This window comes from Bos grunniens, chromosome 4 (genome assembly GCF_055505025.1).
Source record: "Bos grunniens cultivar Pamir isolate PY7600 chromosome 4, Bosgru_T2T1.0, whole genome shotgun sequence".
In the NCBI taxonomy this organism is placed as follows: Eukaryota; Metazoa; Chordata; class Mammalia; order Artiodactyla; family Bovidae; genus Bos; species Bos grunniens.
The window spans coordinates 13,306,997-13,377,117 of NC_141168.1; the positions used below are offsets into that span (position 1 = coordinate 13,306,997).

General features: G+C 49.6%; 2 protein-coding genes and 1 long non-coding RNA gene across 12 annotated transcripts; 1 reads left to right on the plus strand and 2 right to left on the minus strand.

Annotated features, from left to right (window-relative positions):
* Positions 1-31,112: 31,112 nt before the first annotated feature.
* Positions 31,113-33,669, minus strand: LOC147373582 (uncharacterized). 2 transcript variants are annotated; one of them, XR_015163105.1, is made up of 3 exons: positions 33,464-33,669; positions 32,175-32,312; positions 31,113-31,194 (listed from the first exon to the last, which is right to left on the minus strand). It is a non-coding gene; the product is annotated as an uncharacterized LOC147373582 (long non-coding RNA). The 2 variants fall into 2 exon arrangements; XR_015163106.1 differs by lacking the exon at positions 33,464-33,669 and adding an exon at positions 32,952-33,081.
* On the plus strand, positions 32,601-48,090 carry EPHA1 (EPH receptor A1). 7 transcript variants are annotated; one of them, XM_086398302.1, is made up of 19 exons: positions 32,601-32,766; positions 33,774-33,841; positions 38,502-38,783; positions 39,738-40,143; positions 40,381-40,536; positions 40,859-41,203; positions 41,328-41,458; positions 41,705-41,855; positions 42,313-42,409; positions 42,628-42,695; positions 42,882-42,977; positions 43,487-43,612; positions 44,479-44,664; positions 44,832-44,893; positions 45,018-45,224; positions 45,395-45,544; positions 45,800-45,993; positions 47,517-47,672; positions 47,756-48,090. In XM_086398302.1, the coding sequence occupies exons 1-19, from the start codon at positions 32,679-32,681 to the stop codon at positions 47,832-47,834; spliced, it is 3,048 nt and encodes a 1,015-aa protein (XP_086254428.1). In that variant the 5' UTR covers positions 32,601-32,678; the 3' UTR covers positions 47,835-48,090. The 7 variants fall into 7 exon arrangements, with proteins under 7 accessions (XP_086254428.1, XP_086254429.1, XP_086254431.1 ...); XM_086398303.1 differs by having other exon boundaries at positions 41,331-41,458; XM_086398305.1 differs by lacking the exon at positions 42,882-42,977.
* Positions 48,091-48,573: 483 nt separating this feature from the next.
* On the minus strand, positions 48,574-58,773 carry ZYX (zyxin). 3 transcript variants are annotated; one of them, XM_086398311.1, is made up of 11 exons: positions 58,714-58,773; positions 58,267-58,618; positions 57,138-57,351; positions 56,455-56,654; positions 56,206-56,298; positions 55,594-56,088; positions 51,313-51,433; positions 50,982-51,151; positions 50,661-50,839; positions 49,693-49,813; positions 48,574-49,153 (listed from the first exon to the last, which is right to left on the minus strand). In XM_086398311.1, the coding sequence occupies exons 3-11, from the start codon at positions 57,337-57,339 to the stop codon at positions 49,055-49,057; spliced, it is 1,680 nt and encodes a 559-aa protein (XP_086254437.1). In that variant the 5' UTR covers positions 57,340-57,351; positions 58,267-58,618; positions 58,714-58,773; the 3' UTR covers positions 48,574-49,054. The 3 variants fall into 3 exon arrangements, with proteins under 3 accessions (XP_086254437.1, XP_086254436.1, XP_086254438.1); XM_086398310.1 differs by having other exon boundaries at positions 58,267-58,773; XM_086398312.1 differs by lacking the exons at positions 58,267-58,618; positions 58,714-58,773 and adding an exon at positions 57,500-57,806.
* Between the last annotated feature and the right edge of the window lie 11,348 nt (positions 58,774-70,121).

The following is a 70,121-nucleotide window of genomic DNA, read 5'->3' on the forward strand; positions in this document are numbered from 1 at the left end:
CAAGTTTTGGTCATGTTTCTCCCTTCTAAAAGTGTCTCATGCTTGCAAATGAAACTTAAAAATCCTTTCTTGTAGCACAGTTGTCAATATTTTTTTTAAGATGATGCCTGAGTCTTCTGTGAAATGATGCTAGTGTCAAACCAGTAACATTGGAAGTTCAGATTCCAAATGGGTGATTCTGAAAAGATCTATTTGCACTTCTTTCATTTTGGTGGTCTACACTTATAAAGGAATTTTTGTGGTTTCTGTTAATTAGCTTATTTATTTTTTCTTATTACATTCAAATAGTCATTGAGTCATCTTAGAGACATGGGAAAATACACATTTTATTTGGCAAGTTTTTATATCTTGGTGTCCTGTCCCCACTGGGCCTTTGAATGACTCAGTGCACAAAAACTCCCATATTCTTCCATAGTTTCATCAGGTAATTGATGGTCTATGCCACAGAAGGGTGGAAAAGGAAGGAAATAGCAATGCTAATGAGACTGCACATAAATATGAGGCTAAATCATGCACAGTTTTAATGCTGTTCATACACAATAAGCTCTAATTTTCTGACCCTATAGCCTTCCTTTTACTCTTCTATTTAGGGAAATAATTTGGGATAAAACATTGGATCTGATAGCAATCCAGTATGAAACAGCATTTTAGCTCTCTGAATGTAATTTGGGAATTTCCAACATCCTCAATTAACAAAAGGTATAAGCAAATTGGGCTTCCTTGATAGTTCAGTTGGTAAAGAATCCACCTGCAATGCAGGAGACCCCGGTTCAATTCCTGGGTCAGGAAAGTCCACTGGAGAAGGGATAGGCTACTCACTCCAGTATTCTTGCCCTTCCCTTGGGCTCAGCTGGTAAAGAATTGCCTCCCATGCAGGAGACCTGGGTTCAATCCCTAGATTGGAAAGATCCCCTGGAAAAAGGAAAGGCTACCCACTTCAGTATTCTGGACTGGAGAATTCCATGGACTATGTAGTCCATGGGGTTGCAAAGAGTCAGACACAGCTAAGTGACTTTCTCTTTCACATTCATAAGCAAGTTAAACATTGTTTAATATTTAGATAAATTATACAGTGCTGCACTCAATATGCCAGCAAATTTGGAAAACTCAGCAGTGGCCACAGGACTGGAAAAGGTTAGTTTTCATTCCAATCCCAAAGAAAGGCAATGCCAAAGAATGCTAAAACTACTGCACAATTGCACTCATCTCACATGCTAGCAAAGTAATGCTCAAAATTCTCCAAGCCAGGCTTCAGCAATATGTGAACCGTGAACTTCCAGATGTTCAAGCTGGTTTTAGAAAAGGCAGAGGAACCAGAGATCAAATTGTCAACATCTGCTGGATCATGGAAAAAGCAAGAGAGTTCCAGAAAAACATCTATTTCTGCTTTATTGACTATGCCAAAGCCTTTGACTGTGTGGATCACAATAAACTGTGGAAAATTCTGAAAGAGATGGGAATACCAGACCACCTGATCTGCCTCTTGAGAAATTTGCATGCAGGTCAGGAAGCAACAGTTAGAACTGGACATGGAACAACAGACTGGTTCCAAATAGGAAAAGGAGTATGTCAAGGCTGTATATTGTCACCCTGCTTATTTAACTTATATGCAGAGTATATCATGAGAAACTCTGGACTGGAAGAAGCACAAGCTGGAATCAAGATTGCCGGGAGAAATATCAACAACCTCAGATATGCAGATGACACCACCCTTATGGCAGAAAGTGAAGAGGAACTCAAAAGCCTCTTGATGAAAGTGAAAGAGGAGAGTGAAAAAGTTGGCTTAAAGCTCAACATTCAGAAAACGAAGATCATGGCATCCGGTCCCATCACTTCATGGGAAATAGATGGGGAAACAGTGTCAGGCTTTATTTTTGGGGGCTCCAAAATCACTGCAGATGGTGACTGCAGCCATGAAATTAAAAGATGCTTACTCCTTGGAAGGAAAGTTATGACCAACCTAGATAGCATATTAAAAAGCAGAGACATTACTTTGCCAACAAAGGTCCATCTAGTCAAGGCTATGGTTTTTCCTGTGGTCATGTATGGATGTGAGAGTTGGACTGCGAAGAAGGCTGAGTGCCGAAGAATTGATGCTTTTAAACTGTGGTGTTGGAGAAGACCCTTGAGAGTCCCTTGGACTGCAAGGAGATCCAACCAGTCCATTCTGAAGGAGATCAGCCCTGGGATTTCTTTGGAAGGAATGATGCTAAAGCTGAAACTCCAGTACTTTGGCCATCTCATGCGAAGAGTTGACTCATTGGAAAAGACTCTGATGCTGGGAAGGATTGGGGGCAGGAGGAGAAGGGGACGACAGAGGATGAGATGGCTGGATGGCATCACTGATTCGATGGGCTGAGTCTGAGTGAACTCTGGGAGTTGGTGATGGACAGGGAGGCCTGGTGTGCTATGATTTATGGGGTCGCAAAGAGTCGGGCACAACTGAGCAACTGAACTGAACTGACACAGTTTCCTGTCAAATAAAAATAACATTTTAAAGTTGTTTTTATGATGATGAGTTTAGCCCACAAGGAGGTGCAGAGTCCAATTTTATTCCAAGTCAAAATTTTTTGAATATTTCTTTCTGTCTTCTGCCATTTGAGCAAATTGGAATCAATACAACTAATCTCTTAAGGAATAAATCAATGCTCCTTTCATACTGCCATAAACTTCACTCAAATGTCTACTGGAGAGAGAAATCATGTTCAACAACTTCTAATCTGTGGTTTACAAGCCATGCTTCCCATGGGCTCCAAATAGCAGTGAAAGGGGAAAGGAGAAGTGAGAAAGTAGAGGCACAGTTTCTCATTTTGGAGACAGAACTCCACTGAAAAAAAAACAAATTTGAAACTACAGTTCTAGATCAAAAGTTACTGAAAGGAAAAAGACAGATGGAGTCAACACATCATCTTTCACTCCCTTCCAAAACTCTTCTAAATTGACTACAGGAGAACTGTTAAAAAATTATTTTCAAGGCACCAACTCATAATGACAGCACAAACATTTGAGAGGCCGGAAAGAGTGTCGATGGAAGAGTGGTAAAATAGAGCAGAGCTGAGGAAACTGAACTCTGTGTAGGCAGAAGGAAAAGTCAAGAAATAATCTTTTACTCAGGATTGTTAGCACCAGGAACCATCAAAGAAAAATGGCAAAAATTAGCAAAAAAAATCAATTTTTTTTTTATTCTGATCAAAAAAAATTTGGTTCAAATTCTGAGATCACTTCTTCCTTTTGGTGTAATTGGGCAACCACTCCTGCCTATCCCAGGAAAACACTGGAGGTGTATTTTCTGGAGAGAGTGAAACAGGATCTCTGAGCTGGGTGTATACCAAATACATATGAGGCAAAGATATATCAAAAGGTGGAAAATTTGGTAGACAAATACTACTCACTTTACAGTGAAAATCAGCAAGTCCCAATCATGAGCTTGGTTCCCAACCAACTTTTCCATCCCTTATTCAACAGAACAGACAATGAGGAGTTTGGGACATCTGGGAAAAGATGGAAGATAAAACTAAAACAAAGAAATAAAACAGCTACTTGGAGAAAAAAGCAAAGTAAGATAACCCTTCCTCCACTCACCAATATCAATATTCCCAGAGAATTAAGAGAAAATGACAAAATCATATAAAATAATGCAATGTTGTTTAAAAGAAACACTCAAATTTTTCAAAAATAGAGCTCTTTTTAATTAAAAGCACATCTGAAATTTAAAACTCAGAAGAGTTGGAAAATAAAATCTATGAAGTATCTCAGGAAGTACAGCCAAAAAAATATGTAGCTGAAAAACAAAAGAACACCAGTCCACAATATCCAATGCCCAAGTAATAGGAATTCTAAAAAAGAGAGAGAGAGAGAGAAATAATAAATGGAGGGCAGAAGACCATCAACAAAATAAGTGAAGAGAAATTCCCAGAACTAAAGCATATGGATCTTCATATTAAAGGATCCACCAAGTATCTAGCACATCATGATAAAATTTCAGAATATTAAGAAGATCCTACACACTTTAAGAGGGAGGAGAACACCAAATCCAGAATATTAGAAATTGAGTGATTTTAGTCTTCTTGAAAGTAATTTTTTAAGATAGAAAGCAATGTAAGAATTGTCTCTAACCTAGGCTCTCTATCTGGATATTCAAGTGCAAGAGCGAAATAAAGACTCTTCTGACAAGCCAAGTCTCAAAATCAACTTTCTCTGGGAACTACTCTTCCAAAGTGAGTGAGCACTCTATGGTAAAAGAAGACATGGGGTACAGACAATGCAAGATCTGAAATAAGAGAGACGTAAAGGGGTCACTAGGATGAATGAAGACGGATCTCAAAATGAATGGAGGCACACCAGGCATGCGGACATGTCCATTTAGAAGCAGGACGTGAGGCTCCAGGAGAGACTTTCTCAGACAAATAAAATATTGCAATATCTGATGAACCCAAAAATATTGAGAAAGATTTAAACCACTGACAAAGAGTTTGAGAGCAAAAGCAAACAAAACAAGGCAATTACTAGCTGAACAGAAAGCCAGAGGAAAAAATATTGCTAAAACTACATGGTTCCATCATGAATAACATTTACATAAACATGGAAAGAAAACATGTTTCTCCACTCACCACACTTCTGACATCAAATTGAGGCGGTGGGGTGGTGAGAGAGGGTCTCACACCAACCAGTTTTCCAGTCTCCAGTCATCATCTGATTTTACAGTTGAATTCTGACAGGGACTACTCCAAGCCAGTGCAGACCCACAGGTTAAGAGTTTAGTCCCACAAGACTGCTCCTCACTTGTCATCTGTACTTCTGACCAACCAGCTATAAATTAGGGGCTCCCACACCACCACTTTAGGTTTAATGTATGCTCAGTCACTCAATCGTGTCCATCTCTTTGTAACCCCATGGACTGTAGCCCACTAGGCTCCTCTGTTCGTGGAATTTTCCCAGCAAGAATACTGGAGTAGGTTGCCATTTCATCCTCCAGGGGATCTTCCCGACCTAGGGATTGAACCCAAGACTCCTGCACTGCAGGTGTATTCTATACAGCTGAGCCATCAAGAAATTTGCTTTAACAGCTCACAGAACTTAAGGGAACAGTTAACTTACATTTATGGGTTCATTATAAAGGATTCAGATGAACAGCTAGATGAAAAGCTACACAGGACTGTTAAAAAAAAATTGTCAGAGTAAAATTTAAGATCTAATTGAATACATGTTTTTTGAAAAAAACTCAAAAAATTGAATTTTTTATTGAAAAATGAATCGGGCAGCATGCCATCTATTCCAGCAGTAGAAAAAAGTTCCACCCAGCAATAGAAAAGTAAAGGTTTCTAAAAGTGGAGAGGAGGAGGAAAAAAGGAAAATTATTAACAGAAAGAATGCATTGTTTCAGGCAAAGTTGCCCTCCTAAGGGAAACACAAGGGGCCCATCCAGTGGAATATCTCATTATTGTTGACCAGATGATTCCAGGTTGACTGGTTAGAGGTTAAGTTTCTGGGAGAGGTTTTAACTGTGGTTAGGTTAGGTATTTAAGTCTTGGTTTGCTGATATAGGGCCTTAACACAATTCGGGACCTATTTCTTCTTAACAAGAAGGGATGCAGACAGCTTCTGAGTGTAGTTACCCGTTGTTCCAGCACACAGGAGGTTCTGTTATGTAGGTTCGTGTGTGCTCAGTCATATCTGACTCTTTGCAACCCCATGGACTATAGCCCACCAGGCTCCTCTGCCCATGGAATTTTCCAGGCAAGAACACTGGAATGGGTTGCTATTTCCTTCTCCACAGGATCTTCCCGACTCAGGGATCAAACCCTCGTCTCTTGCATCTCCTGCATTGGCAGATGGATTCTTTACCCTTGTGTCACCTGAGAATCCCTTTATATGGGTAAGATGGATTAAATCTTTGACCACTGGTGTTTAACTCAATCTTCAGCCCCTCTCCCCTCCCTGAGGTTGGAGATGGAGCTGAAAATTCCAGTCTTCTAATCAAGCCTGGGTCTTTCTGGTGACCATTCCCATCCTGAAGCTGGTGCACCGGTCATTTTCATTAGCATACAGAGTCACTCTTATCATCCCAGAGATGCCAAAGGATCTTAGAAACTCCTTTGTCAGGAATTGGAATCAAAGACCATATATGAGAACAAAAGATGCTCAGGAAATTACAAGGTTTAGGAACCTTGTACAGGGTTTAGGAATCCTGTGTCAGGAACTGCTGGCAGGGACCAAATGTGTATTTCTTATCATGTCACAGTCATAATATTTCAAACACTGAAAACCAATCTAGCCAACATCACAAATTATATTGAAAAGTGGGATGAAAGGGTCTGCCATGGAAATGAAGGAAAGAAGGCATTCCATAGTGGAATGAATGCCTAAGACTGAAAAATCAAAAGTAGCAATGCAAACATTTAGTTTAGAGACAAGGACAGAAACACACACATAAACACATATATGCACACGTGTGAAAGTAGTTGCCTTGGGAAAGGGGGAATGGAAGAAGATGGGAGCAAGAACCGCTACTTTTAAAACAAATTGGTAGAAATCTGGCTCTTTAAATGAGACACACTATTTTGATGAAATTTTAAGGAAAAGTGAGAAAAGGCAATAAGTAGAAGGCTATAAACTAAAAGAGCCAGTGACTCTTCCTTGGTTTTTGTAAATGGCAGTGCCTCTTAGAAGCACGGATTTATTTTCCTCTTGCAATTAAGTATTGGACTGCTGTCCCCCATAAACAGGAATTAAAATGATCTAATATTACTCATAATTTTATTAAAATCTTCCAAGTATATGTTTTTCATAATCTTTTGGAGGCAGAAAGGGTAGAAGTCAATATGAGTCATGTTTCTAAAATGGCTTAATCATTTTGCTTCAAAAAAACCATAATCTAAGATTTCCATTTTTCAAATGGTGATTTTTCTCCTGATTTTTTTCTTTCCAATCCCCTTCCATCTTGTGCCTCCTCGTCTCCTTGAACACCCCCACCTCCACCATTCAGCACCATTCAACTTCCTGGAGGTGTAGGGTGAAGGGAGTATTGGTGGCAGAGACTGTTCAACACTTCTTGAGATGAGGCCAAAATGTGCTGACCTATATACCACCATTAGTGGGAATCTGGGGATAAAATAAAGAGGCAAGAACACACTGTGTTCTTCCAATGTGTTCCCACATGATATGGAAGCTCACATATTTCCTCTTAGATTCAATGGAGAAGAGAAAGAGTTTTTTTTTAAAAACATAGCCAAGATATGGAAGCAACCAAAGTGCCCATCAAAGGATGAACAGATAAAGAAAATGTGATATATCTAGTGGAATATTATTCAGTCATTAAAAAAAATGTTGCAGACTTCCCTGGTAGTTCGGTGGTTAAGAATCCATCTGTCAATGCAGGGGACACGGGTTCAATCCCTGGTTTGGGAAGATTCCACATGCCATGGGGCAGCTAAGCCTGTGAGCTCTAGAGCCCATGGTCTACAAGACAAGCCACCGCAGTGAGAAGCCCAAATACCACATGAAGACTAGCCCCACCTTGCCACAACTAGAGAAAGTTCAAGCACCACAGCAAAGACCCCGTGCAGCCAAAAATAAAAAAGAATGCTGCCATTTGCAACAACGCGGATGGGCCTCGACAGTATTATGCTAAGTGAACTAACTCAGAGAAAGACAAATATTGTACAATTTCACTTGTGTATAGAATGTAAAAAACCAAAACAAACAAACATAACAAAGTGGAAACAAAAGTCACAAGTACAGAGGACAAGCATGGGATTGTTGGTGGGGATCAGGAAATAGATGAGGGAGGCTAATAGGTACAAACTCCCAATTACAAAATAAATGAATCACAACTATGAAATGTGCAGTGTGGGGAACATAGTCAATAATTATATAATATCTTTGTATAGCAACACATGGTAGCTAGACTTACCATGGTGATCATTTTGAAATGTATAGAAATATTGAATCATTATGTTATGTACCAGGAACTAACCTAGTGTTGTAAGTCAATTACACTTCAAAAACAAACTCATAGAAGAAGAGATCAGACGTAGTTACCGGAAATGGTTGAAAGGTACAGACTTCCAGTGATAAGCTAAACAAATGCTAGGGATACAAAGTACAACATAATAAACATAATTAACACTGCAGTATGTTATACATGAAAGTTAACAGAGTAAATCCTAAGAGTTCTCACCACAAGGAAAAAAAATTCTCTATTTCTTTAATTTTGTATCTATATGAGATGATGGATGGTCACTAAACTTAATGTGATAACCACTTCATGAGGTTTGTATGTCAAAACATTATGCTGTATACCTTAAACAAATATTAATACAGTGTTGTGCACAAATTATATCTCAATAAAACTGGAAGATAAAAGGCATTCCCAGTTTTCCAGCTCCTCCTGACAATCCCCACAGAAAATTCCCATCACTTTGTCTGCATCTACAGAAATGAAGGAAAACAAGGGATTTCAGCTGGCAGCCGTGATAGCTTCTACCTGGGTGGGAAGGTAGGGAAGGATTGCAGAACGGTGGTAGGAAGACTGGGTGAGTGTGGAGCCAGTAGGGAACGGGCACTGGCCTCCCAGGCAGGTAGCTTACTGGATTAGATAGTTTTTCCCCATCAGACCAGTAATAAAAGTAAGAGGAGAGGGAATTCCTTAGTGTTCCAGTAGTTAGGACTCTGCTTTCACTGCCAAGGGCGAGGTTTCAGAACTGAGATTCTGGAAGCTGTGAGGCCAAAAAAAAAAAAAAAGAGAGAGAGAGAAATATTTTTCTAAATCACAGATTATTAAGTAGGGAGTTCTAGGAAAGCAATATAACCTCAGAGTGAACCAACATTCATTGAAAACCTAATTTGTGGCTGGCATTAAGCTAAGCACGTCTGCATACAGCATTTTCTCATTTAATCTTATTTAAGGTTGCCATGTGTGCTCCAGATTTTGCTCTTTATTATTAGATACACTGTCTATGCCTTTGTTGGTTTTGTTTTTTTCCCCCGCTCAGGAAAATATTATGACGCTCCTATAACTCTGCCTTTACCCTGGATGGAAAATCAGAAAGCCATATTGCTTGACAGTATTTTCCATTGCCCAGTGGGGCCAGAATAAATCAGCTCTATCTACTTGCCACTTTTCAGTGACTGAATTTCAAATTTCTGAACCAAGATTGCTGTTTGGAGTAACTAACAAGTGCTTTGTCATCTCCCTGTTTCTCCTCTTCCCCATAATATTTATTTACCAACAGGTGGCAATGAATAAATATGCCCAAGCAGGCAAACATTAGAGAGAATCTAATAAACTATCATGACATTCCAAAGAAAGTTATGAAAATAAATGCTCATCTTAACATTCTACGAGTTAAATTAACATAGAGCCAGTTTCTTGTAAAGGGCACATAATTAAGTTTCAGAAGAGCTGGGCTTGATTTTACTTCTGTCATTCTCTCAACATGCAACATTGGATTAAATCTCCTCCTCGCTTTCAACCTCAGCGTGTACAATTTAATAATAAATACCCAGCAAGTTTGTGAATTTTGGACCAGGCAATATACATAAAAATATTTTGTCCATTGCTGAGGCCTGCATGTTAGTTATTTAGGAAAACAAGCACAACCCACAAATGAGGATGAAGACAAAACAGAAGAAACAAAATGCAAACTCAAGTTTTCTACTGTTGTCCTTTTCTGAAGGGAAACCTGTTTTCACAACTTTCCTGTTGCAATGCCTTTCTTCATTAAAAAAATAAATAAATAAATGAAAAGCCTTTTATGCTTCTTACTAAAGAACAAATCTCAAATCTTGCACGATCTTCTTTGTAAGGTTCTGAAACTGCTGCTTTCCCTCAGAACATTCAGCAGCCCCTGCTTCATCCGAGGCTTCCTAAGGGGTCTCTCTCGTGGAATGGGCATCAAAGACTCGGACAAACTCTCCTCAAAGTTCTCTGCCAGTCTGAGAGTCCCTGTTCCTGACTCTTCTCTCTCTTTCCCAGTCACCGTGGGAGAACTTTAGACCTCTTTCTTTTCCACCAGTCTCTCTGAGAAAATGTCCAACTTCACCCTCTCTCCAAGAAACGCCTTACAGTGACTCATCAGCACCAATATATGCACAAGGAAGATACCTCATTAATCCAAAAATCAACCTGATAATAACAAATTCTGCTCATATTCTGAATCTGATAAGTGGGGAGAGTGGGGCAAACTCCTGGAAATCATGAAGGTGCTGCCTTTGTTAGAAGGACAGGAAAGAGGACTTCCCTGGTGCTACAGTAGATGGGAATTGACCTGCCAATGCGGAGTACACGGGTTTGAGCCCTGGTCTGGGAAGATCCCGCGTGCCCAGGAGCAACTAAGCCTGAGAGCCACGACTACCGAGCCTGAGTGCTGCAACTGCTGAATTCCATGCGCCCAAGAGCCTATGCTCTGCAGCGAGAGAAGCCACGGCAATGAGAAGGCTGCACGCTGTGACGAAGAGCACCCCTCTTGCCACAATTAGAGAAAGCCTGCACACAGCAACGACCTACCACAGCCAAAAATCAATATATAAAGTCATTAAAAAAAAAAAAAAAGAAGGACAGGTAAGAGCAGCTGATCCAGAGGAGGGCTGTCTTTCCGGAGATGGAGGGGAAGCCATGGTTCTGCATTTTCCCAGTGAACAAGAATCAGCTCTGACCCAGGCTGGGGGTTCCCTGGGAAGAAGAAAAAGTGGAACGGAAAGAGCCATCCTGCAGAGAAGTCACACTTCACACCCCAGCCAACCTGTGAGGGTTGTTCAAGCTAAACGAAGTTCCAATGTGTCTCAGTTTATTTGGTGGTTCCATTCTTAGAAATCATCATACACTAAAATTGTGCAAAAATTGATTTGTGTTTATATGTAGTGGAGTTAAGTTTTTGGCTCAGATGTTTTTCACCAACAAGGCTATGACAGGACACCCAGAATCCTTGATGGATGGGGAAAATCATGTGTCAACTTGAACCTCAGTTGAAGTGACTTGGGGATTTATCTTTCTGGGAAAAACTGTTCTGACATGTGCACAAGACTGAAAATATAAGGATTCTCTTTACTACTTTGTTTATAATAGCAAAAACATAGAGGAAAAAATAAAAACATAAATGTCTCCATTAAATGACTGGAGATGTTTAGGAAATTTATGCAGGCGTTGACTGTCATGATCTTTGGGGTTACTATTGGTACGCATTGGTTGGGGGCCACAACATATCTCACGCAATGAAGAATTTTCCCCATCCATCATGGATTCTGGGTGTCCTGTCACAGCCTTGTTGGTGAAAAACATCTGAGCCAAAAACTTAACTCCACTACATATAAACACAAATCAATTTTTGCACAATTTTAATAGATGATGATTTCTAAGAATGGAACCACCAAATAAACTGAGACACACTGGAACTTTGTTTAGCTTGAATCTTTACCATGAGTTGTTCATCATCTCAGAAAAATCATGAAGTCATTGGCAATGTCATCCAGGGTATTTAATTTAGCATCAAATCACACCCAAATCTGTCTGCACTCGGGACTGTAGCACTCACTTGAGTCTATAAAGAGGTACAGCATCTGTCTACTTGATGATGTCATCTGCTTCAGTGTGCCAAAGTCATTTGTATATCAAAGTAGATGTTAATTTATTATACATTGTTTTTCTTTGTATCCTTTTATTACAGTTAGAACATTATATTGCTTTTTAATCATATATTATATAACATATTACTTATGAATTTCATTTCAGGACAATACGGAGGTATTCTCCAATATTTTTATAAAAAGGGAGCATTGGTTCAGAGTATCCTTAATATGATATATTATGGAATACTCTGCAACAGTTAAGAGAATTACCACTCTAATGGCAGAGAGTGAAGAGGAGCTAAAGAGTCTTGATGACGGTAAAAGAGAGTGAAAAGGCTGGCTTGAAACTCAACATTCAAAGAACTAAGATCACGGCATCTGGTCCCACCACTTCATGGCAAATAGAAGGGGAAAAAGTGGAAGCAATGACAGATTTGCTTTTCTTGGGTTCCAAAGTCACTGCAGACGGTGATTGCAGCCATGAAATCAAAAGACGACTGCTCCTTGGAAGGAAAGGTATGACAAAATTAGACAATGTGTTATAAAGAAGAGATATCACTTTGTCGACAAAATTCTGTATAGCTGAAGCTATGGTTTTTCCAGTTGTCATGTATGGATGTGTTGTTGTTATTGTTCAGTTGCTCAGTCGTGTCTAATTCCTTGCAACCCCATGGACTGCTGCACGCCAAGCTTCCCTGTCCTTCACCATCTCCTCCTGGACAATAAAGAAGGTTGAGCACCAAATAACTGATGCTTTCAAACTGTGGCGCTGGAGAACACTCTTCAGAGTCCCTTGGACATCAAGAAGATCAAACCAGTCAATCTTAAAGGAAATCAACCCTGAATATTCATTGGAAAGACTGATGCTGAAGCTGAAGATTCAATATTTTGGCCACTTGATGTGAAAAGCCAATTCAATCGAAAAGACCCTGATGCTGGGAAAGATTCAAGGCAAAAGGAGCAGATAGTGGCAGAGGATGAGATGGTTAGTGTCACTGACTCAGTGGACATGAATTTGAGCAAACTCTGGGAGATAGTGAAGGACAGGGAAGGCTGGCATGCTGCAGTCCATGGCTTTGCAAAGAGTTGGACATGACTCAGCGACTAAACATACATATACTGATTGGAAAAACTGCTAAGGTAGTTGAGTAAAGAAAGTGTTTCAAAGAAGTTTATACAGCATGTACAGCTGATACCAATTACATAACCACACTGTGTGGGATGATATATGTATATATAGAGAAAAAATGCAAGGAGGAAACATCTGAAAGTCTATAAAACCAACTGATAATGAGGAGATGGAATCAGGAATGGTAGTCAAGGTGGATTTCCACTTTGTGAAGCTTAAAAGTGTACAGAGAGTGTATGCAGGAGTCCATTACATAATTTAAAACAGCTAAAGTTAAAATTTTGTAAAGAATTGCTGGGGAAAAAGCCATGCTTGAGTTCTCAGTGTTGTCAGCCCCATGTGGTTGGCCTGAACTTCGGGAAGGCCAACAGCAGGAGTAGCCTTGGCACAGCTGGGCCATCACCCCACGAGCCAGCCTCTAGTGTGGAGGAACTTCACCCGTGCCAGGAAATATGAAGGCTCTGTGGGTCCCTTGGCAACAGGTGGCCACATCTAGATACCTACATCTTGCACCAAAGACTGGAAGAGAAGACATTTGTCCTGGGTCCCACTCCTAGCCCAGGAGAAGCCCTCCACTGAGCCCAGCACCAGTGGGAAATGGGTGTTTCAAACCAAAGGCTTCCCCTCCAGGGAGCATCACTGCATGATCACCATCAGCCACGAAGGAGGCCCTGGCACAGGCCTCTTGGCTTTGTGGCTTTCCACACCAGAGAGTAAGGCCAACTTCATGCAGTCATCAAGAAAGGACTGAGCCAAACTGGGTTCCCCCCTCTGTTGCAGACCAAAACTCAATGAAGCATCAGGAGATCCCAGTCGCACAACAGGAAGGGGACAAGAGCATCAGAGAAGGGTTGCAACGAACCCCTGGGCCTTCTGCCATCACCAGAGGGTCAAGGACTCAATGTCCTCTGAGAAAGAAAGTGTGTACCTGATCCCACAGTTAAGTCGCTCAGTCATGTCTGACTCTGTGACCCCATGGACTGCAGCACGCCAGGCCTCCCTGTCCATCACCAACTTCCGGAGTCTACTCAAACTCATGTCCATCGAGTCAGTGATGCCATCCAGCCATCTCATCCTCTGTCATCCCCTTCTCCTCAAACCTCCAATCTTTCCCAACATCAGGGTCTTTTCAAATGAGTCAGTTCTTCGCATCAGGTGGCCAAAGTATTGGAGTCTCAGCCTCAACATCAGTCCCTCCAATGCCACGTGACTGAGTCATAATGCTTGGTGGTTATGGTCAGCACAAAGGGCCCCCTCTCTAAAGTTCACTAGGCTCACTGCCCATCCTAAACACAACGGAAAACTTGGACCTCACATTGGAAAGGCAGCTACAGCAGTAGAAGAGTACACTTAGATAGCCCATTGGGAGGAAGATGTTCTAAACATAACAGATCCATCTGCATGCAGGGTAACAGTCATTTCCCCAAGTCCTAGCCACCTGGAGCATAGATGACACATCGCAATGGCACTAGGCTCTGTGTGCCCTGCCAGCCTGCTCTGCGGATCTCCACGCCCGGCCCCGCAGGCCTCCACGCCCCCAGACAGCTGTGCAGGGTTCTGCCCCCACAGCTGTCAGGCTCCCTGCTGCTGCCGTCCATCCGGCCGCTGCTCTGCCTGCCCATGTCCTCACCTCACCACCACACCCTGCAGTTCCCAGAGGAACGGTCCTGCCTCCAAGGAGCACGCTCTTAATTTCAACCTTCAACCTTAGACATGCTTTAAAAAGACAGCTCAGGACCAGAACACCTGAGAAAGCTTTCCTGATGGCAAGACCAGAGTGCTACGAGAGCTCACACACCTCCACCCTCTCCAAACCCCTCTGTCCTCCAAGCATCCAGTTAGGTGACATTCTTTACGGATTCTTAATTTTTTATGCATGAGTTCCCAGAACCTAGCCATCACTAACAGACTCTTCCCATAAATAAGATTCCTGGTGTCTACACAGAAAGACAAGCATTAAATGTGATTTAGAGTATGAGCGCTGGTGTCAGATCAACTGAGTTTGAAGGTCCTCTTTACCATTACTTAGCTTGAGTTAGTTAATTTCCTGGATTTCAGCTTCCTCATTTCTAAATGTGCACACCACGCAAGTTTCGTCGAAACATTAAATGGCAACATATATGGAGTGGTTAGCACAGTCCTGGTTCATATAAGACTTCTGTCCCAGGGTCACCTGGAAAAAGAGCTATGAAGCCCCCACTGCAACTATCCAACGCAGTGATGCACATTTTAGAGACCTGTATTCTGATGTATGGGCTTCTCTGATGGCTCAGTGGTAAAGAACCCACCCGGCAATGCAGGAGATGAAGGCTGGATCCCTGGGTTGGAAAGATCCCCTGGAAGAGGAAATGACAACCCTCTCCAGTATTCTTGCCTGGGAAATCCCATGGACAGAGATGCATGGTGGGCTACAGTTCGTGGGGTCGCAGAGTCAGACACGACTGAGTGACTAAACAATAATAACATTCGGATATATTATCTCATTTCTTTTAACACTGTTTTCTTATCTCATAAGGCTTCCTTGGAGAGTGGGAATTCTGAAATTCTGCTGGACTTTTACTTTGTTTTGGGGACATTTGAATAAAGAATATTCATAGAATTGTGGATTTTAGTACTCCGAAAGTGTTAGAGTGGTATTTATTCCCATAGCACCTCACAGTCTAAATGGCTCTGAGGGGCCTTCAGAGATCACGTGGTCCTGCTGCTGACATCAGGTGCATGCATGCTAAGTCGCTTCAGTTGTGTCTGACTTTTTATGACCCCATGGACTGTAGCCTGCCAGTCTCCTCTGTCCATGGGATTCTTCAGGCAAAGAGTACTGGAGTGGGTTTCCATGCCCTCTTCCAGGGGATCTTCCTGGCCCGGGGATCAAATATTGGTCTCTTATGTCTCCTGCATCGGCAGGTGGGTTCTTTACCACTAGCACCAAATGGGAAGCCCCTGACTTCAGATAAGATCTCATTATCCCTACTTGAAGCCAAGAGAGCTCAAGAGACAGACCTAGAGTCTCAGAGTAAAAGATGGGGGAATTAAAGACCAAAAGAAGTCAGGATCAACCCCCCAAAATTAGGACATTTGTTCACTTCCATTGTATATGAGTGTCCATGGTTCTTGGTATCAAACCCTTAAGGCTCTAAGAAAAAAGTGGAAGTTGCTCAGTCATGTCCGCAACCCCCTGGACTGCAGCTCACCAGTCTCCTCTGTCCATGGAATTCTCTCGGCAATAATCTTGGATTGGGTAGCCATTCCCTTCTCCATGGGATCTTCCCAACCCAGGGATCAAATCTGGATCTCCCTCATTGCAGGCAGATTCTTTACCATCTGAGCCACTGGGGAAGCCCAAGAACCAAAGGCATTTCTGTATGAAAACTGTGCCTGTTCACTGCTGTCACCACAGGCCAGTTAATACAATTAGATGCTTCCTCAAGGGAATGACAATTACAATAATAACAGGTTAATGCCATTTTCCTATTTTCCTATTGGCTTTCTTTCTAATTTTGAGAATCGCAAAATGACAGTGAGGTATGTATTTCAATCTGGAAAGGTGACAAAGGAAGAGGGAACAAAAACAAATCCTCACCAGGAAGCAAAAGACAAGTGAAGGACTGAGTAAACTGTGGTGCCTCTCAGGACAAATCCCTGCTTTAGGCAGAAGGCCAGACCTATAGGGAGACTACGGAGAACCCAGTCCGAGGAAGCAAGCTGGAGGACAAAGGAGCAGGAAGACTAACTTTTGTTTTCGGCCCAGCTGGATGGCTGAGGGACGTAGAGCCACAGCCTCATAGCAGAGCAGAAGCAGGAACAGGATACATTAGCGAAAATACCAAAATGTGGCTGCAATATCCACTCACTTCATTCTCCTACCAGGATCCTGGCAGCAGAGCAAACAAAAGGCAGGTCTGCTCCTGGGCACCTGCCCTTGGCACCCTCTCCTCTGAGAAAACTAAGGTCTGAAACCAAAGCCCCATAAGACAGCTTTACTTCCACAGAGCCTCTCTGGGGAGACAGAGGAGGCGGCTGCAATCCCCACCACAGCTCACTGCACAGCCTCACAAGTGCCCACTTGAAGTATCTGGGCCGTTTTTAACCAGCGTTCTGCCCCCAAAAGGTCACTGGCACAGCCCATTAACAATTCCCAGGGGAAATAAATAGACTCTGGGTAATAAGATAAAACCTAACCTTTTTTCCCCCTTTGTGCTTAGTCTGGTTTCACGTGCTCACAGAGGGCCAAGTGCAGAGGCCTGCAGACCAGAGTTCCTCCTGCAGAATGGCTATTGCAACACCTCAGCTAGGTGGTTTCAAAGTCCAAGATGGCGGCTGGGGCCCGTGTACAGTCTGCTCACAGCACTGCAATCCAAGATGGCGGCTGGGGGCCGTGTACAGAGTCTGCTCACGGCCCTGCAATCCAAGGTGGCGGCTGAGGCCCACGTACAGAGTCTGCTCAGGGCACTGCAATCCAAGATGGCAGCTGGGGTCCGTGTACAGAGAGGCTGCTCAGAGTTGGAGCCCTGAGCAGTACCACTACACTGGGCGGAGAACTCTGCCCGCTTCCCTCCCTTCTCTTCCCCAATGAGGAAACCCATACAAAGCAGCTCCACCCACCAGCCTGTAAGGGGAGCATGTGTACTCTAAAGCAGAACTCACATCTTTCCATTTTTGATCGGAAACTAAACTTTCCTTTGCTTTGGAACCAAACTTGGCCTCATTTTGTCAGCTCAAGAGACACCAGAGAAGAGAAACCTTGTTGGGAATGACGCAGGAGGGTAACAGAAGGTGCCTGCCACATCTCTGCTTGCTCTTTTGTTCTCTCTCAAGCCACCTTTTCCCAAGACTTCTCTGGTTCCCCTTGCCACCGCCAGTCCCGTTTTTTGGTTTCTCCCGCTAGCATACCCCACTCAGCCAAACAAAATCCCACTCAATGACTCTTAGTCCAGCTATAGTTCTGCACCCAATTCCTATGTGTTTTTTTTCCCACACCACCAAATGACCGCTCAACTCTGGCTAAATGTCCTACAATTCAGCTAAATGTGGACACTATCCAGCCAGGGCCAGCATCAGATTCCACAGGGTAAGGGCTCATTCCCTCCAGACCGCACCCCCCACCCCCCGTCCCCAACCCACTTCAAACAGTTGTAGCAAGTCTATAGAGCAGAGGCTTCCACAACCCCCTTCTCAGGTCGGATTAATTTGCTAGAACAGCTCAGAGACTCGGGGAAAGAATTTATTAATTAGTTTCCTGGTTTATTATCATCTCAGATCAGTCACTCAGTCGTGTCCCACTCTTTGCGACCCCATGAATCGAAGCACGCCAGGCCTCCCTGGCCATCACCAACTCCTGGAGTTCACCCAGACTCACTCCATCGAGTCAGTGATGCCATCCAGCCATCTCATCCTCTGTCGTCCCCTTCTCCTCTTGCCCCCAATCCCTTCCAGCATCAGTCTTTTCCAATGAGTCAACTCTTCACATGAGGTGGCCAAAGTACTGGAGTTTCAGCTTTAGCATCATTCCTTCCAAAGAAATCCCAGGGCTGATCTCCTTCAGAATGGACTGGGTGGATCTTCTTGCAGTCCAAGGGACTCTCAAGAGTCTTCTCCAACACCACAGTTCAAAAGCATCAATTCTTCGGTGCTCAGCCTTCTTCACAGTCCAACTCTCACATCCATACATGACCACAGGAAAAACCATAGCCTTGACTAGACGGACCTTTGTTGGCAAAGGAATGTCTCTGCTTTTGAATATGCTATCTAGGTTGGTCATAACTTTCCTTCCAAGGAGTAAGCATCTTTTAATTTCATGGCTGCAGTCACCATCTGCAGTGATTTTGGAGCCCAAAAAAGTAAAATCTGACACTGTTTCCACTGTTTCCCTATCTATTTCCCATGAAGTGATGGGACCAGATGCCATGATCTTCATTTTCTGAATGTTGAGCTTTAAGCCAACTTTTTCACTCTCCACTTTCACTTTCATCAAGAGGCTTTTGAGTTCCTCTTCACTTTCTACCATAAGGGTGGTGTCATCTACATATCTGAGGTTATTGAGATTTCTCCCGGCAATCTTGATTCCAGCTTGTGCTTCTTCCAGTCCAGCGTTTCTCATGATGTACTCTGCATATAAGTTAAATAAATAGGGTGACAATATACAGCCTTGACGTACTCCTTTTCCTATTTGGAACCAGTCTCTTGTTCCATGTCCAGTTCTAACTGTTGCTTCCTGACCTGCATACAAACTTCTCAAGAGGCAAATCAGGTGGTCTGGTATTCCCATCTCTTGAAGAATTTTCCACAGTTGATTGTGATCCACACAGTCAAAGGCTTTGGCATAGTCAATAAAGCAGAAATAGATGCTTTTCTGGAACTCTCTTGCTCTTTCCAGGATCCAGCGGATGTTGGCAATTTGACCTCTGGTTCCTCTGCCTTTTCTAAAACCATGGTTTTCTAAAACCGTGAACATCAGAAAGTTCACGGTTCACATATTGCTGAAGCCTGGCTTGGAGAATTTTGAGCATTACTTTACTAGCGTGTGAGATGAGTGCAATTGTGTGGTAGTTTGCAAATTTGGAAAACTCAGCAGTGGCCACAGGACTGGTTTATTATAAAAGGATACAATTCAAGAAAAGAAATCAGCATTTCCATTACCTCTCCAGGCACATTACATAGGCTCGATAAAGGACAGATATGGTATGGACCTAAGAGAAGCAGAAGATATTAAGAAGTGGCAAGAATACACAAAAGAACTGTACAAAAAAGATCTTCATGCCCCAGATAATCACAATGAGGTGATCACTCACCTAGAGCCAGACATCCTGGAATTTGAAGTCAAGTAGGCCTTAGGAAGCATCACTATGAACAAAGCTAGTGGAAGTGATGGAATTCCAGTTGAGTTATTTTAAATCTTCAAAAATGATGTTGTCATTCAGTGCTGCACTAAATATGCCAGAAAATTTGGAAAACTCAGCAGTGGCCACAGGATTGGAAAAGGTCAGTTTTCATTCCAATCCCAAAGAAAGGCAATGCCAAAGAATGCTCAAACTGCTGCACAACTGCACTCATCTCACACACTAGTAAAGTAATGCTCAAAATTCTCCAAGCCAGGCTTTAAGAGTACATGAACCGTGAACTTCCAGGTGTTCAAGATGAACTTAGAAAAGGCAAAGGAACCAGAGATAAAATTGCCAACATCCACTGGATCATCAAAAAAGCAAGAGAGTTCCAGAAAAACATCTATTTCTGCTTTATTGACTATAACAAAGCCTTTGACTGTGTGGATTACAATAAACTGTGGACAATTCTTCAAGAGATGGGAATACCAGACCACCTGACCTGCCTCTTGAGAAACCTATATGCAGGTCAGGAAGCAACAGTTAGAACTGTACCTGGAACAACAGACCGGTTCCAAACAGGAAAAGGAGTATGTCAAGGCTGTATATTGTCACCCTGCTTATTTAAATTTACATGCAGTGTACATCATGAGAAACTCTGGACTGGATGAAGCACAAGCTGGAATCAAGATTGCTGGGAGAAATACCAATAACAGATATGCAGATGACACCATCCGTATGGCAGAGAGAAAAGAACTAAAGAGCCTCTTGAAGAAAGTGAAAAGAGGAGATAAAAAAGTTGGCTTAAAACTCAGAAACAGAAAACTAAGATTATTGCATCTGATCTCATCACTTCATGGGAAATAAATGGGGAAACAGTGGAAACAGTGACAGACTTTATTTTGGGGGGCCTCCAAAATCACCGATGGTGACTGCAGCCATAAAATTAAAAGATGCTTATTCCTTGGAAGGAAAGTTATGACCAACCTAGACAGCATATTAAAAAGCAGAGATGTAACTTTGCCAACAAAGGTCCATTTAGTTAAAGCTATGGTTTTTCTAGTAGTCATGTATGGATGTGAGAGTTGGGTTATAAAGAAAGCTGAGCGCCAAAGAACTGATTCTTTTGAACTGTGGTGTTGAATAAGACTCTTGAGAGTCCCTTGGACTGCAAGGAGATCCAACCAGTCCATCCTAAAGGAAATCAGTCCTGAACATTCATTGGAAGGACTAATGTTGAAGCTGAAGCTCCAATACTTTGGCCCCCTGATGTGAAGAACTGATTGATTTGAAAAGACCCTGATGCTGGGAAAGACTGAAGGCAGGAGGAGAAGGGGACGACAGAGGATGAGATGGTTGGTTGGCATCACTGACTCAATGGACATGAGTTTGTATAAACTGTGGGAGTTGGTGATGGATAGGGAGGCTTGGCATGCTGCGGTTCATAGGGTCGAAAAGAGTCGGACAGGACTGAGTGACTAAACTGACTAACTACTGATTGATTAAATTGTGGGCTATCAATGACTGATCCATTGACCAGCCCCTCCCTTCTCCCCACAGACTGGGGTGGGACTGTAAATTCCAACCTTCTGATCACTAGATGGGTTCTCCTGGCAACCACCCCCTCCCCCACCATGAGACTATCCTAGGGGCTTTTCACCAATTGCCTCATCAACATAACAAAAGACATTTAAATCACCCTCTGCGTAAGAAATTCCAGGAGTTTAGAAGCTTGCCAGAAGCAGGGACAAAGACCAAATGTATATTTCTTATTAAATTACAATATCACCCTGATTTATCCCCATTATCTCTAAAGCATTTAACCTGGATGGGGGGCAGAAGGAGGAGAAGAGCAGGCATTCATTCTAGCACACCTACTTCCACACTGAGATATGTTTTTTTAATCAAAAATATGCCCCTATCAATGATTATACAGTTGACCCTTAAATAATCTGAGTTTGAACTGCCCAGATGCACTTACATGTTGATTTCTTTTTTACACTGAATATGTACTACAGTTGCAAACAGTCGGACACGACTGAGCAACTTTCACTTTCACAGTACTACACCATCTGAGGTTGGTTGAATTCTCGGGTGCAGAATCACAGGTATGCAGATCCAATCTGAAGTTATATTTGGACTTTTTGAGTGCACGGTGGGTTGGTGCCACCTAACCCCCTTGTTGTCCAAGGGTCAACTGTAAATCAGTTGGTTAACTTCCCTCACTTTGCTGTTGTTCCACTGGTGAAACATCACTCAGTCTGAACCTTATTCTTCCTAGGACCATTGTCTCTAATTCTCTGCTCCCTCTGTAGTCTTATCTCCATTAGCCACCAGAGCTCAAAACCCTGTCTGATGACGTGGCTCTTATGTACAGAACTTTGCTGCCTCCATTTTATACAGAGAAGAAAGTTCAAACTCTATAAGCTGTTCACCAAGCCAACACCATCCTGCCTTCCTGAGCTTGTCTCCCGTTTCTCCCTCCTCATCCCAGCCCAGTCCATCACAACGCATCGCGGGCCATTTCCTGGACAGAATATCATTTTCCCATACTGTACACTTACCCAGCTGCTGCCTGCCTGGACCTGAAACACCCTTGCTACACACCTGACTCTCCCCAGCACCCGAACCACCCATCAACACCCTGTCTCAAGCCCTCCCATCTCTTCTGAGAACTAAGACCAAGCCTCCTAACTTGATCCTGATTCTGCCTTTGGCCCTCCTCCTGAACCACACCCTTATCTATTCTCTGCACACGGCCCAGAGTGACTCCTTGAAGAGGTGAGCCACAGTGTTTATCTCCCTTAAAGGGAACCCTCCCATACTGATGGTGAGAATGCAAACTGCTACAATTATGGAGAACAGTGTGAAGGTTTCTTTAAAAACTAAAAACAGAGCTCCCATATGATCCGGGCTTCCCAGGTGGCGCTAGTGGTAAAGAACTCGCCTGCCAATGCAGGAGACTTAAGAGATGCAAGTTTGATCCCTGGTTCATGCCCTGGAGAAGGGCACGGCAACCCACTCCAGTATTCTTGCCTAGAGAATTCTATGGACAGAGGAGCCTGGTGGGCTACAGTCCATAGGGTCGCAAAGAGTCGGACACAATGGAAGTGACTTAGCACAGCACTGTATGATCCAGCAATCCCACTCCTAGGCATCAGATCAGATCAGTTGCTCAGTCGTGTCCTACTCTTTGCGACCCCATGAATCGCAGCACGCCAGGCCTCCCTGGCCATCACCAACTCCCGGAGTTCACTGAGACTCATGTCCATCGAGTCAGTGATGCCATCCAGCCATCTCATCCTCTGTCGTCCCCTTCTCCTCCTGCCCCCAATCCCTCCCAGCATCAGAGTCTTTTCCAATGAGTCAACTCTTCTCATGAGGTGGCCAAAGTACTGGAGTTTCAGCTTTAGCATCATTCCTTCCAAAGAAATCCCAGGGCTGATCTCCTTCAGAATGGACTGGGTGGATCTTCTTGCAGTCCAAGGGACTCTCAAGAGTCTTCTCCAACACCACAGTTCAAAAGCATCAATTCTTCGGCGCTCAGCTTTCTTCACAGTCCAACTCTCACATCCATACATGACCACAGGAAAAACCATAGCCTTGACTAGACGGACCTTTGTTGGCAAAGGAATGTCTCTGCTTTTGAATATGCTATCTAGGTTAGTCATAACTTTCCTTCCAAGGAGTAAGCATCTTTTAATTTCATGGCTGCAGTCACCTAGTCACTCCTAGGCATATATTCAGAAAAAACTATAATCCAAAAATATATATGCGGGACCTCCCTGGTGGTCCAGTGGCTAAGACTCTGTGCTCCCAGCTCAGGGGGACCGGGCTTGATTCCTGGTCACGGAACTAGATCCCACTTACCACAACTAAAGTCATTGCCACATGCCGCAACTAAGACCTGACACAGCCAAATAAATAAAAAAGAAATCTTGCCTACCTTAAAAAAACACAAAAAACAAAGATACATGCAGCCCTGTGTTCATAGTGGGCTTCCCAGATGGCGCTAGTGGTAAAGCACCCACCTGCCAATAAAGGAGACGTAAGAGATGTGAGTTAAATCCCTGGGTTGGGAAGATCCCCTGGAAGAGGGGATGGCAAACCATTCCAGTATTCTTGCCTCGAGAATTCTATGCACAGAGAAGCCTGGAGGGCTACAGTCCATAGGATCACAAAGAGTCGGACATGACGGAAGTGACTTAGCACACACACATGTCCATAGCAGCACGATTCACAACAGCCAAGACACAGATACAACCTAAATGTCCATCAACAGAGGAATGGATTAAGAAACCATGGCACGTAGACATGGTGGAGTATTATTCAGCCGTGAAAAAGCTAAATGATGCCGTTTGCAGCAACACTATTTTGTGTGCGTTGCCTTTCCTTCCCATCCGGATCTGTCTGGTACATTCCCTCCCTTTCTTCAGTTCTCTGTCCCAAACTCACTTATGAATATGAAATCAAGACTTTCTGGTATAACACCTATCCCCTTACCCTGTTTTAATTTTTCTCCCAGAGTTTCTTACTATCTAAAAAACGTCTATAGTTCCTTATATGTGCGCAACATGGCTTCTCCCCCGAGAGTGTGAGCTCAGTGAGGGCAGGGCAGAGTTGGTTGTTTCTGTTTCCTTGTTTACAGGCGTATCCTCAGCACCTAAAACGATGTCTTGCTCGTTATAGGAACTCCATAAATTGTTACTGACTGAATGAACACAGTGGCCTATTGAAGTCACACTGCCAGGCCCAATGCAAAGGCCACCCTTTCCCCATAGTATTCCTGTCAATATCAACATCCTGTATTCTATGGCTGTTTGCTTCTGTCTCCAACTTAGGGCTTAAGGGAGCTGCCTTCCACTTGGGGGCACCACCCAAAAAACTAAAAAAAACACACAGAGAAGTTCTCCTAGAAGGTAAAGGAGCCATATGCGTGTAAGGAAACTGAGTCTTAGAGAGGCTAAGGAAAATGCACACACACCCCTCCTTGCCTTACACCTGGGAGGCAGAATGCCAAAATTCTACTCTAGGCCAATCTGGACCTCAGTTCAGTTCAGTTGCTCAGTCGTGTCCGACTCCTTGCAACCCCAGGGACTGCAGCACGCCAGGCCTCCCTGTCCATTACCAACTCCCACAGTTCACTCAAACTCATGTGCATCGAGTCAGTGATGCCATCCAACCATCTCATCCTCTGTTGTCTCCTTCTCCTCCCACCTTCAATCTTTCCCAGTATCAAGGTCTTTTCAAATAAGTCAGCTCTCCGCATCAGGTGGCCAAAGTATTGGAGTTTCAGCTTCAACATCAGTCCCTCCAATGAACACTCAGGACTAATTTCCTTTAGGATTGAGTGGTTGGATCTCCTTGCAGTCCAAGGGACTCTCAAGAGTCTCCTCCAACACCACAGTTCAAAAGCATCAATTCTTTGGCGCTCAGCTCTCCTTATAGTCCAACTCTCACATCCATACATGACCACTGGAAAAACCATAGCTTTGAGTAGACGGACCTTTGTTGGCAAAGTAACGTCTCTGCTTTTTAACATGCTGTCTACGTTGGTCATAACTTTTCTTCCAAGGAGCAAGCGTCTTTTATTTCTGGACCTAAAGTCTACTAACTAAACATCCCATAGTCTGAATCTAAACACCCCTTCCAGTAACCCTCAGTGCCTGTCAAAAACATACAGGAATTTTTTAATTTAAGCACCCAGGATAATGAGCATAGCTCTTAACTTTGGTCTCACAAATAGCACTTTCCGAGAATTATTTGAAAAGAAAGAAAGAAGGGACAGAGGGAGGAGTGGCAGAAAGAAAGAAAAGGAAAAGAAACCATGCTGCCACTTTGGCTTAGTAGGTCCTCAGTCTTGCTTCAGAGACTCGGTCCAGAGACGTCAGCTTCGCAGAAAGAAGGTGAAAGCATGGGGAAGCCTCTCTCCCCTGCTTTTATCAACAGACACTTGCAAATAATGGTCTTTCCTTCTGCCCAGCCAGCACCGCCTAGACAATTTGGTTTCTGCTCTTTTGTGTGTCTTGAACTGAAGCCTGAAAGTAAGACAAGCCCCTCATCACACCACTGCGAGCCCCTCCCTTTCTTTCTTTCCCGGCTGGGTCTTACCTTCCCTCCTCTCGGAGGCCATCATTACCGGGCTGATTCGGACAAGCTAAGAAAGCTACTTTCTAGCCTAAAGCCTACCCATTATCGTTATCATAATAATTAGAACTTTTAAAAATATCACTGTCACTTTCATGTCATGTTGATGAATATTCCCAGGACGTTCTAAGATTTTATAAACAGTAATTATCTGTTGATCGCATACTTGAAGATACAGAGGCAGTTACCCCCTTTCCTCACCAGGTGGCGCTCATATTTTATGGCCTGGGGTCTGGGTACCGTCCAAACTCAGCGATGTATTTGGAGAAGTGTGCATTAACTTTTTATAACAGAGGAGGTTGGTAACTGTACCGTTCAAACATGTGTGCTTCTGTGTGCATACATTTCTAACAGTAACTTCATAACTAGAACTTGTTACAAGATGTTATAGATCGTCCTATTAGAATCCCTCTATTAAGAACTTCATCAAAGCAAAATTTAAAAGGAATCAAATTTGCGTTCAATTAACAGGCCCCATACTTATCAAATACTTCTTTTATAAGACAACAATAAGTATTGCCTCCAGGCCACAGGATCAATAAATGAAAAGCTTTTGACTATCTCCAGCCCTCTCTGGAGGTTAGTTCCCCAGAAGTCCCAGCCTAGGCCAAAAGTAAAATTGGAAGCTTTGCAAAGCAATTCTGTTAACCAAATCTGATGATTTCTTTTGACCTTCTCCTTCCTACTAGCTACACAGTTTATCTCTTTCTCTTCCCTTCCTGAGGTCTAACCTGCAGACATTTTTTGACAAGGACCAACCCTATCTCTCTTCTCTCAGGGGATTCTGGTTTAACACTTGTCTCGACTTGTTCTTACTAAATTTCTGACATGCCCCAGTTCACTGAGACTCATTTGTTCTCTTCCTTCGCTCCCTCCCTCCTACCTGCCCAAGCATTCACGCAGAGTATTAACTTCTGAGGTCAGCAACACCAGTTTCTCAGGCAGCCAAGCCAACAAGGTAAGGTAGAAACAGCGCCATTTCTCATGAGACACACGTACTTATGAGTATACAAGAAATTCTGAGTCAGGGCCCCTTTGTATGACTGACCCCTCCACAAGTTCCTGTCAGTGCTCCAGAAGCCAAAGGAAATAATAGGATGATTGCGAATTGCTTTTATTTTTACTTTGGAGTGAGATCAGCTAAGCATGGGAATGAGGAAGGCGTGGTCAAGCTTGTACCTAAGTATGCACTTGGATGGAATGTATAACCCCATGAGAATTCCCATTTCACCCTCTTTGTCTCTCCCATCAGCACCAGAAACAATCCGACTTCCTTCTTGGTGGCTGCTACTATCCGTTCTTCAAGTTTGCGCTCCTCTGTGGCCCTTGCTGCAATGCGATGGAGGCTCACAGCTTCTCCACCACCTTCTTTCCTCCAAAACAAACAGAATGCTTTGAAGTTTGTTAACATTGCAAAGAGAGATAGGATTTTTTTTTTTTCCCTAAGCGCAGGGAGAATTGCGACATAGCCTGAAACTGTTAGAGTGGTATTTATTCCCATAGCACCTCACAGTCTAAAGGGCTCAAAAGCAATTTCTCCCAGGTCTTTATTCTTCTCTTGCCTTTTCTTGAGATCTGAACTTCAGCCAACCATCTTTATTAATCCAGGAATTGACACTACTCAGACTCTTCCATCTTCCAGCAGACTTATCCTTTGATTCTCCCAAGTCTGTCTTGCAAATAACCCTGTATTTTTTGTTGTTGTTTTAGTCACTAAGTCATGTCCGACTCTTTTGCGACCCCATGGACTGTAGCCCGCCAGGCTTCTCTACCCATGGAGTTTCTTAGGCAAGAATACTAGAGTGGGTTGCCATTTCTGAACCAGAGGATCTTCCCAACCCAGGGATCAAACCTGTATCTCCTGCATTGGCAGGTGGATTCTTTACCAATGAGCCACCAAGAACCCTGTATAGGAGGACACAAAAATGGAAAGGAAGTGTCCTTAAGTTACATGGTGCCAGGAATAACCTTTTGTGTCCTATATCATATTTATACTCTCATTTACCGTGGGGTAGCTGTTTAGAACCAACATCATGATCACAATTTCTTCCATTTTGTAGATGAGGAAGTTGAGGCTCAGGAAAGCTAGATGATTTGCCCAAGATCACACAATTATAAGGGTTTCCCTGGTGGCTCAGTGGTAAAGAATCAGCCTGCCAATACAGGAGACACAAGAGACTGGGGTTTGATCCCTGGAAGATCCCCTGGAGGACGGCATGGCAACCCACTCCAGTATTCTTGTCTGGAGAATCACATGGACAGAGGAGCCTGGCGGGCTACAGACCACAAGGTCAGAATGAGTTGGACATGACTGAAGGGCCTGAGCAGCACAGCACAGGACTAGGACGAGACAATGTTAGAACTTTCTAGTAGACGGCTGTGCTCCTGGCATCTCAGAGGAAACTTCAAACTGCCTTTATCGCGAAACAGTCCTACTTCTGGTACAAAGAGCTGCAGCTCCTTAAACAACATCAGGTGTTTTCCTCTTGGCAACGTGACAAGGAAGAAGGGAGGGGGTGGGGGTGGGTAGGAGGCAGAGGGGGTGACTGGGTCAGTGGTATTGCTCACAGACCACCTCTGCATGTATTTCATCAATTAAGGAGCCATGAGGCTAGTAAAACTTCTCCTTCGTAAGCGGAAGTACCTTCTGGGCAGATTAAGCCTCTCTCGGAGACACCCAGACAAGCCGGATAAACACTGGGAGTCGCCCAGTATTCAAGTGTAGTACTTTAACCACAAGTCAAGAGGTCTTCAAAAATAAGATGTTCTTGATACATGAATACCACACAGCAAGAGGGATGAACCAGCACACAACCGCATAAAGAAATCTCACAAACAGCAGAGGAAATGAAAGAACTCAGACACCAAAGAATACATATCAGATGGTTCCACCGTATGAAGCTGGCAGCAAGCAGACCTAATCCGTGGTGTTCTCAGGGGTGGAGTGGGGGATGGAGGAAAGTAAAACAATTTAGGGGTCCCCTACTTTCTCTGCTTCTGGAAACCCTGAGTAGAGGCCACGGGCCCCAGAGTCAGGCAGACCTAGGTTCAAACCCTAGCTCTGCAACTGAGTGATTTTAAACAAGGAACTTAAATCTCAGCGCCTCAGGTTTTTGCATCTATAAAATGGAACTAATAATACCTTCCTCAAAGGGTTGGTGTGAGAAGTAAATGAAATAATGTATGTGAAATGCCCTGGCAGCATGCGTAGGTGCTGTAATAAATGGTAATGATGATTATCCTGCCCCTGTTGCCTGATGGTAGAGCAGGATCAGAGAACAGATGGGGAAGAGCCCAGACACAAGCAAAGGGAAGGGCCGAACTAGCCTGGTGATCAAAGATGCGCAGAATCTGCCCGAATGCCACACAGAGAGGGCTGTTTGTTCCCTTTCCTACTGCCCACACAGTCTGTGGATCCGGCTGCAGACAAGCACAGGCCAGCCCCATGCAGCCAAAACAAAAGCTGCTTTGGTCCCATCCGTGCTGGCCCTTGCTAGGGACCTGATCTTAATCTGATAAACCAATTTGTACTGATGCTGTCACAGTGGTCGCTGGCAGCTTACTGGGTTCCCCTCGTGGTTAAACTGCATGTTTTCCAGAGCATTATGGATGTCCAAAGCCTTGACCCAGGCTGGGTGGATCTCACCTAATGCCAATGTCCCCAAGGAGCCAAATGAGCTGGTATGCAGGGAACAACTTCAGCAGGATGGTGTTAAGGTTGGGCTGTAAGACAGAAGCCAGGGCACACAAGTCCAAGGCTGTAGGGACGTGCAGACTTCCCTTCCTGATTGCAGGATGAGAACAGAGCCAGACAACTTGGGTTCCCTTCACCTGAGAGAAGGGACAGGAATCCCTCTGGGATGGCCTAATCACTAAAAGGCCTACAGCTCCCAGGAGAACAGAGGAGGGGAACGCTGTTCGGTCTGCACATTGCAATGTTAGCTGACATCATAGGGTACCCATACAGGGAAGCATACTGCTGATGCACATAACATGCATGTCACACCGAAGGGAGAAAACCAGACTCTGGAGACTACTAGGCAAAAGAGAAAGCCTGGAGCCAGAGGTGGGACTGACTGCAAAGGGCACGGATGTTTTCAGGGGAAGAAAGTGCTCCGTAACTTGACTGAGCCACTGCTTACCAGGGTATATGCATTTGTCAGAACCCATTGACCTGTACTCTCGGGTTGGGCGTAATTTATGCAAAGCATCCGCAATAAGGTTGCTTTTAAAAGAAAAGAAAAATTGATGTCTTAGTCATTGTGGTTGTTCCACTCTGGGAGTAACCTGGGAGGCAGGTAAGAGAAAGTCAGGAAAGTCCTGGCCTCCGTCATTCTCCGAGCCCAGTACTGTTTGCTCAGTACCCTCCAGTTAGCAAAGTACTTTCTCCCCTTGGGATCATCACACCCACTCTAGGAGGTGGGCATGGTTAATCGCATTTTGTAGCTAAGGAAACAGAGACACACAAGACTGAACGAGCTGGCCTTCATCTTCTGACTCTATATCCCATCGTCTTTCCTGGAAATGGTCTCAGAGATCATCTGGGTCTAAGAAAACTAAGGTCCAGAGAGTGGAAATAACTCCAAAAAGCTGCACTGTTAGTTAAGGACAGAGGCCAAAACCGAAGGCGTGCCTCCTCCCACAACAAAGGGAATGAGGAACTGTGAAGTTGGGGTTCATCCCGAATGCAGCTGGACGTGGGCTTTCCTTCCCCCTCTTCAATACTTCCAGACTCAGGACAGAGAGACAGCCCAACCACAAAAGCCAGGTTCCTCTGGACTCCACCTCTCCCTGCATGGGCAGCCCCCACCCCACCCCCCTTGAATCCCAAGGGTCTTGTAACTTTAATGAACCACACCACGGAGCACATGCATGACCTCACCGCAGTCTGGCTTATTTCCTAGCACGATTGTCCAAAGTTTGCTCCATTTCCCCCCTCTGTTGGCTGTGCACCCTTCGCCCATTCCTCCCCGCTGAAATCACAAAGCTCTGAGCTTTTGGAGCCTGCAGGAGCCTCCCCCTCCTTCCCAAAGTCCTTTACTTTAGAAAGAGGCCCCTGGTGCAGAGCCTATGTATCCTATGGCTCCCTCTGTATATTTATTCTAAAAGCATGTGTATGTGCTGGGTTGAGGGATAGGGTGGCCGTGGGGACAGAAGGAGACTAGAGAGAGGTATATGATGGTGTGTCCACAGGGGAAAGACATGAATTTGAGCAAACTCCAGGAGACAATGGAGGACAGAGGAGCCTGGCACGCCACAGTCGCAAAGAGTAGGATACAGATTCAACTTAGTGACTGAAGGACAACAACAAAACCATAGAGAAAACATCTTAGGCAAACAAGAAACAATGGATGGCGGGTAACCCTGGGGTCAGGAACTGGAGGGTGGGAAGAGAGAGGATCCTACTTTCCGTTTTGTTTCTTTTCTGTTCCATGTGAATTTTCCAACCAATGTACTTGGATTCCATTTATTTATTTATGCCAATGAGGCTAGCCTGGGCCAGGAAATTATGAGCCATTTTCCTCCTGTCCTTATCTGTATGTAAAAAAAGAAATATGAGAAGGATTAGTTTTTTGAAACAAAATAAGCACCTAAAATGCACCACCTCCCTTCCCCCCATGGTGACCAAAACATGCAACAATTCAAATGATAGAAAAACTATGAATGAGTCAGCCAGATGAGATGGAGCCAGAGAGGGCTGCAGGAAGGAGAGGCCCCAGGCATGGACTGACCACCGGTCCTCAGTGGGTGATCACTCCCTTTGGAGCCACTGTCACCCCTAATGTGTGCCTCCTGTCTGTCACTTTAGCCATCTCTGCTCTTGCTTTATGCCCCAGCCCCTGCAAACACTCCTCAGACAATAGTTTGTTTAGAGCAAGGATTCTTTTTTGAAGCTTTCAGAGCTTGCTCGCAAGCAGAGTGGAAACTGAAGAAACATGTATTGAATATACTGGGAGGCACTCTCCAACAGGGGCTTCCCAGGTGGCTCAGTGGTAAAGAATTCGCCTGCCAATGCAGGAGATGAGGGTTTGATCCCTGGGTAGGGAAGATCCCCTGGAGAAGGAAATGACAACCCGCTCAAGTATTCTTGCCTGAGAAATCCCAGGGACAGAGGAGCCTGGCAAACTACAGTCCGTGGGGTCGCAAAGAGTGGGACACGACTGAGCAACTAAAACAACAAAGTCTCCGACAGGGGAGAGGGCCGTGGGTCTACACCAGTAGCTCCTGTTACCACTTGCGTTCAGAAGCCCTCACCAGTTTCTCCCATCGCTCTGTAAAGTGCACGGCAACGTGCAAACTCCACGCGTTTACCAAGACCTTCCCTGCCTGGGCCCACACCTGCCTTTCCCGCCTGGTTCCCAGGACGAGAGTCCTGAACCCAGCAGTCAGACTGGTCCCTTACCACTCCCAGAGGCACCTTGAGGCTCCCTGCCCTCGGGCCATCGCTCATGCCTTGCCCAATCTCTGCCACCCAGAAAACCCAGCTCACCCAAGTCTCCTCCCTCAAGACTCACCTACCGAGCCCCCGCCCGGACTTGCTTCCAACCAACCTCGCCTTGCAAGATGGTCACCTAAGCCTCCCCGACGGGAACATCAAGACGCGTCTCTTTACCCTGCTTTCCCCCTGCCGGTGTCTATTACAGCGCTGGGCCCTGAAGAAAGAGAGAAGGGAGGGGACACCAGGCTGTAGTTAGGCCAAAGGCCGGTTGGAGACAGGGATGGGTTTAGGGTCCAAAGGAGCACGGAGCCAAGTCGATTCCCAATCCCACCCACTAGGCGGCGCCCGCAGTCTCGTTCCGGTCAAGGCGCCTCCGGTTTTTTTGAAGTTTATGGCCTGTTTTACAAGTTTCCTTCCTGCCCTCCTGTCCCTTTAAGAAGGTGATCCAGGTGAGGCCGGGACTCCGCCCCGGGCGCTGGCCCCGCCCCCTCCCCGCCCCCGCCCGGCCGGCCCGGCTAGCCCAGTTCTCGCGACCTGGCCCCGCCATCCGGGCCGCGGTCCCAGGTCCCGGCCCAGCGCCATGGAGCGGCGCTGGCCCCTGGGGCTCGGGTTGCTGCTGCTGCTGCTGCTCTGCGCCCCGCTGCCCCCGGGGGCGCGCGCCGAGGAAGGTACAGACCCCCGCCCCGCCCCGCCCCGCCCCACCCCCTCCTCCCCTGGGAGCCGGCATTCCAGAGAGGCCCTCTCCTCGCAGCCCCTCTCCAGCGCTCTCGTTTTGCCCGGCTGCCAGGCGATCGACTGGCCAGGCCAGTCTTTGGCCTTTAACCCCAAACAGCTGCTTTCCCGGGTCACTCACCCCTTTCCCTGCTGGCCAGCAGTTTGCTCCTGGGTGGGGTTGGGGTGGAGAGTGAGTTTCTGCTGGAAGCAGCCTCCCATCCCAGCAATCTTGGGGACTCTCCATTCCCAAGCAGTCCCAGCCTCAGGCTCCCAACCCAGAGATCTGAACCTTTGGAAGTCGGAGGTGGAAGTGCCCTTATGCCATCTTAAGCCCGGGGACAGAGGGACCTGCAGCTGGGGGTGGGTTAGGTGCAGGGGCTCCTGGCTGCAGAGGTCAAGCCTTTCCTGTGGACACTTGCATGCTCTGTGATCCTGCTATCCCCGCTTCCCAGACTCTTGGCTGTGCCTGTACCCCCACTCCACCACCTCAATGACGGGCAGGCCAGGCCCTTTGCCAGGGGAAGGCAGCCTCCCCACCCAGGATGCCCCTCCAGAGTCCCCTGTCCACATCCTACCCACTCAACGACCCCCAGCAGCCAAGCTCCTCTCTTGTCCACCCGCCCCTCCATTTCTACACCTGATGGTCCCTACCGAGTGAGAGGCTGCTCAGTGTCTCTGGGACTGCTCTTCCTGCCGTTGACTTTGGCCAAAGGTTCAGCCCTCCAACCCTTGCCCCACTCTGCCTTTCTCCCTTCACACTCGGGAGGAAGACAGACTAAGCCCTGGAGCTCTTCTTCAATCCTCCTTCCGGGGAGGTTTTCATCCCCTAAACCTCAGGAACTCACAGCTGTGAGGGTACAGGATGCTGAAGCCTCAGGGCTACGGGCCCAGGAGGAGGAATGTGAGTTGCACGTGTGGGGCCTCCCCCAGAGATGACAGCCCCCTTTCTCTCCACCTTCAGTCACTCTAATGGATACTAGCATGGCACAGGAAGAGCTGGGCTGGCTCCTGGATCCCCCAGAGGATGGGGTGAGTGTCAGGGGGCATCTGGGGTGGCTCAAGGCTGAATGGTGAGGTGGGTGGAGGAGCAGAGAAAAGAGCTGGAAAAACTGGAAGTGTCTCCTCCGGGAGGGTGAGGGGAGGGGAGGTGAGTCAGAGCCTCCTGAATGGGACTGGGGGGGTCAGGCTTCACCCCATGGGGAAAGCTTCAATGCCTGGCTCCTCCTCCCCCTGCCCCAGCGAGGAGGGGCTCAATACTTGCGAGGACTTGGAGGAAGATGAGAGTGACAGCCCCTAGGAAGAGAATGGACCATCCCTGGGATGGTTGGGGGCTGAGACCCAAACACAGAAGAGTGTCTTCAATCTGGGGTCCATCCATCCCAGTGGAGTTGCGCAGATAGGTTTCAGGGGGTCAGGGGCCCCCATCAAAGAGTATGCAGAGTTAGGTAGCTGTATGTGGACTTTTTTTTTTTTTTTTTTCTGGAAAAGGAGAGCCAGAGTTTTCATCACCTTCTTCAAAGCATCTTTGACTCTCCCAAAGTTAAAAGCTGCCCCATTAGAGAGCCCTTGGCCCTTCCGTTCTCCCCAGCCCAGGCACACCATGCATTCTAAGCCCCTTCCTTGTTGGAAGACAAGTGAACAGGGGGAGGATCCTGTGAGTTCCAGAGCCGAGCTGCCACTCAGCGGAGCTGGGCCTGGGACCACAGGAGTCTCCGCAAGCGCCACAGCCTCCAGGACTCTGGCCTCAGGCCTCTTCCTCTGAACCTGGACTCTGTTCTCTGGGTGTCCCCTCTTCTTTCCTACGGCAGTAGGAATCCAGCCTCCATTTCTGGCGCTGGGGTTACTTGGTTTCTTTCCCTCTGGGTCGCAGGGTCCTGGCTGTACTCTGGGCTCTCCCGTGGAGTGGCCTGTAATTAGAATTAATAGACTAAATCATAAGGTATCCTACAGGAGGGGCTGCTCAGAAAATCCTGGAGTAGGCCAGTTCTAATAGGTGCCGCATCTCATAAACCAGCTCATCGCTCCACAGTGAGGGCTGCAGGTCCATCCGCAGGCTCCCACGGGCTACCCCTGCTACTCCCCACCCAAATGTCTCCCCTAACTGGGCTGGAGTGGAAGCAAGGCCCCTTTTGCAGCTCAGGCTAAACAGCTTTGTACTAGGAAGGCAAGAAGACAGCAGCAGGCACATTTCCACTGTCTGCTGCGTCCCTTCCATCCTTCCCCGTCTTTTCAAAACACACACACACATTCAGATTCAGCCTCCCCAGAACAGACCTATGTAGCAGCCAGCAACCAGAGTGATAAGTGAAAGGATCCTTGCTGTGGATCCCGGGCAGCTGCTTCTCCCACATCTGTCACTGCTGGAACCAGGGGAAGCGAGTTACAGCTGGGAACATCTGCTTCTCCTGGCTCCAGCTGCAGCCCTGGCGGTCTGGCTAATGAGCTGTGCGTTAACCACCCCACCACCTTTCCACCTGACCTCCACCCTAAGCCTTCCACTACGGCTTCCCCATCACAGCTCCCTAAGAACAGGCCCTCGCTGCCTTCCGTCGCTGTAGCTGGGACACCGCTTGTTCTATCTTTGAACCCCCTACCCTGATACAAAAATACGTGCCTCACAGTGACGTATACTTCTGTGCCTGCCCCACACCACCCCGAATTTTTAAGTTCATGGTGCTTTTCCTCGCCTTTTCTAACACTGCAAGCAGTGATTAAAACCCTCGGGAAAGTGAGCTTGCCATGGGCCTCAGTCTCTTCTTTATACAATAAGGGGGTTGCAGGCAAAATATCACTGAAATATTTTATAGAATTTGAGTGCTTCTTAAAAATTCATCTAGCAGAGAATATGCTTAAGAACGGCTGAGAATTCTTTTGAAAAAGAAGAATAATGAAATAGGAAACTTGTCCTACCAGATATCAGAACATACTATACATCAGTTATAATTAAAACATTTGGTATTGCACAAGAATATTCAGGTCAACACAACAGAATAGAAAGTCCCCAAACAAACCTGCATACTTGAGATTTTAGTCTGTGATAACATTGGAATTGCAAATTAATGTGCAAGGTATAGCCTAGTTGATAAATTGACAATTTAGTGTCCATAATTTCTTTTTTAAAGGAAGAAAGTAAAGTTACATCTTCACACTATGTGCTCAGTCACTCAGTGCCCGACTCTTTGCTGCCCCATGGACTGTAGCCTGCCAGGCTCCTCTGTCCATAGAATTTTCCAGGCAAGAATACTGGAGTGGGTTGCCATTCCCTTCTCCAGAGGATCTTCCCAACCCAGGGATCGAACCCACGTCTCCTGCATCTCCTGCATTGGCAGGTGGGTTCTTTACCACTAGCCCTACCTGGGAAGCCCACTGTACACAAAAAAATTAATTCTAAGAAGCTTAAATCTAAACCTAAAAACCAAACCTATAAGAATGTTAGAAATATAGATCTTTATAATTTGGGATGGGAGAGCTTCCTAAGCAAAATATTTACATAACACAAAAAAAGGAAAGAAGAAAAAATGTTATTATGTAAACATTTTAAAAGACATCATTAGCAAAATTAAATGGTAAGATGGAGAAAATATATGAAATATACATTTCAAACAAATGAATAATATCTGTAATGCAAAAAAAAAAAACATCCAAATGAATACTGAAAGGATTCAAAAGATGACAGTAGAATATTGGGCAAAGTTATAAAAACATAACTGCATAAAAATACCCATAGACAGTGAACAAAAGAAAAATGCCACAACCTCCTCCCCCAAAAAAGGTAAATTAAAATGGCCAGAAGCTGTTTTGTCCATAGGATTGGCCAAAAGTAAAAAGCTCATTAATGTCCAGTGTTAATGAAGTTTTGAGAAAATGTACCTCCTGCACTGTGGACATTGATAAAGCCCCTGTGAAGGACAATTGGCAATATATTCTTACAGGATTTATAATGTACTTGCCCTGTAATATAGCAGTTCTACAGAATCATATACATCTAAACATGTTTACTTACAATTTTTTTTAAAAAGCTAGAAGTTACCTAAATATCCAACAATAGGTAAATAATTATATAAATTATGGTGCATCCATACAATGAGATACTATTTTATGAATTGCTGAAAAGAATTAGGTAGATCTATAAACTGTTGTTGGAGAAGGCAATGGCACCCCACTCCAGTACTCTTGCCTGGAAAATCCCATGGGTGGAGGAGCCTGATGGGCTGCAGTCCATGGGGTTGCTAAGAGTCAGCACGACTGAGCAACTTCACTTTCACTTTTCACTTTCATGCATTGGAGAAGGAAATGGCAACCCACTCCAGTGTTCTTGCCTGGAGAATCCCAGGGACGGGGGAGCCTGGTGGGCTGCCGTCTATGGGGTCGCACAGAGTCGGACACGACTGAAGCGACTTTAGCAGCAGCAGCAGCAGCATACACTGTTGTGGACATCTTTCAAAGACTATTTGTTAAAAGCAAAAAGTATGTTATAAAATGAGATGTATGTGTTCAATAAAACTTACATGAAAACCATGCACGTGAGAAAACATTCAAGTATTTCTCTAGAAGCTCTGAAAATTATCTGGGAAGCTTTATTCCAAGTTGTTAAGAATGGGTGGATGCACGAGAAGAATTTCACTTTTTATTTTATGTAGGTTTTTACTCTTTGGCTTTTTGTAATAAGCACATAGAAACATGATGATTAAGAGCATAAACTCTGGAGCCTAGAATCCCTGGGTGCACCTCCCAGCTCCTCCTCTTAATAGCTGATGCCTTGAGCAAGTAAGTCCTTTCACCTAACTATTACTCAGCTTCTTCATCCAAAATGCATAGAATAGTGACTGGCCCATGATAAGCACTCTATTAGTGCTGGCCATCATTATTATCACTAAGATTAAACATTTTTTTTAATGTTGAAAGAGTGAAGGAAGGTGAACCGGATGATGTCTAGGAGTCCAACCAGCTCTTTGCATTGTTGATTTTGATAGTGGCCTTAACTGGAAGGAACATTGGAGAGGGTGAGATTCCCTCATATAGAAGAGTTCTATGCTTGCTCTTGCCCTCCGAAAGTCAGGAGCCTTCACGTCATACGTAGTCTCCCCTCCTCTGAACAAATAGGCAGAAAGATTCTGTGAATGAGCTTTTGCTACCAAAATCTGCCTTTGGGGTATCTGACAGCTTTGCTGAAGAAATAGGTGAAAATGGTGCTCATACTCTTAGAGTTGGAGTGGGCTCACTGAAGGGGCCAGGACTGGCTGGCCAGGATTGTTAAGCAGGTGTGGTCTTGCACACGTGCTAAGCCCCTTCAGTCATGTCTGACTCTTCTCAACCCTTTGGACCATAGTCCGCCAGGCTCTTCTGTCCATGGGATTTTCCAAGCAAGAATACTGGAGTGGTTGTCAGGAGATCTTCCTGACCCAGGAATCGAACCTGCATCTCTTGCATCTCCTGCATTGGCAGGCGAGTTCTTTACCACTGGCACCACCTGGGAAGCCTGTTGTCTCGCTTATGCTATATCCAAATAAGTCCCCAGTCTTAAGCAGTTACCTTACTATCCGGGTGCTTGGGGGTTGAGAGAAAGCAGGACAAGAAGTGTGAACCTGTGGAGCTCTGACACCAGCTTCCTCGCCTCCACTCTAGAAAGTGAGTATCTGGGGAGTTGGTGATGATGACTTGGAGGCTGACTCTGATTTTCCTCTCACAGTGGAGTGAGGTGCAGCAGATACTGAACGGGACACCCCTGTACATGTACCAGGACTGCCCTGTGCAAGAAGGCAGAGACACTGACCACTGGCTTCGCACCAATTGGATCTACCGGGGAGAGGAGGCCTCTCGCGTCCACTTGGAGTTGCAGTTTACCGTGCGGGACTGCAAGAGTTTCCCCGGGGAAGGAGGGCCTTTGGGCTGCAAGGAGACCTTCAACCTCCTGTACATGGAGAGTGACCAGGACGTGGGCATTCAGCTCCGGCGGCCCCTGTTCCAGAAGGTGCTCCTGCCCCTCGTGGCCGTTTCAGCCCTGATGCTCATCCTTGCCCCGCTCCCTTCCATGACCCTGCTCTGCTCAGAGAGAGAGAAGGTGGCAAAAACAGGAAGAGGGTGTAGGTGTGGAATAACAAAAAAGAATATGGGACTAGAAATCAGAAGGGCTGGATTCAAGTACCTTTTCAGCTGTGTCCCGACACAGGGAGTGTCACTTAACCTCTCTGAGCTTTTCCTTGTCTTGAAGTGGTGATAAAAATATTTTATTATTATTAATGAGTGCCAGCCTCATCTATTTTAGAGGCCTTTATGAGCATCCATTGAGATAAGAGCGTGGCATGGTGGGGGCAGGAGAGAGGTATTTGGACTTTTTACATCGGTGCTCACCACAGCTGTGTGTGACACACTCACGAGTATACCTAGAGTTGTGTAAGAAGACCACACTCTCTAATCTTTTCCCTTTCTCTCCTACCCAAGAAAACATACTGGAATGCGAAAGAAAAGGGAGCATATTATTACAGGATGTACTCTCATTTTCTTCCCAAGGAGAAGCTGTTGTAAAGTTGGTTATTAGTAATAAATGAACGATGACACACTTTATAACTGATCACCTCATTGCCACTGAGGTTGGGAACACCTGTGAATAGTGGGAAGTAGCAGAGCTGTAGCGTCCTAAAGCCTGTGTTCCCATCCCAGCCCTACCAGGTGGTAGCTGGGTGATTTTATCCAGCTTTCTTCTACTTCTCTTGGCTTTAATTTCTTCATCTGTCACATGGAGAGGTGATCCATTCCACCTTGCAGGATTAATGCATATAAAAATGCTTGGTTCAGTAGCTGCCACATAATCAGCCCTCCGCTGATGGCTGTATAAATTGTGAAGTGTCAAGCAAGCAGTCGCTTCTGTGATGTGGGAATGAAGCACGACTTTGCCTTGTTCCCTCATGCCCTACCTCCTTCCCAGGTAACCACGGTGGCCGCCGACCAGAGCTTCACCATCCGAGACCTTGCATCCAGAGCCGTGAAGATGAACGTGGAACGCTGCTCCTTGGGCCGCCTGACCCGCCGAGGCCTCTATCTCGCTTTCCACAACCCGGGTGCCTGCGTGGCCCTGGTGTCCGTCCGGGTCTTCTACCAGCGCTGCCCTGAGACTGTGCATGGCTTGGCCCGATTCCCCAATACTCTGCCTGGACCTGGGGGGTTGGCCGAAGTGGCAGGGACCTGCCTGCCCCATGCGCACATCAGCCCTGGCCCCTCGGGTGCACCCCGCATGCACTGCAGCCCCGATGGCGAGTGGTTGGTACCGGTGGGGCGGTGCCACTGTGAGCCTGGGTATGAGGAGGGCAGCAGCGATGTTGAGGAATGCCTTGGTAAGAAGACTTGAGGACGTGAGGAGAACCTGCAGGGGCCCCTTGTGGGAGGGACTCCCGGGTGCCAAGGGCTGGAGGGAAGCCGACGCTCCATCTCAGTTGACTTTTACACTGAGTGTCCAAAGGCCCTAGGGAGACACGTGCCGGGGTGTTTCTAGCACAAAGGATTGGAGGGAGGGATATGATTCTGCCTGTAAAATGCTGGACAATCTTGCCTCTGTGGCGTTCTCTCTCCAGCCTGCCCGAGCGGCTCCTATCGGAGTGATGTGGACGCACCCCAGTGTCTCAGGTGCCCCCAACATAGCACAGCCGAGGCTGAAGGGGCCACAGAGTGTGCCTGCGAGAGTGAGCACTACCGAGCTCCTGGGGAGGGCCCCCATGCTGCGTGCACACGTGAGTCGGGGCCAGGGCCTGGCGGTCTGTGAGGGGGTACAGGACTGTGGCTGAGCCTGTGTTGGAGTCAGAACTTTCCAGAGCCTATAAGATACTGGGGACCATCCAGGGTGCCAGCCACTTAATGCCCTCAGCTCGCACCCCTGCTCTCCTAGAAGAGCACAGAGATGCAGTTAAGCTACCTTTTCCTCACTAGGAATCAAATCTCTTGGCAGGACCTTCGGAGGACTTCGAGAATCAGGGTGTTGGGAGGAGGCTGGGAGCCAGCAGCTTGGGGAGAGAGCAATGCTGGCCCCTACTGATAGCCTGTCTTTTCCCACAGGTCCCCCCTCAATCCCCCGAAATCTGAGCTTCTCCGTTTCAGGGACTCAGCTCTCCCTGCGCTGGGAGCCCCCAGCAGACCTGGGGGAACGTGAAGATGTCACATACAATGTGGAGTGTTCTCAGTGTCAGGGAGCAGCCCTGGACGGGGGGCCCTGCCAGCCCTGCGGGGCAGGTGTGCGCTTCTCTGCAGGCCCTAGCGGGCTGACCGCATGCTCCGTGCGTGTGGACGGCCTCGATCCCCACGCCAACTACACCTTCAACGTGGAAGCCCAGAATGGAGTGTCGGGGTTGGGTGCCTCCAGGCCCGCCAGCGCCTCACTCAGCATCAACATGGGGTCTGCAGGTGAGGGGCTTGGGGGCCAGCAAGGCCTGGAGAAGATGGGGGGTGGGGGAGCATAGGACCACGGGGACAAGTTGATGGGTGTGAAGCCAGCAGAAGCTACTTAAGTGATTTCCTCCCTCTGAAGCAGAGTCCCTGTCAGGCTTGTCCCTGAGACTGGTGAAGAAGGCACCACGGCAGCTGGAGCTGACCTGGGCAGGGTCCCGGCCCCGCAGCCCCGGGGGGAACCTCAGCTACGAGCTGCACGTGCTGAACCAGGTGAGAAGGCGACTAAACATCTCCAGTGTCCGTGCCTGGACGCACCCGACATTTCCTAGCCTGGGGTGCAGGATGGGAGAGGACGGCCCACAGTGACCTGTGTGGCTGTCTCAGGACAGAACCCCATCAAGAGCCCTGCCCTGACCATTCCCCAGCCTCCCCTCCCGCATGTTCCCAGGACTGCCCATCTCCTCCACCAGGTCTGGTATGGCACAGCCCAGATAACATGAGCCCCCCCATCCGCAGGACGAAGAGCGGTACCAGATGGTTCTAGAGCCCAGGGTCCTGCTGACGGAACTGCAGCCCGACACCACGTACATCGTCAGAGTCCGCATGGTGACCCCTCTGGGACCCGGCCCCTTCTCCGCTGACCACGAGTTTCGGACCAGCCCACCAGGTCAGTGGGTTACTCTGCGTTCTGTCCCAGGCACACATGCACCTGTCATCCCCCTGAGGCTTCTCAGACCCTGTTCTGGTTAGTGACCTCCTTCCTGTATACACATACACACACACACGCACACACACACACACGCGTGCGCGCACACACAGAAGCTTCCTGGGTGGACAGCTCCATACAGACTCACACCGCACCTCCTTCTCAGACATACATCCTAATGCCATATACTGCCAGCCGGCATCCGGTCCAGTCTCCTAACCTCTCAGGTCAGGGTCCACTGGCTGGCAGCCCAAGCTGATGGTCCCTGGATGGGGCCCTTCCCACAGGCTTTCTCATCCACACCTGCACCCATCTCCCTGGTTGGGGGACACATACCCCCCTGCATGTGCCCCTTTAGCCTCCATCATCCCTGGGGGCCCTAAGCACCCCCAGACTTCTTCACCCCATGTGCCTGCAGTTTCCAGGGTCCTGACTGGAGGCGAGATCGTGGCCATCATCTTCGGGCTGCTGCTGGGTGTAGCTCTGCTGCTCGGGATGCTGGTCTTCTGTTCCAGGTGTTTCTCCTGTGCCCTCAACCCCGCTCCCCACCCTGGGTCCCCCATGCCCAAGCAGAAGCTCCTGAATGCAGTCCCAACAGCCTTCCCACCCACTAGTCCCAGAACTCCTGAGTACCCCCAACCCCCTGTTGTTTCTAAGGAGAGCTCAGCTGAAGAGCATTTGGGCCCCTGAGGTGGTCCTAGGTCCCTGAAGACCCTGGTCCCCACCCCGACAGGAGAGCTCAGCGGCGGCGGCACCAGAGGCAGCAGAGGCAGCGAGATCGCGTCGCTGATGGAGACCGAGGTGAGCCGGGAGCACCTGTGTGCACACGTTTGTGTGCGCATGCGTGTTGGGAGGTGCCCCTAGGACGGGACCCAGGGACCCAGATTTGCTAGCGCAGCTCTGGGGGCACGAGTGGGCTCTCCTGTCTCCGGGGCTGTGGTGTTTCGCTCCTTAATTAACTTTGGTTAATTAATTCTGTACTAATAGTCCCCAAGAGGCTCTGTGCAATTACCTGTGAGCTGTCGGAGCTACCGTACGGAAATGTCCAGGCTCTGGGCCGCCTTCCTTGCCCTGCCTGGCCAGGTCTGTGGGCTGAGGCTGGGAGGGAGGAAAAGGCTCCTTCCAGGCATGTGGTCTTCCTGCTGGTCACCTCGTTAGGTGCCCCAGCAAAAGGGGAGTCTGGGGCCCATCCAGGTCACGGGGCAGAAGCCAGGCTTGTCTGGGAATGTGAATGAGCTGTGAGTGACTGGAGCAGGGTGGTGAGTTGCAGGGAGGAGGGAGGCAAGGACTTAGGGTCAAGGAGCCTCGGGAAGATTGGGTCACTCGAGGCCGTGAACACATTTCGGGTCTGGCTTCCTGCCTGCTGCTCTGGGCCCTGGGAGGTGAGGACACACGAGCTTTGCATACAGACACAGGAGGAGTGACTGGGCTATGGAGGCTTCATTGCTGAGGGAGGAGACTATCTTTCACTTCAGCCAGGACAGGGCTCCTCAGGGGTCAGAAGAGCCAGGACTCTGGGGTCTGCTGGCCCTCCTGAACCAGTACTCCTGAGCCCCTGGAGTAGGGCTGAGTCCACCCTGTTCTGCCTGCAGAGGACAAGCTGTGGCTGAAGCCTTACGTCGACCTCCAGGCGTATGAAGACCCTGCCCAGGGAGCCCTGGACTTCACCCAGGAGCTCGACCCGGCCTGGCTGGTCGTGGACACCGTCATAGGGGAAGGTGAGCCCTGTGGTCCCCTCTATGTGGCAGTGCAGAGCTGCCAGCAGGCCCCTTCCTTCCGGCCCTTCCCTACGGAGCCCAGCTGGCCTCTCCTCTGGCCCAGGAGCTCCCAGATGAGTTTCCTCCCCATTGTACCCTGTGTCCTGAAACCACTGTGTTCACGTTGTAACCCCCTTATCAGGTGTCCTGGAGCAGCCCCCACCTCCTGCACCATCTGTCTCTGTGATTGTGGAATTTCTGATAAAGAGCATTTGACACATCATCTCTGTCAAGAGAGAGGGTCACTGTGCCCCGGCTCAGGCTCTTCTCAGAGGGTTCCCAAATGTGGGAGGTATTCGGGGCCTCCCGCATTCCACCCCACTGGGGGCCCAGTGTCCTTGGGCTGCCCTGATCCCTTGGGTCACCAGGGGAAATGGATCTGAACAGAGAACAAAGCTCGGCAGTGTCTTGGCTGATTGTGTGGCCAAGCTGGCCGAGTTGTGACCGGAGGAGCTTGCAGAAGAGAGGCGGCAGTGGTCAGCCTCCCCGGTCACCTGTGTACTGACCCTGACCAGCCTGCCCTTCGTGAACACAGTCCAGCCCCACCGCACGGTCCCCCCTTGCCCAGTGTCTCCTGAGCACTGGAACTGTGCTAGGTGGGGAGGCAGTGCTCAGTAGTTTACAGAGCTGCCCTCCTGTTCCAGGCTGCCGGCCCCCCGGCCCTGGGAAGTACAGCCAAGCCCTGACTCGGGGAGGAGGGTACACCATGTTTCTGATCCTCTGGGCCAGAGAAGAAAAGGGAACTGGAGGACTGGGGAGGTCTCTGCCTGTTCCCCTCGGGAGCCTGACAGTGTATCTGGCTGTGACCCTGTTTTCTTGCCACCCAGGAGAGTTTGGGGAAGTGTATCGGGGGTCCCTGAGACTTCCCAGCCAGGATGGCAAGATTGTGGCTATTAAGACCTTGAAAGATACATCTCCCGAAGGCCAGTGGTGGAACTTCCTTCGCGAGGCGACTATCATGGGCCAGTTCAACCACCCGCACATTCTGCACCTGGAGGGCGTGGTCACAAAGAGTATGAGGGGTGGGGTCCAAGAGGGCTGCAGGGGCCCGGGCGGGGGTAGGAGAGGAGGGCTGAGGCCACTGGAAGTGGAGGGAGGCTGCGCTCTCAGAGGCAGGAAGCCTGGTTCTGGGTGCAGAAGGGGTGGAGGCTGCTGGGGTGATGTGTGCTTTGTGTCTCAGGAAAACCCATCATGATCATCACGGAGTTTATGGAGAATGGAGCCTTGGATGCCTTCCTAAGGGTGAGGAGGGTACAGGACCAGCTGGGAAAGGGGACTGGCCACAGAGCCCCGCCTGGGCATGGACCCCGGTTCTGGGAAGAGGAGACCAGGCTCAGCCCCTGACTTTGCCCACTCCCTGCTGCAGGAGCGGGAGGACCAGCTAGTGCCTGGGCAGCTGGTGGCCATGCTGCAGGGCATAGCATCCGGCATGAACTACCTCAGTGACCACAATTATGTCCACCGGGACCTGGCCGCCAGGAACATCTTGGTGAGTCAGAACCTGTGCTGCAAGGTGTCTGACTTTGGCCTGACCCGCCTCCTGGACAACTTTGATGGCACCTATGAAACCCAGGTTAGAGCCTTATACGCCTATCACATACACATTCACACCCACAACTACACGCTATACATATAGCAGTCAGTACATACAGAACACAAGAGGCATGGTCATGGGGACACAGTAGCTTCCCATGCCCTTCGGTACTGAGACTCCTCAGCTTTCTGCCCCACGTGCCCCGTTAGGGAGGGAAGATCCCCATCCGTTGGACAGCCCCCGAAGCCATCGCCCACCGGATCTTCACCACGGCCAGCGACGTGTGGAGCTTTGGGATCGTGATGTGGGAGGTGCTCAGCTTCGGGGACAAGCCCTATGGAGACATGAGCAATCAGGAGGTGAGCCTGGTGTTTCTCACACCTCCCGTCCCCTCCCCAAATCCTCCATGGCCCTTTCCTACAAATACCCTGATTTCTTCTTTCTGACCCTTTATCTGCATTCCTGTCCTCTCTGGTCCCCTTCACCTCATGCCCTGTTGTCTTGACCATGCCTACCCTGGTCAGAGGGTTCAGAGGCTCTGTGGCAATGATCTTGTGTGCACAGAGGTATTCCTCCTGGGCTGTCAGGCTAGCTTCCTGCCCTCCTCGCTGTAGGTAATGAAGAGCATTGAGGATGGGTACCGGCTGCCCCCGCCCGTGGACTGCCCTGCCCCCCTCTATGAACTCATGAAGAACTGCTGGGCCTACGACCGTGTCCGCCGGCCCACCTTCCATCGCCTGAAGGCACAGCTGGAGCATCTGCATGCCAACCCCCACTCCCTGCGAACCATTGCCAACTTTGATCCCAGGTAACCAAGCTGGGTGGGGAGGGCAGGTCTGGGAGAATGGAAACAGCCACATGCACCAAGCGCTGGGCCCGTGGAGCTCCCAAGAGTCAGGCATAGAGGCAGGATTCCAGTCTGCACTTTTGAGAAGAGTCTGCTCTGATGGAGGAGGTGCAGTGTCTCAGCCATGATAGCTCTGGTTTGATGGAGGCTTCCCTGGTGGCTCAGGTGGCAAAGAATCTGCCTGCCAATGCAGGAGACCTGGGTTCGATCCCTGGGTTGGGGGTATCCCATGGAGGAGGGCATGGCAACCCACTCCAGTATTCTTGCCTGGAGAATCCCCATGGACAGAGGAGCCTGGTGGGCTACAGTCCACAGGGTTGCAGAGTCCGACATGACTGAGCGACTAAGGACAGCACAGGAAGCAAGCACACTGAGATAGAGAGTATATGCTAGGGGCTGCCAACCTGCTACCTGCTCCAGGGGCCTTGGTCCCTGAGAATGGGGAAAGGAAGACAGAGAAACCGACAAGAGCCAGCGGGGGGATGCGTGTCCTGACTGAAAGAGGCAACCTTGTGGGGTCTGGGAAGGCTCCCAGGTCATGCAGACAGCAAGGGTTGGGGAGCTGACGGTGTGCCAGTTGCAAATAATGCAGGGTGCAGAGAAGTTTGGACTTGATCCTGACCAATTTTTTTTTTTAAACTGTCCATGGGAGGGACATGGTCAGAAATGCATTTCACCGAAAACAGTGCCAGAATACAGAGAATCGACTGGTTGAGGGGGTGAGTTGGGAGAGACGGGCATGGCTTCAAATGCTTTATCGGGTAAAGCAACTCTGGTGTGCTGGCCTCTGTATCAGACCGCCATATATAACCTTGTTTCTAGGAGAAAACGTGCTCCCAGTTCCAACTTTTGAAACTATCTTTTTGGAGCACAACTCCCTCGTGCACTGGAGACCGCATGTGCTAATCTTTCTGGAATGTTGGATATTTTTCCCCCAGCAGATTTACTTTGCTAATGGTTTTTGGCCCCGGCTGGCTTCAGAACAGGAACACTCATTGTATTGTGGGGGTCAGAATGCAAGAATAACAGCCACGGTTAGAGGTGGCAAGCTGGGGGCTGCTCCCAGAACTCCCAGGGGCCACCCTGAGAAAAGGCGAGGCCACATCCATCTTCCGGGGCCTCTGTTCTCCTCCTGCTTCCTCTCAACCAGGATACTTGATCCTCGCATCTTAACAGGCCCCCATCAGTTGCCCAGAGCTGGCCACTGCATTGCCTGCGGGCCGGTGGTCCCTTGTCTGGACCTCCAAAACTGCCTCTTGTCCCCAGGTCTGTCAGTGCCGCACGACTGTCAGCCTGCCCTGTGGCTGTTGCCAGGCAACAGGCCAGGAAATGGGTTCAGAGACAATGGCCGGGCTAACCCACAAAGTCCTGTGTCAGACGCCTGGCTTGCACCGGCAGCACAGGCACGGAGGCTGAGCCCCAGTTTCAGAAAAGCCCTGCATCTCCCATTGTGTGAGACTAAGGGGTCCCCCCGACGCCCACAGGGTGACCCTTCGCCTGCCCAGCTTGAGCGGCTCCGACGGGATCCCCTACCGAAGTGTGGCCGAGTGGCTGGAGTCCATCCGAATGAAGCGCTACATCCTGCACTTCCGCTCCGCCGGGCTGGACACCATGGAGTGCGTGCTGGACCTGACAGCCGAGTGAGGACCCTGGGGGCCTGGGCAGGGCAGGGCTGCTGGGGATCAAGCCCTGGCACTCACCCAGCCCCTCTCCTTGCCCACAGGGACCTGGTGCAGATGGGGATCACGCTCCCGGGCCACCAGAAGCGCATTCTTTACAGTATTCAGGGCTTCAAGGACTGAGCCTTCCCCTCCCCGACCCTGTCCTCAGGGAGCAACGATGGGCCCCAAGTCCCTCGACCTGCCAGACACAGGACGTTGGTGCTGCTCCTGCTTGCTTCCCGAGGAACTGCCTCTGAAGCTCTCTGAAGTCTCTTTGTTTTAAAAAGGGAGGTTGGGTAGAAGTACAAAAGTGAATTGTGGGAGTTGGGGGAGGGCTTAATATATATTATATACATATACATATATATTTTTGTTAATAAACAGAAACTTCACCCCAGGTTTTTGTGTTTTTTTTTTAATCCCTCTGTCTCCTCCATCTGGGGCTTCCCAGGTGGCTCAGTGGTAAAGAACCCACCTGTCAACGCAGGGGACGTGGGTTCAACCCCTGGATCTGGGAGATTCCCCCTGGAGGAGGGCATGGCAACCCGCTCCAGTGTTCTTGCCTGGAGAATCCCATGGACAGAGGAGCCTGGTGGGCTGCAGTCCATGGGCTCACAAAGAGTCAGACAGAACTTAGCAACTCAGATGGTAAAGAGTCTGCCTGCAATGAGGGAGACCTGGGTTCGATCCCTGGAGAAGGAAATGGCTACCCACTCCAGTCTTCTTGCCTGGGAAATTCCATGAACAGATCCATGGACAGAGGAGCCTGGCGGGCTACAGTCCATGGGGTCACAGAGTCAGTCGACCCGACTGAGCAATTAAACATCTCCTCCTTCTCATCCTCAAGGGCTGTAGGTACAAAAGAGTCAACTACTAAGCCTTCTGGAAAACACTGTCTTTTATTTGTAGCTGTAGCCACAACCTGGCAGCACAGGGGCTGGGGCTGGGGGGTGTGGGGAACGTCCAGGCTGGCGAGCCCAGCCCAGCCTTCCAGAAGGTCGGATGTGGGCATCTCCTGGCCCTTAGCAAGCAGAGGACGGGGCTGCTCAGGGCAGGCTGAGGGCGTCGGTGCAGCAGTGCAAGCAGCAGTGCTCAGCCCGGTGCCCCTCAGGCGGGGTTACCTGGACGATGGTGGGTGGTCCCTGCAGGATTGGGGAGACTGGACCCCAGGGCTGGGACTCTGCAGCCCCGAGGCCACATAAGGGCACGAGGGAGACTGGGGTGGGGTTTGGTATGGAGGGAGGGGCTGGACGTCAAAAAATAACTGTGGGGAGGGTGAAGGGTATGTGGTCTCAACGTGAGCGGTCCGCTGATGGGGGAATGGGCTTGCGGTCAGAGAAGGGGGCCAGTCCTCACTCAGTCTAGGCTCTGGCGGTGTGGCATTTCCGGCAGAGCACGTGGCCATCCAAAGGGAAGCAGCCGTTGTCATCCGCCTCAATGGAGAGGGGCTTCCCACAGTCCTGGGAGGAGCAGAGAGAGTGCTAGCTCGAGGCTCCCCACCCACATGCCCCACCTCCATCTTTACATCGGGAGGCCAGACGCTTCACGGCTCAGCCCTGTTCTCTCTGCATTGGCCCATCCACAGCCCCCCCAACTCCTATCCCCACCTCTCTCACCCACAGTTTTGTGCCCGAGGACTCTCCCCCAGGATGGACAGTGGTTGCTTCCAGTGGGGCGTCTCCTACCTGCCTCACCTCTCTTCCAACTCCTTTAACGTTGCAGAGACCCCCAACCGCCCATGACAAAGCCGCACCCTTCCCTCCCGGTGGGTCGGCCCCCTTTCCTTGCTGTATCACTCAGTGACCTCACAAAGAACCCCACACCGCCATCCTGAAGCCAAGGACGCATCTTCGCGGGGCGGGTGTGGGCGCCTCCACTGCCCACCCTCAAAATTGCAGCACCCGGGTCCTGCAAGCCAGCACCGTCCACCGCCTGACCCGTGAGCAGCGTCCCACCAGCCTCCCATCCCTGAGGGGCTCGGGGCGGGGGTGCAGCCGACCTCGCACTTGTAGCACTTCATGTGGAAGTTCTTGTCCAGAGCAACCACGCGCACGGTCTCCTCGCGCCCAGGCTCCGGCATGATGGGCTCCGCGCACACAGAGCATCTGGGGGCGTATTGCCTGCGGGGCGGAAAGCCGGTGTGCGTCAGGACGGGGCGCCGGGCGCTGACCCCCGCCCACACGCAGGGAGATGAGACGGCAGGCTGCTTTGTACATCTCGCCCCCACAAGCCTCGGTGGAGGAGGCTCAAAAGAAAGGCCGAAGGCTGGCTGCTTATCGGAAGGTCCCACCTCTCCCCAGGAACCGCTGCCAAGTCCTTCCCCACCCCCACCACGCACACTGCAGCCCCTGCCCAAAGCACTCCCAGAGGACCCGATATCCGGGACCCCAATCCAGACCCCCGGCCCTCACTAACCCCTGTCACATGCGTGCCTTGGCCTGGTTCCTGGTTGGGGGGAGAGGGGGGTTGCACAGAAGGATACGAAGCCCTGGAAACCTACACCCCACTCACACTCGGAGGTGGGGGTCCGAGCTTGCAGCTTTCCCGTCCTTTGGTTCCATCATGGGAACCTTGCCGCTGGCCTCAGAAAGCAGCTACCATGTAAACACTGTTTCTAAGGGGAAACCCCGAGCTCCAAACAGCTGATCTCCAAAGGCAGAATGCAGCCTACGTGTGAAAAGAAGTCACTCGGGGGCCAGCGCTGAACGCAAGACCACACCCAAAAGAAAGCTCTGAGAGCTAGCCCCGGGCTGGGGAAGGGGATGAACCAGAGGGGAAGGCCAGAGGCCACTGGACAGCCAAGTCCAGATGAACCAGTCCCTGCTATCCACAGACAGGAGGTGGGGACAGCAAGCAAGCCCCAGAGATTGAAGAGCGGTCTTGGGGTTGGGGGCAGCCTGGCTCCCAGACAAACAAACCGTCACTGGCACCCAGAGAAAGGCCCGGAGGTGGGCGGGGGGTCCTCACTTGTGGTAGTCGGGGACACAGTGGGGCCGGTTGGCCTGGTCCACAATGAAGGAGGTGCCCTCCAGGGGGCAGGCGCAGACCACACAGGTGAAGCACTGCGGGTGGTAGGCCTTGCCTGTGGCCCTCAGCATGCGGTCAGTGATCGGCTGCCCACAGGTGCTGCACTTCTCCAGGGTGTCCTGCGGAGGGGGCGGGCAGCAGCTGGAGGCGGGCAGGGAACCGGCACCCCAGGGCCAGACATCTGCCCCGTGCCGGCCCCAACCCTGGCTGAGCCCCAGGTGCCGACTCCCCCTCCCCCGTACCCCCGACCCCGGGACTCACGGTGTAGCAGCCCTCACAGTATGGAGCCCCCTCCAGGCTGTAGAACTGCTGGCCTTGGAGCTGCTGCTCACACTGGCGGCAGGTGAAGCAGGTGATGTGGAAGAGCTGCCCAAGAGCGCGAACCGCGGGCTGCGAACGTGCCAGGGGCTGATGACACCGGCCACAGGACTCTGGGAAGGCCAGAGAGGATGGAGATGAAACAGGAGAAATGGCAAAAAAAGAGCTTGCAAGGGGTCAGCTGGCATCAGACAGACAGGGCCGGGAGCTGCAGGCCTGGAAACGGCCCGGAAACGGAGGGGCCGTCCCTCCAGGCGGGGCGGTGGGCTCTCACCGTTGACGGGCACACTCTGCTTCTGAGGATGCTCCATGTCCTGCATCAGCTTCTGCGTCAGCTGCTCCAGCTCCTCCACCTCTTTCAATGTCAGAGGCCCCGGGGCCCCAGCGGGGCGCACCTGAAATCCCAACACTTTCTTCATGCCCTCTCTCTCTCTCAAGGGTCACCACCCTCCAAGAACCCACCCCAGCTGCCTTCTCTGCTTTCTCCCCGAAAAGGATGAATCCCGCCCCCCGCCCTCTCTCCTGTTTTCCAGACACTCAGGACCCCCAAAAGCTCCTCAACTCCCCTCCCCGACCCCCCAGCACCACACAAATCAGGGGATGAAGACCCTGCCACCCGCTTTGCCCGAAGACACAGACAGGCCGGAACGACTGAGCGGACGGAGGCCACGCACACAGCAGCTCAGGTCACGGAAGCACCAAGCACGCCAGGCCACGCATCAACCCCACAGAGCATGCTGGGACACGGCCCCCACGGAGAGACCGGCGCACGGTGGCGGGTGCAGCCCACGCACACACACCTACCCGTCCCGCCGGCTGCCCGGCAGCCCCTGTCAGCGTGAGGGTACAACACAGCGGGAGTCAGGTTAAACCCCAGTGCCCAGCTCCCACACAGATGTCCCAGGGTCCCTCCCTCGAGGGGCATTCCTGGACCACCTGGCTGACCCCAGGCCCTCCCCAGAAGGCTTCAGAGAAGGGCCACTCTCCAGTGGCCCCTCTCCGGCCAGCCCGCCCCTCCTGTTCAGGGGGTCCTGAGACAGCTGCAGATTGGGGGTGGGGGTGAAGTTGGGGGGTCGGCAGTGCCAGTAACCCTGAGACATCCCAGGAGGAGGCCCCACGGGGGCTGTCCGACCTGTAACAGCATCTCCATGACATGGTCCCCCAGGAATGCTGCGTGGGTCTCCACTGCTAAATCCACCCAGGACTGCGGCCCCACCACTGAACGCTCTACCTGACAATGCCTTCAGTCCCTAACACGGAGAACCTCAAAGCCACCCAGTTCCCTCTTCCCGCGGTCACCTTGCCCCCAGCCCTGGCTCCACCACCCTCACACCTGTCTGCATCAAGAGCTGCATCCGCTGTAGACGTTCCAGCTCTCAGCCATTTTCCCCGGCCTCCTCCTGTCTTCAACTGACTGTGGGAGTCTCCTGCAAGCCCCTTCTTCTACGTGAGCTTCACCTTTTCCGCTCCCAATCTTCCCCTCCCAACATCTTGGGGACAGAGGAAGAGGACACAGCCAGCCCTTGCTCTCTGGTGCCACTTAGATGCCTCTTCCATTCTTTGGAAGTATCAGCTCCCCTTGGGTATCCATGCTCCTCCATGACACAATCCAGCCGCTATTTCCCCCTCTCTGCCTGCCATCACCGACGTCCCAGGTTCATCATGCATGGCACTCACGCCTCTTCAACTCCAACAGCTCCAAATGTCCCTCCGGCTCAGTCACCTTCCACGGTGGGACCCCTCGGACCTGAGATTTACTGGTTGCCACCTCCAAGACCCTGGGCTCGACCTCCCGACCATCACATCCTCCCCGTTTCCCATTCTCACCTCCTGAAGGAACCTGCTCGGAAAAGCCTTTGCGCCTCTGATTCCCAACCCTCTCCCACATGCCTTCTGCATCCGCTCCTTCCGTCTGGCCTCCCCGCAGGCCCGGTTCCCTTGACCATTGATTTCCACAAGGCGCTCACAGCCACCCTTGCCACCATTCGGCTACCGTTGCTTATCTAGTCCGATCTCAATCAACCCTGGGCCCAGGCCACCGCCTGCTTCCTGTTTCTGCCTCCCAGCTGCAGAAAGTAGGTGGGGAGACGACTGCAGAGGGAGTTCACCAAACACCGCAGGGCCCTCCGCACCCTCCATCCAGGCGCAGCTGGGTGGTATTTGGCTGCTGCGGGTTCCCAGTCTTGCTTGCCCCAGAGCAGCTGTTCCAAACCTTTCCATCGCCTCCAGCCCCCCGCGGCCTTGCCCCCTCGCTCTCAGATGACCTCACCTCCTACGTGACCCAGGAGCTGGAAGCCGGCCAGCCTGAGCTCCCTCATCACAAAAGCCTGCTTGAGGCCACTCCGTCCAAAGTCTCTAGGCTGGAAATGCCCCGAGGGTGGAGCTGGCACCAACAGTGCACCCAGCTCTCAGGGACCCCAACCTGTCTCTTCCACAGGCTTCTTCCTCCTGGTTCACACACACACACCTGAGCCTTCCTCCCCTAATGTCAACCCTACACACACACACGCACGCACGCACACACGTCTTCCCTCGGTGTTTCTCTGCCAACCTCTAAGAACAGGCTACTTGGGCAACTCCCAAGTTTCTCACCACCCCCTCAAAAGGACACAGCTTCTGAATCCTGAATCGTCCAATCCCTGGCCTTACTTTAGCCCTCACCCCCCTTGGAGCCCCACCGATGGGGCTCCTCGGCCACCATTCTCTTTCGGAGATGCCACCCTGATTCGTGACCCTCCTCCTCCTGTCATTCTTCTCGCTCTTCCCAGGTGCACAGGAGCATCACCCAGGTTCCTTCCCAGCCCTTCCGGTGTGAGCCGCCCCTGGGCTGCAGTTGTCACCGCCCACGACCAACCACGACCGCCGTGCGTTCACACACCTCGCCCTGGCCCTCTCCTGCCACCCGTCCCCCCATTTCTGACTGAATGACAGTTCCAGCTGAAAGGAGACCCTCCTGGAACCCGTTGCTCAACATGCTAACAGCCGGACCCTCCCCTTCCCGTCCACACCATTTCCCCTTCTGGACTTCTCTATTTTGTCAGCAACGCTGTCATTCCCCAACACATCCGGGCTTTTTTTTTTTGTTTAACTCCTCTCCCATCCTCTTCCAACTCCTTATCAGCCAGTAAGCCTGGAGGCACTTCCTTTATAAGAGCTCTCTGATCTGGGCCATATTTCTCATTTCTGCCAATGTTACCATCACCCAGGAGCGCACCCTCATGCGTCATTGACCTTTGCATCTAGTCCACACCTCTGCTGGAAAAACTTGCCCCAAAACCTCCAGACGCAGCCACACCTCTGCTCAGACAACACTCCTGCCTCTCCAGGACCCCCAGGCTTCCTGGGTGCACTATTTCGTCCTTGCTGCCCCCCACCAAATCCCCACCCACCTCTAAGTACAGCTCTAAAATTTCCCCCCAGGGGCCTTCCACGTTCTGTCCTCCAGACACCCCTGGTATATCTGTGCCCTTGAGTTTGCTCATGCTGTTCCCACTGGAATGCCCTTCCCTCTCCTCTCTGGATTCTAAAATCCTGCCATCATTAAAGGCATACCAGCACCCGATGCCTTTTCCTAATGTGCCAGCCTCCACACTGGCTCCCTGTTTGGAGTTCCTGTAACAACCAAATTCTGCAAAACTCATTGGCACTTGGCATCTCTTCCTACACTGTGCCTTGCACACACACACACACACACACACACACATACACAGAAATCCATGCTGTCAGTTAACTTCATGGATGTTTGGACCAGGTATCTGGCAAGACACCTTAAACCCAGAAGATCAGTCTCCTGAACTGCAAGGCAGGAATGGTCAGACAGGAGTGATAACTTTTCTACCTTGAGCATTCATGTGCTTGATGCAGACCCCCAGCATCAGCTCTGGCTCAGGTAATCCTCATCACCTTTGTGAAGGTAGATAGCGAACAGAGGCTCAAAGTTCACCTAACTTGCCTCAAAGTTCACCTAACTTGCCTGGGGTCTTGTGAGCGAGGAATGGTTACAGGTCCACTGACTCCCTTAGGCTCAAGCTCTCTGAGGTCTCTTTCCTCCCGAGTACAGAGCACAGTGCCTGGCACTGAGCAGTAGCTGGCTGCCTCAGCCAGTGTTTACCAGCGTTTATTGCCAGTGGCTCTTATCACCAGATGGGCCCTCGGGCAGGGAAAGCGTGTAGCAGAGCAGAGATTAACTCAAGAATCCAAGAAAGGGGAATATCTGAAGTTGGACCGCTGATGATCTCATCCCTCTCTTTAACTTTCTGGGGCAGGGCAGAGGGGAAGGTGCACAGAATCCTCCCCCTAACTCAGAGTCTGTGCTGCTCACCTCACTCCCAGTCAGGCCCCACCCAGCCTCAGACCCTGCCAGGCTCTTCCCCCACAAGCACTTTCTCCACCATCCCACCCTAGAGGCTGAAAACGATCTCACCACCCCTCACCCGACTCAGGCTCAGGATCCTGGACTTAGCCCAGCCTCCAGCCCCCAGGGCTCAGACCGGTCTTCCTGACTCCCTGGCCTCCAGCCCCTGGGGAATCAGCCCATTCTCCCTGCATCCCTCACCTGGCTTTGGTTTTGAGTCGGTGGGGGCACTGGGTGCTGCTTCTCCTGCACTTGGGGCTTCTCCTTCTGCTGAGCATAGGTAAAGCTTGGGGGCTGAGGGGAGCCGGTGCCAGTGGAAGAGGGAGCTTCAGGGGGCCCCAGCTTCTGATGGGGCTGCGACCCGGGTCCACCTGGGGCTCCAGGGCTGAACTTGGAAGCCACAGGGGTAAACTTGGGAGTCACCGGGGAAAACTTAGGGGCTGGAGATGGAGCTAGGGGCCCTCGAGGCTGGGTGGTGGCCAAAGGCACAGGCTGGGGAGGGGCCTGGGGTTTGGCCTGGGGCTGGGACTGGACATGGAACTGTGTCTGGCTCTGAGGTTGAGCCTGGGACACAGGCTGGGAGCTAGAAGGGGACTTCCAGGGAGGCAGGGGTGCGGTGCCCCCAGTTGAAGGCTTAGTATTGGACTTGGAAATGAATGGAGTGGTGACCGGCGGGGGTACATATCCAGATGACACCTGCGAAGGGAGGCAGAGGGAAGAAAAGTGCCTTAGAGGAGGCTGTGGCCCTCGGCGGGAGTTCCAGCCCCACGCCCTTCCTCCCTGGCCTGCCTTCCCTGCTCTCCAGCCCCTTACCCGGGCTTTGAAGGGATCGTTCTTGGTCATGTCATCCAGCAGCGAAGACAAGGAGTCGATCTCCAGATCAATACTGCTCACCTTCTCCCTGGGCTAGAGGGGCAGGGGTCAGAGCGCCCCATCCCAGTTCCCCACCGCCACCCCGCCATCCCGGAGGGCAGAGATGCCGCCAAAGTCGACGGAAAAGGACCCTCCTTCTTCTTCCCTGGGGATGTGACCGCTGAGGCTGCCCCTCCCGGGCCTCCGTACCTGCGATGGGAACTGGGTGGGAGCCTCGGGACCTCCCTCCTCCACTAGCGGGGGCGGTGGGGAAGGGAAGATCTCCTCCTCCAAAGGCGCGGGGGGAAACGGTTCGTCGATCGGGGGCGGCGGAGGTGGGAAGGCACCTCCCAGGGCGCCCTCGGCGTCGTCTGCCTCCCCGACCACCGGAGGAGGCGGTAAGGGAAAGTCTGGGATTGGAAGCAGACGGAGGGCGGTCAGCAGGGGCCCCCCGACCCTTCATCAAGTTCCCCTCCTTGAAGAAGCGGTTCTAACCCCTAACCTCTAACCCAAGAAGTCTCTCGAAGGTCCCGAAGCATACGGGAAAGAAAGTAAAGGGGGTGGGGGGCAGTGCTCGCAGGGCGCCCTGAGAGCCCCGGGTCGGGAAAGGAGGGGTGCTTCTCCCATTTCACTTCGGAAAACGGACCCAGAGGGGAACATTCGTGCCCCACATTCCCGCCTCCCACCCCCAGGCGAGGGGACTTGGAACTGTCCCAGGAGCCCTGGCTCCCAGCCACGAGCTCGGCGATGAGCTAAGAACATCTGCTCGGGACTGGGTGTCTGCGCCCAGCCCCCTCCGCCGCAACCTTTCCAGACATCCCCCGAATTCCCGAAACCCCTCCCCCCTTAGGCCGGCGCCCGCCGAGGTCCAGTCCCCAAGCTCGGCCACCTACCTTCTGGGGGCGGCGGGGGGATCTCGCCCACCCGGCCCATCTGTGCGCGCTGGGCCCCAGCGGCCGGAGGCGGCTCGCTGTCGCCGGGCCGGAAAGGATTCACTTTGGGCTTCGGGGCCACCACCGGGGCGAACTTCTTCTGCGGGGCGTAAAACACCGGAGCCGAGACGGAGATCGCGCGAGGCGGGCGGGGGGCCGCCATGGCCAGGCCGGGCTGCGGGGGGCGGGGGGTGCCGGGGTTACGCAGCGCCGAGCCGGGCTGAGGACCGAACCCCCCGCCCGCGGCGCCGCGGCCCGGCTCCCCTAGGCGCCCCGGCTCCCCGACCCCGTGGGCGGCCGCCGGGCGGCTCCCCGCGCCTCACCGCGGGCCGGAGCGTGCGCGCCGCGTCTGCCAGGGGCCGCCTCGCAGCCGAGTCCGCGGACTCTGCGTCCCGGTCCAGCCGGGCGGGGAGGGACGCAGGGAAGACGGAGGGAGGGAGAGGGCGGGGAGAGCGCGGCGCGCAGACCATACAAGGAGCGGCCCGGAGAGGGGGCGGGGAGAGACGGGGAGGCGGCCGCGGCGGGAAACTCCCCCAGGAAGGGGCCCTGCTCCGGCCCCCGAGCCGCGGGCTTCGCCTAGGTCCTCCCGCCCCCGCTCCCACCCCCCGCCCCGGCCACCTCCCCTCCAGGCGGGCACCACCGCCCCCGTCGCCCCGGCCGGGCACAGACCACCCCCTCCCCAAACACAGGCCTCTGATGTCATTTCCTGACTTGCCCTCCTTCCCCGCCCGACCCGCGGGTGCCGGAGATCTGACTCACCGTCCCTACTCCGGGCTAAGCCGGCGGAGGTCGGGCGGCTGCCCCAGAGGTGCCCAAGCGGCCCGGAGGTGCCTCCGCCCCGGCCCGGCCCCCTCCTCGCCCGGCCTGCCGTTACCTGCCACCTCCAGCTGTTCCTCCGCCTTCCCACCCAGCCGCCAGCCCTGCGCTCCAAATCCCCTCCGGCTCAGCCCAGACTGGCAGGACTGGGATGGGACTGGCCTTCTAGGTGGACGGGGAGAGGCGTTTTCCCTGCCTTCGTCCACCCCCCACCCCAGACCCCAGGCCCTCTGTGACCTGGGGAGGGGGGGGGAGGGGGCGGGTGAGTGCGCACCTCGGCGATCCTTTGGGGGATCCTAACTTCACATCCCGGGCAGCTACTTCAGGCTTCTAGGAATTCGCATCACCCGCGCCCCCGCCAGCGGATCGGAGTCCAGGGGGGCGAGGCAGGGCCGTGGAGGTAGGGGGAGCGGGGCGGATGCCCGGGCGGCCCCCGCACACTTGGTGCTGGGAGGACGGACGTGGACGCGGGCGACTCCTCTTCGCCGGTTCTTCAGCGCCCACCAGGACTGACCCTCTAGGAAGCTGCGCGAGGTTGGGGCGGCCCTCAGGGGATTCGCAGAATACGCTCGGTGGAGCCCCCCATTGGTCCGACGGGATTTCTCAGCCTTCTTGTGCCCCAGGTCCTAGGAAAGGGACAGACCTGGGTTCCTTCTTTTTTTTTTCAACTGAACGTGGAAACTTAACCAAATCGCCAACTGAATTCTACCACACTCACTACCTGCAAACGCGATTCGCCAGGCGCTTTGGCTTGCGAGTCCAGTGCCTCACCCTGGACTCTGTGTTCCCAGCCTTTACTGCCATCTAAGGCAGTCCCCGTTTGCACACGCTCCTCAGTATTTACAGTCCCTGGCCCTCCGAATTGGCTACACCCTACTGTCAGCCAGCCTCTGGGCTACACTCTAGAGATTGTCCAGACCCACCCCTTACATTTACTGGAGAAAACAGGCTGGGAACTTAAGACTTCGGCCCAGGGTCATGCCCAGTAGACAGCAAGAGATAGACTAGAACTGGGTCTCTTTGAGGGCTCTGATGTCTGATCTTATTTCTTACCCACTATATCCACGTGGGGTAACCCTGGATACAGGACAGCAGAATGAGGCCATGGGGCCCGAGACCCAGCTGGAGGGCCCCAACTAAGGGACAAGTCTTTTCCTTCTCTTCACATAATTTTCTCCACGGGAAAAAAAAAAAAGTGATGATACTTAATCCCACCACTCATTGCATTACACCACTGAAGCAACTTAGCACAGCACAGCATGCATTATTATACGGAAGTGAAAGTGAAGGTGTCAGTTGCTCTGTCATGTCCAACTGAGACCTATGGATTGTGGGCCGCCAGTCTCCTCTGTCCATGGAATTCTCCAGGCAAGGATACTAGAGTGGGTTGCCATTCCCTTCTCCAGGGGATCTACCTGACCCAGGGATCAAACCGGGGTCTCCTGCATTGCAGGCAGATTCTTGATTGTCTGAGCCACTGGGGAAGCCCATTATATGGAAAAATAAATATCATATCTGAAAGTGCTGTATCATACCCAGTATTGTTATTCAAGTCCCGGTTCTGACAGGTTACCTTAATGCCATTTCCCCCATGGGTCCCCTCCCAGTTTGCCAGGTACATCTCTTATGGGCCTTGGTATGTGCATGCCTTCACCTTCCTTCAATCTTATCAAATATTTGATTCTACCTAAGGACTACATCTCTGTCTCCTCAGATCCCACTGAGCTTTCTTTTCTCTGGTGTCTTACTGCCTTTGTCACTGGTATTCCTCACAGCCACAAGCATGTGTTGCTGCTGCTGCTGCTAAGTCGCTTCAGTCGTGTCCGACTCTGTGCGACCCCACAGACGGCAGCCCACCAGGCTCCCCCGTCCCTGGGATTCTCCAGGCAAGAACACTGGAGTGGGCTGCCATTTCCTTCTCCAATGCATGAAAGTGAAAAGTGAAAGTGAAGTCACTCAGTCGTGTCCGACTCTTAGCGACCCCATGGACTGCAGCCTACCAGGCTCCTCCATCTATGGGATTTTCCAGGCAAGAGTACTGGAGTGGGGTGCCATTGCCTTCTCCAACAACCATGTTTAGCCATGACCTCTGTGCTGCAGAGAAGTAGTGCAGACCTTCTCTGATCAGCATAAGCTGGTCCTGGCCTGTCCCTGTGAAGATTTGCTAGAAATTGGATACTAGACTTCCTGTGAGAGCAAAAGTCTCCTTGCCAATCCTTCAAAACATACACACTTAGGAAAGTTAGGAGGATGGTTTCCAGATAGCATCATAAAAGCCATCTGCCCTCTATCTCCTTAAGGAATGTTCATGTTGCAAAATACAGTCTATTTAATTGTTAGGCAGCTGAACCTATTTATAAATCAAGAATAGAAGAGTGCGTAGGCAGGCTCAGTTTTACTGACAACTAAGAGCATTCGGGATGCAGAATATTAAAGCTAAGAGTTTTAAGCCAGGCATTCTAAATACAAGGAGTAAACAGAGTATCTCAGAAGGACAGAGTCACCAGGTCAGGATGTCTCAAATGGAGCCCCAAGGTCAATGCTTTTAAAATGTACACAACCTAAATAAATAAAATGTACACAATGAGTAGGAGCAGCACTAATGAGTTTCAGGTATTTTTCTTAAGTAAGCAATTCTAATTGATCTCCTCTGGTAGCATGTGTAACAGTGTAGTGAGTAAGTAGATGTTGTTGTTGTCCAGTCATAAGTTGTGTCCAACTCTTTGCAACCCCATGGACTGCAAGGTGCCAGGCTCCCCTGTCCTTCACTGTCTCCCAGAGTTTGCTCCAATTCATGCCATTGAGTCAGTGATGCTATCCAACCATATCTTCCTCTGACACCCCCTCCTCCTCCTGCTTTCAATCTTTCCCAGCATCAGAGTCTTTTCCAGAGTCAGGTCTTCACATCAAATGGTCAAAGTATTGGAGCTTCAGCTTCAACAACAGTCCTTCCTTTGGCAAGTAAGTAGATATTCCCACCTAATCATTTCCAACAGCTTGGAGCCAGGCAAGAGAGAGGAAGTAAGAAAATGGGCAGGCACCTTTACTATTTAAATATCTCCACACACCTCCAAGGATGTATATCCATCAGGTGCCAGAAAGTTTTCTTCAAGGTCTCACAACATAAAGTAAGAACAACCCACTCCAGTGTTCTTGCCTGGAGAATCCCATGGACAGAGGAACCTGGTGGGCCACAGTCCATGGGGTCGAAAAGAGTCAGACACGACTGAGGGACTTCACTTCACTTTCTATAAGCAGTAAAGAAAAAAAAAAAAAAGGAATAAGGACAATGGAAAAAGAAAAAGAAATTCCTAAATGAAAAGAGGAATGCAATCACAAGGTTCTTACTACAGATGGACAGAGAATCAAGCATGTGCCGAGCATTGTGCTAGGCCTGCAAGAACAGCAACCACCGTAACAACAGGAACAGCACATACTGAGATAAAGTTTAGGAGGGGTGCTGGGCACAATACCTGTAACCCCACGTAATCTTCACAATAAACCTGTGAGGAATGTACCTTACTCTCCCATTTTTCAGGTAAGGAGACTGAGGCCAGCTGGATGTTAGATTTCCCACCTCCTAAACTGCAAAAAATTTTTTGCAATGCCAGTATATAATTATTTGAATACACCCTGCACCCTGCTTACACCCTTGCGGTACATCACTTGCTCCCTGGGGAGCCCCAGCCTGGTACATGGACAACCTCTTCAGGTCATCCTCCAACTCCATCCTCCACTTCAGTTCCCTGAGCCACCATTTTCTTCTCCCATGAAATTGTATCTGTCTGTCAATCCGTCATCTGCATGTGTTTATACACACATGTTATGTATATGTGAGATATGTATATATTTGTATGATATATATTATCAGTTCAGTTCAGTTCAGTCTCTCGGTCGTGTCCAACTCTTTTCGACCCCATGAATTGCAGCACACCATGCCTCCCTGTCCATCACCAACTCCTGAAGTTCACTCAAACTCACGTCCATCAAGTCAGTGATGCTATCCAGCCATCTCATCCTCTGTCGTCCCCTTCTCCTCCTGCCTCCAATCCCTCCCAGCATCACAGTCTTTTCCAATGAGTCAACTCTTCACATAAGGTGGCCAAACTACTGGAGTTTCAGCTTTAGCATCATTCCTTCCAAAGAAATCCCAGGGCTGATCTCCTTCAGAATGGACTGGCTGGATCTCCTTGCAGTCCAAGGGACTCTCAAGGGTCTTCTCCAACACCACAGTTCAAAAGCATCAATTCTTCAGCACTCAGCCTTCTTCACAGTCCAACTCTCACATCCATACATGACCACTGGAAAAACCATAGCCTTGACTAGATGGACCTTTGTTGGCAAAGGAATGTCTCTGCTTTTGAATATGCTATCTAGGTTGGTCATAACTTTCCTTCCAAGGAGTAAGCGTCTTTTAATTTCATGGCTGCAGTCACCATCTGCAGTGATTTTGGAGCCCCCAAAAATAAAGTCTGACACTGTTTCCCCATCTATTTCCCATGAAGTGATGGGACCAGATGTCATGATCTTAGTTTTCTGAATGTTGAACTTTAAGCCAACTTTTTCACTCTCCTCTTTCACTTTCATCAAGAGGCTTTTGAGTTCCTCTTCACTTTCTGCCATAAGGGTGGTATCATCTGCATATCTGAGGTTATTGATATTTCTCCCAGCAATCTTGATTCCGGCTTGTGCTTCTTCCAGCCATATATACATATATATTTGTATGATATATTTATATAATAGTATATTATACAATATATAATTATATATCATACAAATATATATTTGTATAATAGAACATTTCTAGCTCCTTCTCAAAGAGTTGTTAACATTAGTTGGTGTTAGGATATAGAAGTGGAAGAAGGCAGAAGGTTTTGGGCTTCCCAGGTGAAAGTGAAAGTATTAGTTATTCAGCCATGTCCAACTCTTTGCAACCCCACGGACTGTAGCACGCAAGGCTCTTCCCTCCATGGGATTCTCCAGGCAAGATACTGGAATGGGTTGCCATTCCCTTTTCCAGGGGATCTTCCCAACCCAGGGATCAAACCCAGGTCTCCCGCATTGCAGGCAGATTCTTTACCATATGAGCCATCAGGGAAGCCCCTGCCAAGCAGGAGACTTGGGTTTGATCCCTGGGTTGGGAAGATCCCCTGGAAAAGGGAATGGCAACCCACTCCAGCATTCTTGCCTGGAGAATCCCATAGACAGAGGAGCTGGTGGGCTACAGTCCACGGGGTCAAAAAAGTTGGACACAACTGAGTGACTAAACAACAACAGAAGGTTTTGATGACTGTCCTTTTCTCCATGAACAAGTATTACTTTCCATTTTAAAAAAGGAAAAGAAAGAAGAGAAATGACAGAGCCATCATCCCTTTTTGCTTATGTCACAGTGTTTCCTCCCACTGAATACTGGGTACTGTGGTCAGCAGCTTTCCCACTTCCTCCCAAACTTACTCCTCTTTTGGTCCCACTTGCATTTGCTTGTCAGGACAAAAGAATCCGTCATCCGTGGGGCTTCAGGCATGATGGAGGGTAGTAGGGTGGGAGGATGGGGGAGGGTGAAGCCCCCAGAAACACCCAGGATCTTTGTGGCAAAGCCAAGGAAGAGCAGCTTCCTGCTGTGCCCAGGGGCACCCTCACCCCACATCCCCTACCCTACCCCCACCTTCCGCCACAGAAGGGATGAACTTAAAACCACAAATACCCCGCTTTTCCTCCTTTCTTCCGGACATCAGAACATCAGCCTCTGTGCACTTTTCTCTTCTATTCCCCAACTTCAGTTCAACCAACATTTACCAATAACATCTTTATTACAGGACACAGGATATAAAGATAAATAAGCCCAGTCCCTACCTTCAAGGCATTCTTCATTTAGAGTAGAAACACTTAAGTAGATATTTTAGCATAATCAAGTGTTAAGATTAGATTACAAAGTTTTCATCCACCCATTTGGGCCAGCTTCACATGGCTACATCAATTGTAATAGCTGAGTGGCCACCTCACTGTTTAAACCTCATTGTTATTATTATCCCACCTGTTATTATTATCTGAGCAGCAGGGAGGATTCCAGGACCAGGGGAGCCAAGCCTGCATAGGGTGTTTAGGAAACAGAGGTCAGAGGAGGCATGGAAGTCTCCATACATCCCCAGGTCTGAGCCAGATGGGCACCCAGAGACTCTGCAAGCATCAGCCAGCCAGAAATATGTGGTGGTTGTGGGGGGCAGAGCAAAGCAGATGGTCAGATGGCGAAGAGTCAGCAGCTGAGGGAGCTGGGAAGGGCAGACAGGAAAAGAGACCCAGGGCACCCACAGCAGCACAGGCAGGTTGCTGGCACCGAGAACCCAGGGAGAGCCAACATTCAGAGAGAGCCAGGGTGAGAAGCTCGATTGTTTATCACTGAAAATAGCCAACGAAGTCACTACAGGAAATAAACATGTCAGCAAGTGGGAAGGTTAAATATAGACAGACAACCTTGCTGCTTGAGATGAGAAGTCCTTAGCTTTCTCCAGTGGCTCTGCCACCTGGCCGCACTCCCTTTAATACGGTGGTCCTAATGTAAAGAAACCCACCAGGCCGGCCTGACGCGGGAAGTGAGTGCCCTTGAGCCAACCCTTAGAGCTTGCAAGAGCTTCCTCGGGCACCTTGCCACCCTTTTAATTATTACTGCCCTTGTCATCCAGACATGTGGTGAGTGTGCCAAATGGACCCTCAGTTTCAGAAAAAAAAAGGGAAGGAGATCCACCTAGAGCAGCAGATGGCTTCCTACCAAAGCTTCCCAACATGCTTGAGAAAGCTGGAGACAGGCCTTTGTCGCCCAAGTGTGAGATGCTTCCAGAAGACATTCATGCCACGGAGAAACCTACTCAGTCCAGGCAGTTTAGGAGGTCTGGCAGATTGCCTACCACCAAGCCTGGACCTCATATACATTTTCTGACTGAAACAGATTTTCAGAACCATTGAAATCTCATATTAGATCAAGGGAGACCCTGCATTTGGTAAAGTTTAAAGGCTTTTTTGGAAAAGGAAATGGCACCCCACTCCAGTACCGTTGCCTGGAAAATCCCATGGACAGAGGAGCCTCGTAGACTACAGTCCATGGTGTCACAAAGAGTCGGACACAACTGAGCGACTTCACTTTCCTTAAAGGCTTTTTAGAACATCTTGGATCATTCACTTGTTCACTCAACAAGTATTTATTGAGGATCTACTATGTGTGGGACACTTTGTTAGGTGCTGGAGATAGAATACTGAGCAAAACCAGAATACAATCGTAATCTCTCATGAAGGGTCCATGCCCTTGGGGAGCTGACCAGGAGAGATGTTAACCAAATAATCACAGCAAAATGTAAAACTGCCAAGGCCCTCAGGGGAAAGATAGATGATGTAAGTGATAGAGCACATAACTGGGAGATGTGTCATGGTTGGGGAGCTCAAGGAAGGGATGTCCAAGCTGAGATCTGCAAGATAAGGAAGAGCTGACCAGACAGAGGGGGAGGGGGCAGCACTTGAGAACCCTGTGATGGCTGTGAGCACAACCTGCCCCGTGCTTACATGGAGGGAGGCAAGTGTGACCTGGGTGTCTGAGAATGAGGTACAAGCATGCGCTGCCAGAGAGCCGGAGGGGTGGCTGGCTGTGCAGAGAAACGGGTCATGCTGAAGGATTTTGTCTTTGTTCTGAGAAGAGTGAGGCGCTGCTGCAGAGTTTCAGGTTGAAAAGAAATGGCATGAAAAGGTTTGAGAGCTTTGAAAACCTCCCAAGGCTGGATATCTTGGGACAATGTGGAAAATAACAGGAAGGTCCAGTGCAGATGTGGACAGGCCAGTTCGGAGGCTACGGTAGAGCTCCAGGTGCAATGGGCAGGTTTGTGGAGATGGACAAGGTGGATAGATAGAGGGCTATTTAGGACATGAAATCATCACTGAAATCTGGTGATACCTCAACAAACGATGACCAGTAGAAATATGGTGTGAGCCCCATGTGAAGTGAAAGGCACTCAGTTGTGTCGGACTCTTTGCCACCCCATGGACTGTAGCCCGCCAGGCTCCTCTATCCATGGAATTCTCCAGGCCAGAATACTGGAGTGGGTTGCCATGCCCTCTCCAGGGGATCTTCTCGACCCAGGGATTGAAACTGGGTCTCCTGCATTGTAGGTAGATTCTTTACCAGGGAGCCCCATATGTAATTTTGAAAGAAACTGAAAAAGAAACTATGAATTTTAATAGAATAGTTTAAGTCATGTATAGATGTGAGAGTTGGACTGTAAAAAAACTTGGACTATAAAAAAAGCTGAGTGTGAAGAATTGATGCTTTTGAACTGTGGTGTTGGAGAAGACTCTTGAGAGTCCCTTGGATTGCAAGGAGATCCAACCAGTCCATTCTAAAGGAAATCAGTCCTGAATATTCACTGGAAGGACTGATGCTGAAGCTGAAACTCTAATACTCTGGTCATCTGATGCGAAGAGCCGACTCTTTGGTAAAGACCCTGATGCTGGGAAAGGTTGAAGGCAGGAGGAGAAGGGGATGACAGAGGATGAGATGGTTGGATGGCATCACTGACTCAATGGATATGAGTTTGAGCAAGCTCTGGGAGTTGGTGATGGACAGGGAGGCTTGGCATGCTGCAGTCCATGGGGTGGCAAAGAGTTGGACACAACTGAGTGACTGAACTGAACTGAACTCAATATATCCAAAATATTATCATTTTAATATATAATCAGTATCTTTAAATTATCGATAAAATACGTCACTGTCTTTGGCACTAAGTCTCGGGAATTCAGTATGAACTTTACCATAAGTGCATCCCAGTTTGGATGAGTCACATGTTGCTAGTGGCTACTGCACTGGTCCCAGTTCTAGACAGATCTCGCACCACTCCTTCACAATCTTAACTTTAAGTAACCTTCTCCCCAACCAACTCCTTCTGTCTTTCCAGTTCACTCCCTTCCTTTACCTTAACCCTAATAACCTTTAGATCCAGTGAGACCTACACTTCATATCACCTTCTCTCTCTCTCCCTGCCCCATCATGTTCTCCTTACCCAGTTTAAATTCCTTAGGCAGTCAGGAGACTCATCCCCCTACCCCCGCCTCCCTTGAATCTGTTCTAAGCTCCTTTGTGCCTCTCTCTCACTCTTTGGTACTTACTGGACCAAAGTCAAACCTGGGTTCAACTCCAGTCTACCAACCCCACACCTGCACCGAGGCAGCTCAACGGGCTGGAGGAAAACACACAGACCTCCTGACCAGGCTCATTTGAAATTCATGATGAGTTTCAGGTGCCACCCAGAAAGTCTACTTCCGGTAAACATACCAATTTCTCCTGTCCACTCATTTCCCACTCTTTCGAAAGACTTCTCTCTTTTCAACTTCTCCTTCCTCACACACAGCTGACGATCTTGCCTCCTGTCACATTGGAAAAATTGAAGGAATTGAGAAGACTGCCTGGGCTCCCCTGACATTACCCCCTCCCACCTGCCCTTTGTCTTTCTTCCTGTTAGTGCAGAATAAGGAACTGCCTATATTCCTATTTAAAGCCTTCCCTGCCACCCTTGTATTAGATTCTGTTCCTTCTCACCTGTTTTAGGAGGTTGCTCCAGCAATTAATGCACTGCTTTGAATTTCAGTCTTCCCTCTTTACTGGATCCCTCTCATCAGTATACTGATAAGCTATCTTTTTGTTGTTGTTCAGTCGCTAAGTTGTCTTTAACTCTTTGTAACCCAATGAACTGAAGCACACCAGCCCTCCCTGTCCTTCCCTATCTCCCGAAATTGTCTCAGACCCATGTCCATTGAGTCGGTGATACCATCCAACAATCTCATCTTCTGTCGTCTCCATCTCCTGCCTTCAGTCTTTCCCAGCATCAGGGTCTTTTCCAAAGAGTTGGCTCTTCGTATCAGGTGGCCAAAGTATTGGAGCTTCAGCTTCAGTGTCAGTCTTTCCAATGAATATTCAGGGTTGATTTCCTTTAGGATGGACAGGTTGGATCTCCTTACTGTCCACGGGACTCTCAAGAGTCTTCTCCAGCAACACACTTTGAAAACATCAATTCTTCAGCACTCAGCCTTCTTTATGGTCCAGCTCTCACATGCGCACATGAGTAGTGGAAAAACCATAGTTTTGACTGTACAGACCTTTGTTGGCAAAGTGATGCCTCTGCTTTTTAATACACTGTCTAGGTTTGTCATAGCTTTCCTTCCAAGGAGCAAGCATCTTTTAATTTTGTCTTTTAATATTCTTTTATTTTAAATGTGTCATTTAATTTAATACTATTGTTTGCCCCACCATAAAAAAAAATTTCCTCTCCAGCTACCACTCCATTTCTCTGCTCATTTTTGCAGCAAAACTTCTTGAGTATTCTATACTTGCTACTTCTAATTTATCTTCTATTTTCTCTTAATTTGTTGTGGTCATCTTTTACCCCTACTACTTCACCAGAATTACTCTTCTCAAGGTCAGCAATGACCTCCATATTGCTAAACTCAATGGAAAACTCTCAGTTCTCACTTTTCTTGACATATCAGCTGTATTTGATTCAATTCTCTGCTCTCTCCTTTGTGAAACATTTGTTGCCTGACTTTCTGCATGTCTTATACTCATACTTTTTTTCTCGGTCTCCTTGGTCCATATTTCTCAGTCTCTTTGCTTGACTCCAGCTTATCTGCTCAGCCTGATGTCCCTGGGCCCATCAGGACAGAACCCTGGCCTGGCTTTTCTCATCAGGGTGTTTGGATAGTACCCTGAATCTCAAGTGATTCTGTTTCAGACTTTCCCGCAGTCCTGTTTCTCCAAGAAAGGACAGGGCAAATGCATTCCCTTGATAATCTAAAGAAGAGACCAGGAGAGTCACCAGGGAAGCATTTGTTCAAGCATTCTTTTCCGCTGAATGGGAACCACAGGATCCTTCCTGTGTAACAAGGATGCAGTCATGCTGATCTGCCCGTGGAAGCTCTGGCTCATGCACAGAGGTATGCGTCTGGGGACAGCACCAAGGTGGGCAGGAGTGAGTGGGGAGTTTGCCATCATTGCCCATGCTACTAAGCTTCTTTATCATCCTCCATGCCAGAATGAGCTCACCTTAAAATCCCTAACACTTTGCAAAGGTTTGAAACCTCACCTAGAAGTCAAACTCACAATGACCTGTGCTGATGTTAAAGGTTTTATCTTTCTCGATGTCCAACAAAGCTGAGATTGGTCAAATAAGGCCTTTGGGCTCATTTGAAAATAGAGCATTTCTGCTATGGACTATGTTATTATATATAACTAGCTGCCCTGAGAAGTCCTTCCTTCCTCAGCAAACTTACTCTGTCCAGGAAAACCCTGCCCCAGCACAACAGCCAGGAACCTTATCTACTGATGATACTGGCGATCCAGGGATGGGGGCGTGAGAAAGAAAGTACCACTGACCACCAGCACAGATTCTGTGGCCACTTCCTACTCTGTGGAAACACAGCTGACACACTACCAACACTCCTTCCTGTTCACTGGGTCTTGAGGAAATTAATCCCTTTTAAATGAATCCAGACTTCCATGGATGTGAGAGCTGGACTATAAAGAAAGCTGAGTGCTGAGGAATTGATGCTTCTGAACTGTGGTATTGCAGAAGACTCTTGAGAGTCCCTTGGATTGCAAGGAGATCCAACCAGTCCATCCTAAAGGAAATCAGTCCTGAATATTCATTGGAAGGACTGATGTTGAAGCTGAAACTCCAATACTTTGGCCACCTGATGTGAAGACTGACTCATTGGAAAAGACCCTGATGCTGGTAAAGATTGAGGGCAGGAAGAGAAGGGGTTGACAGAGGATGAGATGGTTGAATGGCATCACCAACTCAACGGACATGAGTTTGAGCAAGCTCCAGGAGTTGGTGATGGACAGGGAGGCCTGGCGTACTGCAGTCCATGGGGTGGCAAAGAGTCGGACATGACTGAGCAACTGAACTGACTGAGACTTCCATCGCCTGCCTCAGAGTCTTTAGATTTCCACCCAGACCCCTTGCTATTCCAGGTAAGCTCTGCCAAACAATCCACCCCAGCCCTTTAACCAAGTTTTCCCAGAACCAGCATGCCTACATCTGGTGTCTTAAGCAAATAGGGCCTCCTGTGAGCCACTAAGGGCTGCCCTCAAGTTGA

Bases quoted from the DNA above. Each gene is read 5' to 3' on its own strand.
- EPHA1 (XM_086398302.1), top strand. From the start codon at position 32,679: ATGGAGCGGCGCTGGCCCCTGGGGCTCGGGTTGCTGCTGCTGCTGCTG. The intron at 32,767-33,773 runs GTACAGACCCCC...CTCCACCTTCAG, and splicing joins GGGGGCGCGCGCCGAGGAAG to TCACTCTAATGGATACTAGC. The intron at 42,978-43,486 runs GTCTGTGGGCTG...TTCTGCCTGCAG, and splicing joins TCCTTGCCCTGCCTGGCCAG to AGGACAAGCTGTGGCTGAAG.
- ZYX (XM_086398312.1), bottom strand. From the start codon at position 57,646: ATGGTCTGCGCGCCGCGCTCTCCCCGCCCTCTCCCTCCCTCCGTCTTC. The intron at 56,089-56,205 runs GTAAGGGGCTGG...CTCCCTTCGCAG, and splicing joins ACGATCCCTTCAAAGCCCGG to GTGTCATCTGGATATGTACC. The intron at 49,154-49,692 runs GTCGGCTGCACC...TGCTCCTCCCAG, and splicing joins TGAAGTGCTACAAGTGCGAG to GACTGTGGGAAGCCCCTCTC.